General features: G+C 33.1%; 2 protein-coding genes across 4 annotated transcripts; one reads left to right on the top strand and one right to left on the bottom strand.

Annotated features, from left to right (window-relative positions):
• Positions 1 to 42,936: 42,936 nt before the first annotated feature.
• LOC131174437 (uncharacterized) lies at positions 42,937 to 43,500 on the top strand. Its single transcript, XM_058137757.1, has one exon. The coding sequence runs from the start codon at positions 42,937 to 42,939 to the stop codon at positions 43,498 to 43,500; it is 564 nt and encodes a 187-aa protein (XP_057993740.1).
• Positions 43,501 to 52,090: 8,590 nt separating this feature from the next.
• On the bottom strand, positions 52,091 to 66,764 carry LOC131174454 (phosphatidate cytidylyltransferase 1-like). 3 transcript variants are annotated; one of them, XM_058137832.1, is made up of 13 exons: positions 66,543 to 66,764; positions 64,213 to 64,353; positions 63,520 to 63,773; positions 62,202 to 62,353; positions 61,926 to 62,067; positions 56,247 to 56,403; positions 54,661 to 54,708; positions 54,011 to 54,097; positions 53,706 to 53,834; positions 53,449 to 53,505; positions 52,860 to 52,943; positions 52,687 to 52,757; positions 52,091 to 52,431 (listed from the first exon to the last, which is right to left on the bottom strand). In XM_058137832.1, exons 2-13 carry the CDS (start codon positions 64,282 to 64,284, stop codon positions 52,416 to 52,418), a joined length of 1,269 nt encoding a protein of 422 aa, XP_057993815.1. In that variant the 5' UTR covers positions 64,285 to 64,353; positions 66,543 to 66,764; the 3' UTR covers positions 52,091 to 52,415. The 3 variants fall into 3 exon arrangements, with proteins under 3 accessions (XP_057993815.1, XP_057993813.1, XP_057993814.1); XM_058137830.1 differs by having other exon boundaries at positions 52,429 to 52,757; XM_058137831.1 differs by lacking the exon at positions 66,543 to 66,764 and adding an exon at positions 64,644 to 64,788 and having other exon boundaries at positions 52,429 to 52,757.
• Positions 66,765 to 72,089: the final 5,325 nt, after the last annotated feature.

Below are 72,089 nucleotides of genomic sequence, written 5' to 3'. Positions count from 1 at the left end.
AATTCGATAATTCATTAGGTATACTATGGGATCATGTTATACCTTACAAAGGGATAAGGTGTGACAATTATAGAGACACTTTAGTTTATGGATTGTTCTAGAGTTTATTTGGGCATGAATTCTCTTTGTAATAGATTGGTTTGGATTTGATGAGATGGATAATTGACTCAAGGCTAAGTGGTGAAAACTTTGGTGAGAATTGAATTTCTTGTACTTTGAAGGTGAGTATATGGTTTGTTGGTAGCTAGGGGTAAGCTTGAGAGCTTGGATGAGTGATTTTCATAATTCTTAAGAAGGGTACCCCAATTGCATATTTTGTTTTTAATTTGCTGAAGACAAGCAAAGATTTGATTTTGGGGGAATTTGATGTACATATTTTATACAAGCATTTTAAGATCATTTTGCATTCATTTTACCCTTTAATTTTAGTGTTTTATAGCATTTTAGTCTTTAATTTAGTTAATTTGTTAATTTTAGTATTTTATATTTGATTTTTGGAATTTTTATATTTGTAAAGGTTTTAAGGTGATTTAAAGATGAAAAAGTGCAAATGGAAATAATTTAATGTGATGAAAAAATCAAAGGAACTTTGTTTGGAGAGAGCTGAAATTTTCTTAAGAAGTCTCATGGGGGATGTTACTTTTAAAGTTTAGTGAGGGCAAAAAAATAAGCGAACCAGCAATTTTCAGACAAAGTCCTACGGGGCATGTTACTTTGTTAGAAGCAGCAAAGAAAAAAAAGTTAAAGAGGGGCAACAATTTTCAGATGAAGTCACATGCCCCATGTTACTTCATCTGTTTTTCCACACGGGGCATATTGCCTGGTAGATTTTTTATGCTGACTAGGATTACTTTTTACACCTCACCACTTTTGTAGCTTTTGTCCTTATCCCCTTTTAACCTATTTTAAGGCAGATTTTGGGAGACATATAAATAGACTATTTTCTCCTTTTTAAGAGGGAGAGTAAAAAAATGAAGAACAAGTCATAAAAAAAATTGAAAAAAGAGAATAAGAAGAAAGGAAGAAAAAGAACACAACAAAGGGAAGAAGAGGAAGATGCCATTACTGGATTTTTTCCAGCAAAAGTGACATTGTATCTACAAATTTTCTAGGTTTTGAGGCTTTCTTCACATGGGTTTTTTACTCTTATCTCCATTTCATATTTCTTTTGCTTGTTTTGATAGTCTCTATTATAAATATCATTATGAGTTGATTTTTCTTGATTTCAGAATTGGGTGTAATGATTTGAGTTTTATTTATAAATTTGGACTGATTTAAACCAGATTTTGATATATATAAGTTTTGATTCATATCTTGTGTGTCTTCTCCACATACCCATTATTGGAACCTTTTGGGTTTTGTTCTTAATCATTGATTAAAGGACTGAAAGGTGAAAATTATTGATAAATAAATCACCTAGTGTTAAAGATAAACTAGTGGGTTAAGAGGAAATTTTATTATTGATTAAAGTGCTTAATGGGTTTTGGGTTATCAAATATCGCATGAGAATGAGATTTTGTTTCGTTTAAAACACTCTTTAGTTTATTTAAAAGAGAAATTAAGGAAGCTTATAATCAACTTCTTTCAAACTTGTATTTTCTTTAAAATTGGTTTTGCCTATCCAAATCTTAGTTAAATTTATTTTATGAACCCCAACTCTCACCATCTATTAATTCTAGTTTTGCATTATTATTGTTAATTTAGTGAAATTGAATCTTAATTAGGGGTATATTTATTTACATGTTCATTGCATATTTCTTTACATTTCCAAATAGTTGCCACATTTACTTCCTTAAATTTTAGATACATTTTATCATTAGTCTAAATAATTGAAACTACCAGTTTAATATTTAAATACAATTTCTCGTGGGAACGATACTCTATTCATCACTTTATTACTCAATATGACTTGTATACTTGCGGAGTACAAATCACATAAGTAATAATACAAATAATAATAAGAAATGTTAATATAAAAGAAAAGGAAATATTGCATACCTATATTTCTAACTTAAGTATAAGATAAAACTGAGACTATAAAATTGAAATTCATAGCAAAAACAACAATACTAATAATAATAAGAGTTATTGAATCATTGAATAGAATATGTAAATTCTAAATGTTCAAACTTTAATACATAGAAATAAGTTATAAGTTATAAATAGAAACAAGTCATAAGTCACAACAATCTAAATGCAACAAATACATAAAAAAAAATTATAACTAAAACTACTTGTCATCAAGATTTCTAAAATTTTCTTCATTTTCAATAGCCCCCATCACAAATTCTTCCTCCTTTTCATCATCATCATCAACTCGTGAAGAGGATGCACCTCTTATTGAACGAGAGCCGCAAAATGATGTTGTTTCAACTAGTGTTGATCTTATAACTGATCTCGATTCATAATAACATTCAAAAACTCCAGTTACCCTGCCAATATCACCCCAAGTCAACATATCATCCATGAAAACAAGGGTATCATCATCATCATCCCCATTGCCTTTTTCTAATTCACTAAGCAATCACTCATTACTTTCATCAATATTTGCCAAATCAGTTAGCGTGGTGATATCCCCAAAGGTGTGTTAGTGATATCCCTAAATCAATTGTATTTCACATACACCAAATTGTCCAAGCATTCTTAAAATAGCTTTTTTTTTTATTATGAAGTTGTCATTAATTTTATAGTAAAAAATAAGTTAAACTTCAAACTCAAAAGGTTTCAAAATAAAATAACAAAATAAAAGTGTTATATTTAACAATTTTTTTTTGTTACTTACATGCTCAAATATGCTTTAATTTCTCTCATATCCATTTGCAAAACATATGAGACTCAAAACCTCTACAGTAAAGTTTTGTAGGTTTAGAGTTGAAGAATCACATATTTTCCACCAAGCAGCTATTAAAATATAAAACCAATGATTTTCAAATTCTTAATATAATTTAATGAATGAGCAAGATGAAAAATTAATAAGAATTTAAATTAATAACCTGGAAATTTGCTTGTTCTTCCTCTAATAGTAGAAGGAAAACCAAAGGTCCCCATAGCTGCCTTTTACCTCTCAATTTCATCAAGAACCATGTCAACTTTTATTGAATCTTGTTCCATTTTATGAATGCATGGAAACAAGCCTGACTTTAGCTCTTCATCACTTTTGATTCTCATCTTGTTTGGACAACAAAAAATTCATGATTTAAGAAGTATCTAATAGCATGCAAAGGACAATACAATTGAATTGACCATCTTGCATCAATAATCTCAAAAATATTCTTGTATTTCTCCATTTTCCTTCATTGTCATTGAGTGAGTTGGCAATGATTTCTTTAGCTCTATCCATGGCTTCATAAATATATCCCATGGCTAGTTTTTTTTTTCATTATCAACTAGTTAAAGCATATGAACAAGAGGACCAGAAACATTAAGAGCATATACAACATGATTCCAAAAGGTAAACTCTAAATGGTTCTTTCACACTTTTTGCCTTTTACCTTTTAGTCCTTTTACTAATTGCCAGCTTTTCGAAGTAAACATTTTTCTAATGTTGGCCTTCTAAAGATGAATCCTTTCTAATGTAATGAAATAGTAGCAAAACTAGTTTGCTTTGGCCTTAGCAATTCTAGTCCTTTTAGTAAACCTCCTCAGCATATTTAGAACTTTTGAAGAGTTGTATATAAAACCAATATGCTCAACAACTTTGCAGAATGTTTCTTTGAAAAATATCTTCTAACATAAAATCTATACAATGAGTTATACATGGAGTCCAGCATAGATAGAAAAAATTTACTTCCAACATTCTCCCTATCATAAACAAATTCATTTCAATAATAATAAAACAAAATCACTTTTAATTATATTTCATTAATAGAAAATATTAAATAAAAATTTTATTTGCTGTAACATTATTTGATGCATTATCTGTAACCACTTGAACCACTTTTTTAGTATCAAACTAGTCAACAACACTGCTGGCTTTGATTCATCCCTTGCATTAGTCGATTGAAGACACACTTCCCTTTGGGCTATTCACCAAGAAATTATTGAAGGTTCTCCCTTTTTTGTCCATCTATCCATCATGCATTAATGAACATCCATAATTCACCCATTCTTCTTTATGAGACTTAAGAAGATCGTTTGTGGTCTGCACTTCCTTGTTAAGTAACCAATCTTTAACATCATGATAAATCCCTTGATGGCTCGAATCATTTTCCTAAAACTATCATAATTCACAGCACTAAAAGTTATTCCTATATCATACATCCAACGTGTTATGGCAACATAAGATGCTCCTTTAATTCCTTGTTATCTGGAACGTTTTTATCAATAGTAGTTTGCCTCACACTTTTTCCCATAACAACCAATTTAGGGAAAAAAATAAGTATCAATAGGCCCTCTATTGCTTTGTGATTGTGGAACTTTTGATTTTTTGAAGCAGTAGTACCACTACCATGAATTATTTCCCTTTGTTTTCCACTATCAATTTCTTTTACCATATCATCCTCTTCCTCATTTTCATTAATTCCTAGTATTTTGACATCCTTAAATTCATGTTGTCCTTCCTATTCATAAATGATTTATGCTCTCTTTTTTTGCTAATGAATTCCTGAATTTGACTCCTCACGTCTTCTAGACATTTTGGACACTAAATCACATTTTTGTAATCTCTAGCAAGGTGTTGCTTAATTCTATTAACTCCCCCTTTATAAACTCTTATATAGTAGATGCATTGAAGATCATTGATATTATTTTCACTAACTTGAATTATATGTGTCCATCCTCGGTCCATTCTTCTACTGCCAGTAGAAGATCCAGTTGAATTACCCTTTATCACCCATTTATGATCTAACGAAAAAAATTAAAAAGAAAAAAAATAATATTATAAAAGTTGTGCTGTCTCAATTCAATACTAACTACAAAAGCAACATATATAAGATAATAAAAAATTGAACAACTGCCAATGTTGTCCCAAAGTCCCAATTCAAGCAAATAAGAAATTAAAGTATTAAACAATTGATTTTTTTCAATAATTTGCACAATTACACATCATCGTATATTTAGAAAGCATTTTCAATATTAGCAACAATGCAACATATAAAAGAAAATAAGAAATTAATTAATTAAAGCAACAATTATCACTATTATCCCAAACTCATAATTCATGCAAATAATAAATTAAAATATTAAACAATTGATTTTTCAATAATTTTCACAATTATACATAATGGTATATTTAGAAAGCACTTACAATACTAGCAACAATGCAACATATAGAAGAAAATAACAAATTAATTAATATAAGCAACAACTATCATTGTTGTCCCAAACTCCTAAGTCAAGCAAATAACAAAGTAAAGTATTAAACAACATAGTCTTTCAATAATTTGCATAATTACACATCAAGGTAAATTTAAAAAGCATTTACAATACTAGTAACAATGCAACATATATAAGAAAATTAGAAATTAATTAGTTAAAGCAATAACTACACTACTGTCCCAAACTCTCAGTTTGTTAATTTTATGTAGCTTGAATTTTGGATATGTCTTTCATGGACACAAATTGTGACCCGACCAGAAAGTTTCATGCTATAACCCGATTGGAATAAAAAGTGAGGTCTGTAGTGGTAGCTGAGGGCATAGGTCGATAGGCCCAGGCTCATAACCCATTACTCCGGTAGTATAAACTAGTATAAATATTATAATATTCTATCCTTTGTGATATATTAATGAGATATTTAGAAAATACACTAGGATTATGGTTTGAGAGTTCTAAGTGAATATATCTTACATTTTTTATCATAGTGAAACTTTTTCTCTCTTTTTGCCTGTGGATGTAAATCTTATGGTTGAGCCACGTAAATCTTATGTTATTCTATTCTCTTTTCTATTCTGTGTGATTTTACGATTATGTGTGCCTGGTATAATAAACTAGTATTAGAGCTTTGGGTGTAACACCCCCACTTTAGATAGTCCGTATGTTCTACTGTTTCGGTGACCAATGTCTGTCCGGACAGTCAGAATGTCTGGAACTATAATTAGACTAGAGTGAGGAGTCATAAATAATTCAATTAAGTGTAAGAAAAATTAAGAAAAAATTTTAGAAATGAAATACAACTAAGTTAAATGAGCCAGTGCCCCGGTAATGGGTGACCCTAACGGGAAGTTGTTGTCTTCACAGCTAGCAGTCCTAAACCCGAGGAAAATTCTGTGAAATAATTTTTGGGACTCCAGAGAAGAGTCATTGAGGTTTCGATGGCACTAGAATGCCAAGAAAATGCTTAGAAAATTTTATTAATCGATACAGACAATTTTAGTCTGTTAAGTAAAATGAAGGGTATTTTGGTCATTTCGTCTTTAGAGACAATTTTTGACCAACTTGTCCAACTAAGTAAATACATTATATAACATAAAATGTGAATGAATATTGAAGAAAAATTTATTAAAAATATGTAAAAGAGAAAAGAAAGAAAGACAAAATAAAATGAAATTAAAAACTCAATTATTACATCATGATGATGCGATAAAAAGTGGTTAGCCAATTAGAACTTAACAAGCACACATTAAAACATTTAAAAGAGGATAAAATTGAATAAAAATCTATTGTCTTCCTCCCTCATTTTCAGCCATCCGAGACCCTCTCTTCAAATCCTCCATTGAAATACTTCTTCTAAGCTTGATTTCCACCCAAAACCACCATAAAACCCCTTTCTATCTTCGCTAAAATTAATCCTTACCACTAAAGCAAGCTTGAGGCAGCAATTTGAAGAAGAAATTGAGAAGAATTACAAGCTCAAGTTAGCTCATCAAAAGGTTAGTGCTATATCTCTTCATTTTTCTTTTTAAATTTGAAGTTAGGTGTATGGATTTAGTTAGAAATTCATGAAATTAAAAGAACATATCTATGTATGGACCAACTAAAATTTTTGGCAGCCTTAATGATGGAAGTGTTGATGAGTTTTGAATGAATTTAAGTTATATATGGGTGGTCTTGAACATGAGTATGAGACTTAAAGATCATTAAGTATGTTGAATTGATATGTGTGTATGAATGGATATGTATGCAAATGAGTTGCAAGAATTGAATGTGTGATGAGATAATTATGAAAATAACTGATGAAATTTAATTATGAAAATATTATTGAAATTCAAGCAGGTGAATAGTAAAATACGCCAAATGATAATAGAAACAGGGGAAACTTAACTGGTTTTTTCATAAAAAAATAATTGATATTAAAATATAACGAGAAAAAATTTTTTAAAAGAATAAAGTAAGATAAAATAGGGTGCTTCGGTATCGAATGTAGCACACCTTGCTCAGCTACACTGTAGACGGGTGAGGGGTGTTACAGGGTGTGCAATCTAGTGTTTATAGTTGGCATTGTCTTCAATAAAGTTTGAGGTGAAGTAATTTAATGGTGGATCAAGTTTCAGTCTGTGGAAGATTAAAATCAAATCTTTCTTGATCTTGTAAGGTCTATAAAAGGCAATCGATGATAACTTTTCAGAGGGTACGAAAGAGAGGAGAAGGTTAATTTGAAGGAGAGAGCCTTGAGTGCAATTTTTATTAGTGTAGTTGATAATGTCCTACGTGAGATTGCTAGTGAAAACTTAGTATCTACAGCATAGAAGAAATTAGAGGAGTTATATTCTATCAAGTTACTGACTAATTGTCTGTATCTAAAGAAAAGACTTTACAATCTGAGAATGAACAAAGGTACGCCCATTAAAGAACATCTGGATGAATTTAATTCAATCATTATGGACCTAAAGAATGTTGATATTAATATTGATAATGAGGATCAAGCCCTTATTGTGTTATGTTCTTTGCCACCCTCCTATGAGACTTTTGTTGATACTCTGGTATATGGGAAAGATAATATTTCACTAGATGATGTTAGTAATCCTCTAAAATCGAAAGAGTTGAAAAAGAATTTTCCAGATAATAGAGAAATATTTGAGAGAGAAGGTTTGGTGAGTAGGGGAAAAACACAATCAAGGGAGGGTTCTTCTAGCAGGAAGAAATCTAAGGCCAGATGTAAGTTAAGAATAAAAAGACTAACTATTTTGAGTGAGAGGAGCAAGGCCGCAACAAGAGAGATTGTCCCAAGCTAAAAAATAAAAAGGCAAAGCAACCAGAAAGTTCAGTAAATGTGGTTGACAGGTTTAGCAATTCTGATGGTGATAACAGTGTTGAGAAAATTTTATTTGTGAATTCAGATCTGTCATACCTTACCCCTTCTTAAGGCATAACATGATCCCGTAGTATACCTAATAAATTACCAAACTTCATCTACTGATAACCCATTAGATACACTATAAGGGATTTTAAACCTTTTCTTATTTCTTTTTACAGTGGTGAGCACTTTTGATAGGTGTTAAATTTTTTTTTACTGAAGTGAAACCAAATAACAAATCTGGAGTATCAATAATTTCTGTAAAAATTTTGGCTGAGTGCCATCTGTATTTTGAATAAAACAGTTCTTCAAAAACCTGTAAAAAACACTTCCAATATATTTATTCAATCCCAAACTCCAATATGGCTCAATACAAATCAACTTTCTCAACATTTGACAAACTCAATTCAACATCAAATTTTCAATATTTCCAAAGATAAACTACAAAATGACTGAGTAGTTCAAAAGCTAAGATAAGAGAAATATATTACAACTTTAGTTTACAACTGCTCAAGACAAAGTACAATATATACATACAGTTCACATACATTACAACAAAAATTACAAAAATATGGTATACTCAATATACCCTGCAGAATCCCAAAATGTAGCATAAGCAGCCTACTCTGCTGCTCTGTCTATCTGTCTACCTGTGATAACAATGAAAAAGCTATTGCTGAGCCAATGTCTCAGTGGTGCACAACATTAAGAAAATGCAATTTAAAACCATAAACCATAAATCATATAAACTGTGGATATTTAAAATCATAGTTAAATTCAAAAGACAGAAAATGTCATAAAGAATTAAACTTGTCACACCTTACCCCTCTATAAGGCATAACATGATCCCGTAGAATACCTAATAAACTACTGAACTTCACCTACCGATAACTCATTAAGTACCCTATAAGGGATTTTAAAATCATTTTCTTACTTCTTAGAAGTGGCGAGCATTTTCTAATAGGTATTAAAACATTTAATTAGAGTTTGAAAACTAGTTAAAATTTTTGTCCCTTTTTATTTTTCTGCAAATTTTAGAAAAATTTTGGTAGAGTGTTGTCTGTATTTTGATAAAACAGTTCTTCAAATACCTGAAAAAAAAACACTTCCAATGATTTATCTCATCAACTCAACAACTTCAACATCCACCACAACAAATTTTAACATCATTTGTCAAATTCCAAAATTTAAATCAATAATTTCCAATTCAATATCATCCAAAATAATACTAAGTAATTTCATTCAAATTAAAACAAAAAAATTTCATTCCCAATTTCTTTAAAGTTAAAAAAATTTACATTCAGCAATCTAGAATTTATATTAGAAAAATCCAAACTAATATTATTATAAACTTTATACAACTGCTCATGACCAGTTCTACATGTACATATATTTACATACATCAAAATAATTATTACAATCAAGGTATAAAATATATCCGATAGAACTTCAGGGAAGGTGGCTCCACAATCCTTAGCAGCTCACTCTACTGCTCCTCTAGTCTCAATATTTGCGATAGCAATAACAGCCATCACTGAGTACTATGACTCAGTGGTACACAACATACTAAAATAATATTTATGCAGAATTTAAATCATATTTATTCAAAAACTGAACTAAATATGAGAAATAAATACATACATGATTTATAAGCTTTTAATCCAAACAATTTCATTTCGAAAGTCTCAAAACAAATTTCATTAAAACACACAGTTATATCATGCCATTCAAAATAATAATCATCTCAATAGCCAGAGAAGGAATCAAAATTCGAAACTAATTTCTCCCATTAGTCATGCTAGTGAAGCATTCAAATATATGGTCATAACACTGTGGTTTCAAAACTATCTTAACAATTTACCAAACATTTATTGCCATTTCAAATACATATAAGTAAACTTTCAACAATTTAAGTCAAAAGCATAATAAACATTTCAATACAATTAAGTTACAATTCATTCAAAATAATTTGCAGAAGAAAATTTACAGAAAATTCTATATTGTGCACAAACCTTAAGCGAGTCGCCTCTTGGCCTTGACTCGATACATCGGGTTCTTTCCTGGTATTCTTTTCAACTGAAACACACAATTTCATAGTATTTCAGCATCATAATTTATCATAAATCCAAAAATGAATTCAAATCTACTTATACCAAGCTTAAATATGCTAAAGTTGACGTTCTTTAAAATTTATATTTCGGGGTTATAATTCACGACACTATTCAAGTCAATTTGTTGACTTTCTAATGCTTAATAGGTATGGGAATTCTAATTTCACCCACATACCACATTTTGGTTACTTAATTTGTTAGTTTTGGTTGTTTTCTCAAATCTTAAGTCTTTTAGGCACAAATTTCAAATTTTCAGTTTTGGTGTCCTGTTTTGTACTATTCCATTGGTCATGTTGCTGTTAGAATTTGGCTAAGTTTTCTTCATAGAAGTTGTTCCTTATTGTCTAACTTTATTTCCCTTTTTGACTCACTCCATTTGGAGTTTTTTAGCTCAAGTTATAGCCATTTGAACATGGCTGGCTGGATTGGTCTAACCCAGATTTTCTGGGCACCTAATTTGGTTCTGACAGTTTTGAGTCACTAACTTTAGGTGGCTCAATGATTTAGTTAGTGCATAATTTGGACTTGTGTTCTTCATGAAAGTTGTAGGGCTATGTCTCAGCTTTCTACTGGTAAACTTTCAGGTCATTTGGACCTGCCTAGCCCAAGTTATAGCCAAATGAACAAACACTGTTCATTTGGTCATTTTTGTACAAGTCAGTTTGCCTAATCCGGATTTGGCCAATTTGTTCACTAAGTTATGGTCACTTTTTAGGCATGATTCCTAAATGAAAAATGTGCCATTTTGTGTCTAGTTTCATTCCCAATTGGCCTCACACTAATTGGGTTGGTAAATTTTTAGTTTTGGTCCCTGAAAGGGACCTTGGTCATGCTGCCTGCAATTTGACCATAGCCATTCCGAATTTAAACTTAATTCCAACACTCTCTACACACCACAATTGGTCATACATGACCATTTTTCAACTCAAGTAAGGTTAGCCACATCATTGGACTAATTCTCACATTTTTCTCTCCCAAACCCTAGGTGCCAAAACCCTAATTCATAAAATTTAAATCTAATGAATTCCAAACACCAATCCATAGTCTACATACATAATTCAACTTAAACAACCATTCAAATACATCAATTTCACTCATTTCAAACCCTAATCTACTGCTGGCCGAATTTCTATTTGGTCCCCTAAGGATAGTTTTCTTTTAATTTTAAGTTTATTTCTAAGTTAATTGAACTAAGAACATAAATATTTAACTAAAATATTCAAGTTTAGATTACTAACCTCAAACTTTGACTTCCAAATTTTCCAAATCTTCAATTCCTTCCTTTTCTTTGTCCTCCAATCTTCTTTTCTACTTGAGTTAGCAAGGTTTTATGAAGAAATTTGGGAGAAATTGGAGGTATGTGCATGGAAATCAAGCTTGAAACCAAGCTTTAATGGTGGAATACATGGAGAGAGAAGAGGGATATGGGACGGCTGCTTGTGAGGAAAAAAGTGAATAATTTTTTTTTTCTTTTTTTCTTTTGTTTTTATGTCTTTATTAGGTGTAATTGACTTGGTTAAAAATTAAGTTAATTAAAATTAAATTTTGACATCATGTGTGATGTCATCCAATGAGGTAAGCATGACGTAATAAACTTTTTCTTTTTTTTCTTTTTCTTTTGCATTTAATTTTTCATTAGTTTTTTATTTAATTTTTTGATCCCAAAATTTTCTTTTCTCTGATTTTATTGGACAGTTAGGTCAGGAGTCAGCTCTAGGGGTAAATTGACTGAATTGCCCCTCGCCGGTTTGATCCGGTTTGCAAATAATTTAATATTTCTTCCGGATCTCTGACCTAATTATTTGACCTGCTTAACAATTCTTTTTCATGATTTTCTCTTTTCCACTGTGTTCGCAATAGTCCTAAGGACCGCGGCGTCACATTTTACATTTCGAAATTTGAGTTTAAATCGACCTCGCAGTCCTTCTCGAGAAGGTCACCCATCATTGTGACTCTCGGCTAATTTAACTTCTTGTGTTCTGTTTTTCTTATTTACACTTAACTATTTGAAAATCACTAATTATTTGTTTTCAGGGCTTATCTAGTTGTCTCAGATGTGGTTCTATTCCCCTTAATTACCCAGACCGACACCAGTCACCAGAACAGTGAAATATACCAGGCTATGCAAATAGGGGTGTTACAAAACTTCATTTCACAATGTCTCAATAAATATCAATAAATCACACACACACAGCTTAATCATGTTTCCAAAGTCCAATTAGTCCCAAAAGCTAATGGCTAATGAGGAATAATATAGCTAGCTAGCAATTATATGAGTACTCATCCTATTCGTCCTCAACTGGCACACACCTCAACACTTCAACTAGAGAGGGAATTCAAAGCCAATTTGTCCCACTAGAAAAGCTAGCGAGGAATTCAATCAAATATACATGATAGCTATGGTTTCAAATCATTTACAATATTTTTCAAGCAATAAGTATCCATCAAATTTCCATTTAAATAATTTTCTACAACTTAAACAATAACATACAAATTGTCATAATCTATTTCAATTGAAAATTCAAAAGAAATAACTGTTGTGTACAAACCTCTGATAAGTAGCCTCATGGCCTTGACTCAGTGGTTCTTTCTCCTTCCCTGAGTCTTTGCTAACTGAAACACACAATTTAAAGTATTTCAGTACTCATTTAAATTATTTCTAATAGTAAGATTCAATAATTAAATTTATTTAATACTATTGCTTTCATTAGTCAACCTATAATGTTGACCTTTGATGCACTATAGGTGAATTTATTTTAATGTTACCAATATGTCACATTTTGTAGTCCTTTAATGTTGGTATATGTCACCAATTTTATTTTCAAGTGTATTGCATTTTATTGCAATTTATCGGATTTCGGTATGTTGTTTTGACCTAGCCGGATGACCTAGTTTCCTTAGTTTCTGGGTTCTGGTCAGAATTACAAACTTATAGGTCTATGTCTTATTGAACTTTTGCCACAAATTTTAGGTCATTTGGAGTTTACTAGACCAAGTTATGGTCATTTTACTAATGCTGAACAGATTGCACTAAAATGGCAAACTTAGGTCATTTTTAGGTCATTACCAATTCTGGCAGTTTTTATACCCAAACTTGTGCAAGCATTTTGACTTTCTTATGGTCATTTCTGGGTTTGGTAATCTCTACAAAAGATGTATCCCTATGTCTAAGCTTTCCAACCATATAAATTTCAGGTCATTTGGACCTGTTTTGAGTGAGTTATGGCCAAAATACTGACTGCTGTTCAAATGGTCAATTTTCAGGTTTGCAAAGTCACTAATCCGGATTTGGTCAATTTTCATGTCACTTTCTGGACAGAATTTAGGTAGGCTTCCAACATGAAATTTGGCAAATTTTGTGCCTAGTTTCACCTCCAATTGGCCTCATACCAATTGGAGTCACACAATTAGAGTTATAGGCTCATTTGCATACTGCCCTTTACACATTTTTAAAACACCAAACCAATCACACATTCAACTAGCTATAACTTTATTCCCAAACCAAATTCTGCATTTGTATCATACCACAACCATTTATCACTTCATATTATAGTCACTTTGGGCAGAATACAATGACCTTAAATACACCAATTACAAATCCCAAATTACAAAGTCCATTTATAACAACATATACACATAACACTCCTAACCATTACACAAAACTTCCATCATCAAATTACATATATATTCTTTACTAAATCATATACATATACTGCCATCCTTGATACCATAATTCACTAAACTATTTCATGAATTTAAACACTCTACCATACATCACAAGGCTGCCCAATTGTTCATATACATCAAGCTTCCATTTTAACTTTTCAAACTTACAATTCAAACTATATACATGGTAATTCAACTCCTATACATTTAAGCACTTAAATCAATACCTCAAAATACCATTTACATGAAGAAATAATTCATTAACCTTAATATTCCATGGTTGCCAAAAATAGTACCTTCCAATAACTCATTAAAACCTCAAAGATTCTTAATAAATCAACTCACCACAACACCCACACAAACTTTAATGAAGAAAGGGAGAGGAAATGGTTACTTACCTCTTATGGACTTCCTCAAAACTCCACTAAATCTCTTCTTTCTTATTCCATAAATGCTGCCTAAGGTGTGTGTGCAAGCTTTATTGAAGAAAATTGTGTGGAAAGTGGCTTAAAATGATGTGTATGGAGCTTCGTTGAGGTACGACAATGGAGGTTTCCATGGAGGATGAATTTGGCTGAATATTCAGAGGTTGAAGATGATGACATTTTCTGTTCCAAAATTCTGTATTTATATGTCAGCTAACCTCACCGAGTGGAGCACTAACTTTGGTTTATGTTTAATTAATTTCAAAGTTCCATAATTTGCAAATTTTCCACCAAACTTTCACTATTTATATTTCATTTCTAATTTTCATTTTTCATGGGGTTTTCAAACTTTAATTCCATTTATTTTTCATGGACATTTAGGTCAAAAGGAAACTCGGGGTGTGAATTGACTAAAATGCCCCTATTCGGGTTGTATTCCTAATTTTTTGGTAACACCAATTTTTGTTAGTTTCTCGATTTATCATTTTTCTTTGTACTAATTAATTAATTTTTCTTAGACATTTCTAATGTTAGTTATACTTCGATAAGTCTTTAATTATGTCTCAAAACTAAATTCCGAGGGTTCCCCTTAGTCCTGAGGTCGACTATTGCCTGCGCCGTAACTTCCCCGTGCGGTCACCCATCGCTGCGGTGCTGGCTCGTTTAACTTAGTTTTATTTTCTCTCTTTTATTTTTCCTTAATTTTTCTTATATTTTCTTTTATTGTATTTCATTATTTTATGTTTCCTCACTAACATTTAAGTGTATTTCCCGGCATGCTAGCTATTCGGACAAACACTGGTCATCGGAATAGTAGAACGCACTACCGAATATAGGGGTGTTACAATTCTCTCGCCCTTAAAATAAATTTCGTCTCGAAATTTTACCTGGTTTTAGTCTCTGAATAGTTGTGGTTGCTGTCTCCTCATATCCTCTTCACGTTCCCAAGTAGTTTCCTAGCCCGAATGATGGTTCCATAGTACTTTAACCAAGGGTATCTGTTTGTTGCTCAGCTGTTTCACCTCATATGCCAGAATCTCTACGGGTTCTTCCTCATATGAGAGTTCTAGATTTACCTCAATCTCTTCAACTGATAAAACATGCAATGGGTCAAATCTGTACCTCCTTAACATGGACACATGAAAGACACCGTGTATCCTTTCTAGCTCTGGAGGTAATGCCAACTGATATGCCAAAAGACCCACTCTTTCCAGAACCTCATATGGTCCAATGAAACGAGGACTCAGTTTCCCCTTTCTATCGAATCTCATAATCCTCTTCCAAGGAGAAACTTTGAGGAATACTACTGCATATTCAATATCTCTTCTCTTCAAATCAATATAGGACTTATGACGGTCTGATGTAGCCTTGAGTCGATCTCTGATCAATCTGATCTTTTCCTCTGTCTGCTGAACAATTTCTAGGCCAATCATCTTTCTTTCACCTACTTCATCCCAACATAGGGGAGTTCTGCACTTTCTGCCATACAAAGCTTCATATGGAGGCATCCCAATTCTTGATTGGTAGCTGTTGTTATAAGCAAACTCAATCAGGGGCAAGTGTGTATCCCAACAACCTTCAAACTCAATCACACAAACTCGTAGCATATCCTCCAATATCTGAATTACCCTCTCAGACTGGCCATCTGTCTATGGGTGGAATGTCATGCTGAAGTTCAATCTAATTCCTAGGACTCTCTGAAGACTACCCCAGAATCTAGAAGTGAACCTAGGATCTCTATCTGATACAATTGATACTGGCACTCCATGCAGTCTTACAATCTCATCTATGTACAATCTGGCCAATCTCTCCAAATTATAGTCCATCCGGACTGGCAGAAAGTGAGCAGACTTGGTCAGTCTGTCAACTATAACCCATACTGTATCATGACTATTCTGTGTCCTTGGAAGTCCCATCACAAAATCTATAGTTATCCGTTCCCATTTCCACTCGGGTATTAGCAATGGATGTAACAAACCAGCTGGTACTTGATGTTCTACCTTCACTTGTTGACAAGTTAGGTATTTGGAAACAAAATCAACTACGTCCCTTTTCATACTCATCCACCAGTAATGCTCTTTCAGCCCTCTTTACATTTTAGTTCCACCAGGGTGCATAGCAAAAGGAGACTCATGTGCTTCCTTCATAATGATCTGTCTCAATTCCACATCATTAGGAATGCACATTCTGCCCTGATGTATTAGTAAACCATCATCTCTCACAAAAAATTCAGTTTCTTGCCCTACTGGACTTCTTTCAGTAGCTTCTGATATTTTTCATCATTCTGAGCAGCCATTCTGATCTGATCAGATCAATCAACACTGACTGTACATGCCATGCAACTACTGTCTGTCCCTCATCATCAATCTCCAAACTAGCATGCTGTGCTTTCAACTCATGTACCATGGACAAAAGAGAAACTCTGAGACTTGCTATAGTCTTGCGACTTAAGGAGTCAGCCACCACATTTGCTTTCCCTGGCTGATAGTCTATTAAGCAATGATAGTCTTTAATCAGTTCTAACCATCTCCTCTATCTCAAGTTCAATTCTTTCTGGGTATCCAAGTACTTCAAGCTCTTGTGATCTGTGCAGATATAACACTTCTCACCATATAAGTAATGTCTCCAGATCTTAAGAGCAAATACAATAGCTGCAAGCTCCAAATCATGTGTAGGATAGTTTCTCTCATGCGGTTTTAGCTGGCGTGATGCATAAGCAATGACATTCCAATCTTGCATCAGTACACAGCCTAACCCATTGTGAGAAGCATCACTATAAACTATATATTCTTTACCTAGAGTAGGTAAAGTAAGGACTGGAGCCTCAATCAAACACCTCTTCAACTCATCAAAACTCTGCTAGCATTTATCCGTCCACTGAAATTTTACATCTTTCCAAAACAGCTCGGTCAGTGGAGAAGCTAACATAGAAAACCCTTTCACAAATCGACGATAATATCCAGCAAAACCTAGAAAACTGTGAATTTCTGTGATATTCCTGGGTGGCTTCCAATTAAGGATAGCTTCTACCTTACTGGAATCTACCTTAATCCTTTCAGCTGACACAATATATCCTAAGAAAGAGATTTCTTTCAGCCAAAATTCACATTTCAACAATTTGGCATATAGTTGTTTCTCCCTTAAGGTTTGTAGTACAATCCACAGATGTCTATCATGCTCCTCTGCATTCCTCGAATATATCAAAATATCATCAATAAACACTATCACAAACTGGTCGAGATATGGTCTGAAGATTGTGTTCATCAGATCCATAAAAGCAGCTGGAGCATTAGTTAACCCGAATGGCATTACTAGAAACTCATAGTGGCCATATCGAGTTTTAAAAGCAGTTTTTGGAATACTCTGCTCTTGCACTTTCAACTGATAATAACCAGATCGCAAATCAATTTTGGAGAACACAGCTGCACCCTTCAACTCATCAAACAGATCATCAGTGCGAGGCAATAGATATTTGTTCTTTATTATCACCTTATTCAACTGCCGATAGTCAATACATAAGCGGAGAGTGCCATCTTTCTTCTTAACAAACAATATTGGCGCTCCCTAAGGTGACACACTAGGGCGGATGAAGCCCTTTTCAAGTAGTTCTTGCAACTGTACCTTCAACTCCTTCAATTCTGCTGGTGCTATTCTGTATGGTGTTATGGAGATTGGATCCATACCAGGCATAACATTAATCTCAAACTGCACTTCTCTTTCTGGAGGTAATCCTGGCAATTCATCAACAAACACATCTGAAAAGTTATATAATGTAGAGATGTCCCTCAATGCTGAGCTCCCCACTTGGGTGTCTACCACATGTGCCAAGTATGCTTCACACCCCTTTCTGATCATTTTTCTGGCAAGTGCAGCCGAAATGATTTTTTATGGCAATAGCTGCCTCTCGCTATATATTACCACATCACTGTACTGAGGGAGACCAAAAGTGACTATCTTCTGTCTACAGTCAATCATGGCATGATGTTTGGCTAACCAATCCATGCCCAAGATGATATCATAATCTCTGAAGGGCATTTCAATGAGATCAGACAGAAAAGTATGTCCTTGGATCACCAAAGGACAATCCCTATACATTCTATTGACCCTGACCTCTTGTCCTAACGGACTTGTTACTAGCACCTCAAAGTCCATTTTCGTACACGGAACAACAATGTAATCAATGATGCTAGCACTCACATAGGAATGGGTAGAATTCGGATCAAATAATACAAACACATCTTGATTAAAAGTAGAAAAGGTACCAGCCACAATATCAGATGTCTCAGCCTCTTCTCTCTGTTTCATTGTGTAGATCTGGCTGAAGCACTGCCTTGCTCTGACTGATTCACTGTGCCTTGGCTGCCTGCTGGACTACCTCTACCCTTGCCTTTACCTCTGCTAGGTGGTTGTGAACCTCTGGTGGCAGGATTCTAAACTGACCCTTCTGCAGTAGTAGAAGGTGGCCCAACTCTACGAGCATCGGTGCAGTCTTTAGCAAAGTGTCATGTGCCTCCGCAGTTATAACAGGCTCCTGTGGCCTTATAACATACTCCACCATGATTTCTACCATAAGTTTCACATTGACGGGGAGGGTAGGAACTTCTGATAGTCTGCTGACCAGATGAAGGAGGTCTCTGTCTCGAAAATCTTCCCCTACCAGACTTTTTACCACCCCTGCTTTGTTCCCCAAAGTTCTTTCTCTTTCCAGGAGGACCACTAGAACTCTGATCTACTGACTTCCCCTCTTTCTCTTTTTCTGTTTTCTCTTATTTCTTTTTCTCTGGGGCCGCTTCTAACTCAATTCTTTCTAATTGTGCTTGAGAAATAAGCTCAGAGAAGTTATTATGTTTGAATCCAATCACTTGTAGTCTGAGACTAGGCTTCAAGCCGATTTCAAACCTCTTACATCTTTCCCTGCTGGTAGAAAGGAGACTCCCTGCATAGTGGCTCAGGCAGAAAAACTCTCTTTCATATTCTGCCATTGATCTACTTCCCTATTTCAGACTTAAGAACTCCTTTAGCTTCTGGTCCACGTAGGCATCTGGGGCATATTTTTGTCTGAACTGTAACATCCTCACTTTAGCTAGTCCGTACAATCAACTATTCCGGTGACCAATGTCAGTTTGGGCAAATAGAATGTTTGAAATTATAAATAGACTAGAGTGAGGAGTTATAAAGAAACTAAATAATGCTCATAAAAAGCAAGGAAAAATTTTAGAAACCAAATACACTAAGGTTAAACGAGCCGAAACCCCAGTGATGAGTAACCCGAAGGGAAAGTGACGGTTAAGGTCACTAACAACCCTAGATCTGGGGAAAAAATTATAAAATAATTTTTGGGACTCCAGAGAAGGGTTATTGAGATTCTTATGGCATTAGAATGCCAAGAAAATGCTTGGAAAAATTTTTCTATCGGTACACACAATTTTAGCTCGTTAAGCCAAACAGAGGGCATTTTGGTCATTTCATCTTTAGAGATGATTTTTGGCCAACTTGTCCAGTTAAATAAATAATTTATATGACATAAAATGTGAATAAATATTGTTAAAATTTTAATTGAAATTAAATAGACAAGAAAAGAAAAGAAAATGAAAGAAATTGGAATTTTGACATCATAATGATGTCATTAAAATTCTCCCACCCAATCCAATGTTGACACATGGCATAAGTTTATTTAAAAAAGACTAAATGGCATAAAAATGAAGAAAAAAATCAGAACACTCTCAACCCTTCTTCTTGCCGTCACCCTCTCCCTCCATAGCCACCATTATCAAGCTTTTTAAAGCTTGATTTACATAGCTTTTACCCAACTAAACCCTATATTCCCAACACAAAAAATTGTTCTTACATCTTGGTGAGTCTTTTGGGAGCAAAAAGAAAAGAAAAAGAAGAACCCTAGCAAGTGGGAATTTCACTCCATTAGAGGTTTGTGACCTAACCTTGATTTTCTCTTTAAATTCATGTTAAAGGACTATGAATGAGTGCAAATTATAAAGAAATTTATTAAATACCATATGTATGCCCATCCCATATTTTCCGCAGCCTTGGTTGGGGTAAGATTGTGATGACTTTTATGGAGCTAAAATAGTAGTATGGCTGCCCTTAATATGAATCTCTTAAGTAGAGTAATGAAATGTAAGTTATAATGCATGGTTTGAGATAGTTGAGTTAGGGTTTGGGATGAAAATGAGACTTTGATTATGTGATGATGAAAGTAGGTTTTAATGGTCAATTATTGACCATTTGGCTGTGCGTGAATAAAAAATGAAGTGGTTTGTGAAGTGAGAATTGGCTGCCCTTGGTGACCTGCAGGACTGGGCATGAGTCTAGCAGGTTTGGGCAGCAATAACTGGAATTGTAGAGGTTCAATTGGTGCAAGGCCAATTGAACAAGAAACTAGACACATAATGGCACAACTTTGGTGAAGAAACCATGCTCAGAAAACCAAACCAAGTTGACCTAAAGATTGCCCTAATCCGGATAACCTGCATTCTGCCTGGGCAAAATGACTAAATGAACAGTGTTTAGTCATTTGGCCATAACTCAGTATAGAAAGGTCCAATTGACCTAAAATTTTACTAGCAACAATCTGAGATATATACCTACAACTTTTATGAAGAAACCTAACTCAAATTATGACCATAACATATTCAAAAAGTGACTTGCAGTCACTGCTCAAAATACTGTAGATTTGGTCAGTCCAAAAATTATGGAAAAATTATAATCTGGCCAGTTGTGGTTTTTGAGCCATACCTTGAGCTAAAAAACTCCAAATGGAGTGATTCAGAAAAAGGAAATATAACTAGACAAAAAAAGGAACAACTTTCATGTTGATCATTTTGCCAAATTCCCACTGCAAAAATGACTAATGGAACAGTAAACACAAAGCTTGAAAACTGAAAATTTTGAACAATTAACATTAAGCTTAGAAATGGTATTGGCAACCAATACCAATAATTTTAGAATGCAAACTGTGGTATGTAGGGAGTATTAAAACCAATGTACCTATTGTCCATGTAAAATTTAACATTTTGTTGACTAATGAATTGAATAGTAACACCAAAACTTGAATTTCAAGAATTGTGAAACTTAAAAGTGTAATATGCCCTAGTATACCTAGCAAGATTGGTTTGGATAGGTTGGCATACCAATAGGGTTCTGTTAGCAGTACTGCATATGGCTTCATGCCATTCTGAGTTTTATGGCCTCACGTGCCATTTTGTGATAAAATAGCCTTTGGCTATGTTGATTGAGATATTATACTTGGGTTTCATCCCTGATAATTATTACAGCTTATTAGCTATTCTGTTGCACACCGGGAGACACAATGTGATTGATGGTGTGATGGTCTAAGGTACTTAGTACCCAGTGCCAGTTTACCCGTTTATCCAGTCCAATGGACTAGTATGGGTTACTCGGGTAATGATAATAAATTTTACTAAATTTTAATTGAATAATACTGCAATAAATACCAGAAATTTAGTCTACCAAAACTGTAAACATACATTCTGCATATTTACTTTATTTTAGTTATTTTATTTTATATTATCACCACTATGCAGAATTGCTTAGCGCGTCGCTTTTGCCACGCGTAGGTACTGGAGACATAGCTAGGGAGTCTAGCAAGCCTCATACAGGGTGAGCCTTCAGATCTGCGCCCGGAGTCCAGAGTCACCTCACATTACAGTGCATTTGGTAGGACATTAGGCCATTTTTGATATTTTGATATTTTGTATGTTGTAAACTTCTGTAATGTATATTATAAATTCATGTAATTTGGCTTTTGATGTAATTATCTATGAACTATGTTCAGTAATAAATAATGTGAGCATTTCTCATTGAGTTGACTGTAATATGAATTGAATTAAATTTTGAGATACTGAAGTCAATTGAGAAATTGCTGAGAATATATTGGTGGTTGACTGAGAATGATGTGATGATTTTATTGGAAGTGTTTTTAACAGATTCAGAAGAACTGTTTTTCTAATTTACAGCTGGCACTCTACCAGATTTTCTATAAAATGTGCAAAAAAAATTTAGATTAATAAAAAATTGTAAATAAAAAAGTAAAAAGGGTAAATTGAATTGAAATATGATTTGGTGCTCCAGCACACTATGTGACATATCTTGCTCGGCTACACTGTAAACGGGTAAGGGGTGTCACATGAACTCTAGAAGAAAGTCATCCCAGCTTAGTACTGGAGGTTCCACCAAACTATGGGGAATGGTTTTCCACTAGTCATATGCATCCCCCTATAGTAGTGACACTAAATACTCAAATCTTAGCTCATCTGTGCAGTGCAGTTTCTTGAACACCCTATCCATTCTATCCAACCATTATTCTGCCTCTAGTGGATCTACTATCTACTTCAACTCAGTAGCCCCATATTTAATCAGCTTGTCATACTGCCTAGCTGAAGACTATGATTGTACCACTGGTGTCTGTAGTGGGGCTTGAGTAGGCATGTTACCAGCCATCTGTTGGAACATTGCAGCCATCTGCTGAGAAAACTAGGTAGGAAACTATGGTACTGAGGGGGCTGGTGCGACTGATCCACTCACATTATGAAGGGCTGGGGCTTCCCCTTGTACCTCAGCCTCTATTGATTGATCAACTGAATGATCCCCTTCTTCCATAGTCAATTAGAGGATATTATACCTCCTGAACAAATAACACAAGGAGATTTCCTCCCGTTAGTGCATATTTATAATGTAATGTACTGTATGTATCAAACCATGACATTGAGCAGTTGTACTAAGAAGAAAGAATATTCAAATTATAGGTCAAAACAGAATTTAAAAACTAGCTCTGATACCACTAAAACATGTCACACCTTACCCCTTAGTAAGGCATAACATGATCCCATAGTACATCTAATGAATTACCAAACTTCATCTACTGATAACTCATTAGATACACTACAAAAGATTTTAAACCTTTTCTTATTTCTTTTTACAGTGGTGAGCACTTTTGACAGGTGTTAAAAAATTTTTTACTGAAGTGAAACTAAATAACAAATCTGGAGTATCAATAATTTCTGTAAAAATTTTGGCAAAGTGCCATCTGTATTTTGAATAAAACAGTTCTTCGAAAACCTGTAAAAAACACTTCTAATATATTTATTCAATCACAAAATCCAATATGGCTTAATACAAATTAACTTTCTCAACATTTGACAAACTCAATTCAACATCAAATTTTCAATATTTCCAAAGATAAATTACAAAATGACTGAGTAGTTCAAAAGTTGAGATAAGAGAAATATATTACAACTTTAGTTTACAACTGCTCAAGACCAAGTACAATATATATATACAGTTGACATACATTACAATAAAAATTACAAAAATATGGTATACTCAATATACCCGACAGAATCCCAAAATGTAGCACAAGCAGCCTACTCTGCTACTTTGTCTATCTATCTACCTACGACAGTAATAAAAAAGCTATTGCTGAGCCAATGTCTCAGTGGTACACAACATTAAGAAAATGCAATTTAAAACCATAAACCATAAATCATATAAACTGTGGATACTTAAAATCATAATTAAATTCAAAAGACAAAAAATGTAAAAAAGAATTAAACTCCATTTCACAATGTCTCAATAAATATTAATAAATCACACACACAGAGCTTAATCATGTTTCTAAAGTCCAATTCATCCCAAAAGCCAATGGCTAATGAGGAATAACATAGCTAGCTAGCAATTATATGAGTACTCATCCTATTCGTCCTTAACTGGCATACACCTCAATACTTCAACCAGAGAGAGAATTCAAAGCCAATTCGTCCCACTAGACAAGCTAGCGAGGAATTCAATCAAATATATATGATAGCTGTGGTTTTAAACCATTTGCAATATTTTTCAAGCAATAAGTATCCATCAAATTTCCATTCAAACAATTTTCCACAATTTAAACAATAACATACAAATTGTCATAATTTATTTCAATTGAAAATTCAAAAGAAATAACTGTTGTGCACAAACCTCTGATAAGTAGCCTCTTGGCCTTGACTCAGTGGTTATTTCTCCTTCCCTGAGTCTTTGCTAACTGAAACACACAATTTAAAGTGTTTCAGTACTCATTTAAATTGTTTCTAATAGTAAGATTCAATAATTAAATTTATTTAATACTATTTCTTTCATTAATCAACCTATAATGTTGACCTTTGATGCACTCTAGGGGAATTTATTTTAATGTTACCAATATGTCACATTTTATAGTCCTTTAATATTGGTATATGTTACCAATTTCATTTTCAAGTGTATTGTATTTTATTGCAATTTATCGGATTTCGGTATGCTGTTTTGACCTAGCCGGATGACCTAGTTTCCTTAGTTTTTGGATTCTGGTCAGAATTACAAACTTGTAAGTCTATGTCTTATTAAGCTTTTGCCAAAATTTTAGGTCATTTGGATTTTACTAGACCAAGTTATGGTCATTTTACCAATGCTGGACAGATTGCACTAAAATGGCAAACTTAGGTCATTTTTAGGTCATTACCAATTCTGGCAGTTTTTATACCCAAATTTGTGCAGGCATTTTGACTTACTTATGGTCATTTCTGGGTTTGGTGATCTCTACAAAAGATGTAGCCCTATGTCTAAGCTTTCCAACCATATAAATTTCAGGTCATTTGGACCTGTTTTGAGTGAGTTATGGCCAAAATACTAACTACTGTTCAAATGGTCAATTTTCAGGTTTGCAAAGTCACTAATCCGGATTTGGTCAATTTTCATGTCACTTTCTGGATAGAATTTAGGTAGACTTCCAACATGAAAGTTGGCACATTTTGTGCCTAGTTTCACCTCCAATTAGCCTCATACCAATTGGAGTCACACAATTAGGGTTATAGGCTCATTTGCATACTGCCCTTTACACATTTTTAAAACACCAAACCAATCACACATTCAACTAGTTATAACTTCATTCCCAAACCAAATTCTACATTTGTATCATAACACAACCATTTATCACTTCACATTATAGTCACTTTGGGCAGAATACAATGACTTTAAATGCACCAATTACAAATCCCAAATTACAAAGTCCATTTATAACAACATATACACATAACACTCCTAATCATTACACATAACTTCCATCATCAAATTACATATATATTCTTTACTAAATCATATACATATGCTGCCATCCTTGGTAATATAATTCACTAAACTATTTCATGAATTTAAACACTCTACCATGCATCACAAGGCTGCCCAATTGTTCATATACATCAAGCTTTCATTTTAACTTTGCAAACTTGCAATTCAAATTATATACATGGTAAATCAACTCCTATACATTTAAACACTTAAATCAATACCTCAAAATACCATTTGCACGAAGAAATAATTCATTAACCTTAATATTCCATGGCTGCCAAAAACAGTACCTTCCAATAACTCATTAAAACCTTAAAGATTCCTCATAAATCAACTCACCACAACACTCACACAAACTTTAATGAAGAAAGGGAGAGGAAATGGTTACTTACCTCTTATGGACTTCCTCAAAACTCCACTAAATCTCTTCTTTCTTGTTCCCTAAATGCTGCCCAAGGAGTGTTTGCAAGCTTTAATGAAGAAAATTATGTGGAAAGTGGCTTAAAATGATGTGCATGGAGCTTGGCTGAGGTACGACAATGGAGGTTTCCATGGAGGATGAATTCGGCTGAATATTGAGAGGTTGAAGATGATGACATTTTCTATCCCAAAATGCTGTATTTATATGTCCACTAACCTCACTTAGTGGAGTACTAACTTTGGTTTATGTTTAATTAATTTCCAAGTTCCATAATTTGTGAATTTGCCACCAAACTTTCACTATTTATATTTCATTTCTAATTTTCATTTTTCATGGGCTTTTCAAACTTTAATTTCATTTATTTTTCATGGACATTTAGGTTAAAGGGAACTCAAGGTGTCAATTGACCAAAATGCCCCTATTCGGGTTGTATTCTCAATTTTTCGGTAACACCGATTTTTGTCGGTTTCTCGATTTCTCGTTTTTCTTTATACTAATTAATTAATTTTTCTTAGACATTTCTAATGTCAGTTATACTTCAATAAGTCTTTAATTATGTCTCGAAACTAAATTTCGAGGGTTCCCCGCAGTCCTGGGGTCGGCTATTGCCTGCGCTGTAACTTTCTGCAAGTCACCCATCATTAGGCCTTGGCTCGTTTAACTTAGTTTCATTTTCTCTCTTTTATTTTTCCTTAATTTGTCTTGTATTTTCTTTTATTGTATTTCATTATTTTATGTCTCCTCACTAACATTTAAGTGTAGTTCTAAGCATTCTAGCTGTCCGAACAGACACTGGTCGTCGAAACAGTAGAACGCACTACCGAATATAGGGGTGTTACAAGATCGTTGATAGAATTCCTGGATTCTTGATACTAGAATTCCTGGATTCTTGATACTGGTATTCTTGGATTCTTGATATTGGTGCTACTTATAATTTGTGTCCACATAGAAGTTGATTTGTCACTTACAAACAGATAAGTGGTAAGGTGTTTTCTGGGCAGATCATGCATTACCTGTGGAAGGAATTGGTAACATCAGATTTAAGATGTTTGATGGGATTGTCAGAACTTTGGAGTGTTAGCATGTTTTAAGACTGAATAGGAACCTGATTTCTTTTGGGACACTTAACTCTCATGGATTTAGATACCATGATGAGAATGGAGCTCTTAAAGTGTGTAGGGGCTCTATGGTACTCCTGAAGAGTAGTTTGGTTTTAGGATTGTATATTCTTTAGCGTAGTATAGCTTTAGGGAAAGCTGTAGTAGCTCTAAAAACAATAATCTGAATCAGACTCAATTATGGCATCTGCGTCTTGGTCATATGAGTGAAAGAGTTTTATCTGTGTTGAGTAAGCAGAAGTTGCTGGACGAGCAAAAAATAGAATTTATGGACTTTTGTGAATGTTGTATCTTTGGCAAATAGACTAGGGTGAAGTTTGACAAAAAGGCAGTGCACAAGACCAAAAGAATGGAGGATTTTATCCATTTAGATTTATCGGGTCCTAACAAAATCCTTTCCAATAGCAGTGCTTGGTACTTCATGACTTTGATTGATGATTACTCTCAAATTGTTTGGGTGTGTTTATTAAAAATAAAAGATGAGGCATTTTCAACCTTTGTAAAGTGAAAGACGATGATTAAGAAGTAGACAGAAAATAAAATCAAGCATTTTAGAACCGATAAAGAGTTAAAATTTTGCAATCATGAGTTCGATGCATTCTACAATAATAAAGGCATCATGAAACACCACACTGTATAAGGACACCACAATAAAATGGTATTGCAGAATGCATGAATAGAATGCTTTGTGACAAAGCATGAAGCAGGCTTTCACATTCAGGTTTAGGAAAGGATTTGTGCACTAAAGTAATTAATATAGCTTGTTTCTTAGCTAATAGAACTCCAATTATAGCTATTAAGTGTAAACTCCTTTTGAGATCTAATCTGGTTCCCTGTTGATTACTCTTAGCGAAGAGTGTTTGGTTGCCCTACTTATGCTCATGTGAAGGATGGTAAACTTGACCCGAGGGTAAGAAAGTGCATATTTCTAGGGTATGCATCTGGAGTGAAAGGCTATAGGTTACTGTGACATCCTCATTTTAGGTAGTTCTGTACATTCTACTATTTCGGTGACTAATGTCTGATCAGACAGCCAGAATGTCAGGAATTATATTTAAACTAGAGTGAGGAGCCATAAATAAACTAACTAATGACTAAGCAAAGTCAAAGAGAAATCAAAGAAATGAAATGCAATTGGGTTAAAGGTGCCGAGGCTCCGATGATGGGTAACCCTATCGGGAAGCGACTGTGAATATAATTGCCAACCCCATACTCGTAGGGAACCCTATGACATAATTAATTGGGACTTAAATAAAGGATTTATGAGGTTTAAATAGCAAAAAAAAAAAACTTTAATGCTAATCGGTAAAGGCAATTATGATGTGATGAAAGCTATGAAGGGCATTTTGGTTATTTCACCCTTAGAGATGAATTTTCACCTAAATGTCAACTAAAATGAGAGAGATTAAAACATTGAAAGTTGAATTAAAATCATAAAGTATGTATAAAAAATTTAAGAAGGAACATGGAATGGAATTAATGAAATTTAATTCCAATTTATGACGTAAACATAACCAAGCATGATGACATAATGACACAATTCAAAATTTAATTCAATTACATGAAGATAAATACTTAACATAAGACAAATTTGACTAAAGAAAAGCTTATCTTCTTCCTTTGAACACCCTTGGCCAAACCACCTTACTTAGTTTCTTCTTCCATTTTCATCTTCTTCCAAGCTTGAATTTTTATCAATTCTCACCATAAAAACCCTAGCTCCCAACATTAAAACTTAATTTTAAACCTTGGTAGAGTGATTGGGAACAAAAAGAAGTGGAAAACTTGAAGATTGGGGAAGCTTGGAATTAGTTCAAAAGAGGTTAGTGCAAGTATTACATATTTCTCTTCTTTAATCTTTTAAAGTATGTGGAATTGAGTTGAATTTGCATGAAAATTTAAAAAAATGATAAGTATTTGGGAAGGTGAAATTTCGGAAGCCTTGGTGTATGAGAGTATGATGAGTTTAATTGACATTAAACTTGCCTAGAGATGGTATTAGATGTGTATAGGTGATGGATATGTTGATTTAGTATAAATTGCATGAGATATGATTATGGAGGTTAGGGTTTTACATGAAATTTGGGAATTTGTTGATATGATACTCAAATGAGGTAGTTGAGGTCAATTATTGACCATTTGATGAGTATTGGTTGAGTTTTGAAGTTGGTAGTAGTGTTGAATTGTTGTATTGGAAGTGTTGTTTCCATGCAGGGATTTTGGACCTTGAGTCTAGTGTATTTATATGGCCATAAGTAGAGCTAGACAGCTCCAATTGTTATGAGGCCAATTGGAAATGAAACTTAAGACCTAAAGCCACAAATTCCATGGAGGAATCTTGCCCAGAAACTGACCACAAATTGCCTCAAAATTGGCTTGAATCCGGATTGACCTAAACTAGACCTGTAGAAATGACCATATGAACAGTAAATGTTCAAATAGGCATAACTCATTGTAGGAAGCTCCAAATGACATGATTTTTGAACCAATGAAAATTTTAGACATAGTAGAACATTTTTCATGAAGACCCTAATTCTAACCCTAACTTAACCAATTTGCTAGGCAAAGTCAAGTCATCAAATCTACCTGGACCAAAACTGACCTAGAAATTCTGGACCTTAGACCATCCGACCAGTTGTGGTAAATATGCTATAACTCAGTCTACAAAATTGCAAATGTAGTAATTCAAAAGCCAAATCTTCATAAGACCTAGAACTACAATTTTGGTTTTTTGACCAAAACCTAGAACCAAATGCAAATTAGGGAAATTGTTAGGAGAAGTCAGGACTTCCCAATCTGGAAATTCCTGCACCTGGACAAATTGACCATTTAACACTCAGATGGTAAATGAGCCATAACATCCAGTAGAAAACTCCATTTGGGATGAGCCAAATTGATATGAAAACTTAAGAAATAGAGCTACAATTTTGGTTCAGAAATCTTACTCAAATTTTGAGTGCAAGGACCTTAAATATGAGTTGCAAATACTAACCTGAACCTGAAATCCTGCATGGATAGGGTCAGGAGTCCAGGTTGGTTAATTAGCCATAACTCACCCTATACAACCCCAAATTTTGTGATTCTTGAACCTGTGTAACCATGAGACACAGGGGAACAACTCATATGAAGAACACTAAGCTAAATTATGGTTGCAACTAGTACAAATAGCTTGACAAGTTGAGTTCCAGAATCTGCCCTATTCTGGAATAGTATTGGTCACTGGACCAGTACTTCGTAAATTGTCTATAACTAGAGCTAGAAAACTCCAAATTAGATGTTTCAATAAGGAAATTAAACTTAAGACAATAAGGAATAACTTTTATGAAGAAAGTGTGGTCAAATTACTACTGTAGCTTGACCTAAATGAAAGTGAAAACAAGATTGAAATTCTAGAATTCATGAAATACACTCACAACAAGTTGAAATATGAGTGGTATTTAATGCCAATGAATCATTGAACATAAATGTGATATGAATATGTATTTGGGACCCATGTTCCCATCATGATTGAAACCAAAAATGCTATGAAGCATGAATATAAAATGTAATGAGAATATGAGACCTATGAATGCTTCAGATCACTAATATGCCCGTGTATGCCTAGACTTTATGTGTGGGTTAGATAAATTGGCAAGCCAATAGGATTCTAATTTATAATACTGCTTATGGCTTTATGCCATTCTATTATTTATGGCTTCCAGCCATTCTATAACATGATGATGTATATGGCTTTATGCCCAATTGCTACTATGGCTTTTTAGCCATTCTTTTGCATACCTAGTTGACATTATGTGTCCCATGGTATGAGGGCCCGTGGCACAAGTGTGTCCAATTCTAGTTTACCCGCTTATCCAGTCCAGTCAGTCTGTTATAAGTTACTTGGGCAGTAAAAAGTATTAATGAAATTAAGTATGTATTGAAACGAAAAAGGAAATTGAATATCAAGATAAAGAAAAAAGAAATGTTCCCAAAGATCAGTAAAACGAGTAACAGGTTAAATGAGGTTTAAGATTATTATAGGATCAACCAATATAATCCTAGGAAGAATTGATATCATAAATCTTAAATAGCCTTAAATCAATCCATAATTCATTAAATATGCATTTTCCTTATAAGTACTACAACCATGAAATTATTATTATTTTCATTGAATTATTGCACCACTAAGCAGAAATGCTTAACGCGTTGGATTTTTCCATGTGTAGGTACTGAAGATACAAGCCAATGGACTCTAAACTGGAATTTTTGGGAGTACAGATCTACAACCAGTGTCCAGTGTGTTACCTCACTTTGTAGTGCATTTTGGTAGGACCTGCTAGGCTATTTTAGTTATTTTGTATCTTGTATATAAACATAAGTTTGAAATTTAAATTATGAGTTCATGTAATTAAATTTGTATATGATGTAATTAATAAAGTTGAAAATTCCATGTATAAATTGAGCATGAATGGATGAAAATTTGGATGAATTTGATGACTTGAAATAGAGAATTATGGATCGAGATTATGAATCAAATTTGAGAATATTGATGAGTATATGAATTGATATGGAATATTTTTGAAACAGGTGAATAGTATAACTCACCAAATGTTAATAAAACAGGAGAAACTCCGTCTGTTTTCTCCATTTAAATATAAGATATAAATAATAAAGGAAAATAAAATTAATAATGAATAAAGTATGACAATTGATTTTTAAAATGGCATTTAAAATAAATTATAAATAAAGTAAGATAAGATAAGGTGCTCTAGCACAGAATGTAGTATTCCTTGCTCAGTTATACTGTATATCGGGTAAGGGGTGTTTCAGTTACGGTGTAATGATCCAAAGTCTCGAAGATTAATTATCAATAGGGATATAATATTTAATGAGTCTGTTTATTGGATAATCAGAAAGAGAAGTCAATAGTAGAATTAAATCACGATGTCAGAAAATAGGTGGAGCTTAAGGTTGATACTTCAGCAGTTCAGTCCAGTGATTCAGAGGATGAGGTGCAAGATCCTGATTAATAAGAGGATGCACCTAAACAATAGCAACATGAACCATATAGCATTACAACTGGTAGGAAGAGAAAACGAATTAGACCCCCACAGAGATATGTATATGCAAATCTAGTTGCATTTGCCTTGTCAATTGTTGAGACAGTTAATGTTCATGAACTCAATAATTATAAAGAAGCTATTTCTTGTTCAGATACAGATCAATGGGTTAGTGCTATAGGCAAAGAAATTGAATCTCTTCACAAAAATTAGACTTGGGAGCTTATAACATAGCCTAAGGGATAAAAAGTGGTAGGTTACAAATGGGTGTTCAAGGAAAAGGAAGGCAATCCAAGGGTTGAAACACCTCGATATAAGGCATGGTTGGTAGCTAAAGGCTTTACTCAAAGGGAGGGGATTAACTTTAATGAAGTATTTTCTCTAATTGTGAAGCATAGTTCTATCAGGATCTTACTTGCTATGGTTACTCTTCATGATCTAGTGCTTGAGCAACTAGATGTGAAGACAACATTTTTACATGATGAGCTAGAGGAGCAAATTTATATGAGTCCTGAGGGATTTGTCCTTCCAGGTATGGAAAACCATGTTTGTTTGCATAAGAAATCTTTATGCGATCTGAAATAGTTGCCTAGGCAGTGGTACAAAAGATTTGATACATTTATGGTTCGTAATGGCTTTATTCGTGGTTCATATGATAGTTGTGTGTATCATTGAAGCTTTCAGATGATTCCTTTGTCTATTTGCTATTGTATGTGGATGACATGCTTATTGCTGCTAAAAATATGTCATAGATTAACATTTTGAAAAAGTAGTTGAGTGATGAGTTTGAGATGAAGGATTTGGATGCTACAAAGAAGAAATTAGGAATGGAAATCATTAGGGATAAAAGTGTTGGAAAGCTTTTCTTGTCTCAGCAGGCCTATGTTGAGAAAGTGCATAAGAGTTTCAACATAAATAATGCTAAGCCTATGAGTATTCCATTTGTTGTCCATTTTAAGTTATCTATAGATATGTCGCCAAAAATAAATGAGGAGATGGAGCACATGTCCACTGTTCCTTATTCAATTACTATTGGTAGCATCATGTATGCTATGATTTGCATCCGACCTGATATTTCACATGCAATTAGTATTATAAGTAGACACATGGCATGTCTTATGAAAGAGCATTGGCAGGCAGTGGAATGGGTTCTGAGATATCTGAAGGGCACTACAGATGTTGGTCTGACATTCAATAGGGCTAAAATGAGTGATTTAGTGGATTCAGATTTTACAAGGGACTTAGACAAGAGGAGATGTCTAATAGCTTATTTGTTTACTCTATCTAGAAGTGCTATTAGTTAAAAGGCAACATTGCAAGCTATAGTTGCTTTGTCCACCATAAAGGCTAAACATATGGCTTTAGTAGAAGCAGTAAAGGAAGCTCTATGGTTACAGGGTTTGGTAAGTAATCTTGGGTTGATACAGAATAAGCCAATTGTGTTTTGTGATAACCAAAGTATACAAAGAATCAGATGTACCATAAGTGAACTAAACACATTGATATCAGATATCACTTCATTCAGGACATTGTATCTCAGGAGACTGTAGTTGTGCATAAAGTCTGTGCATAAAGTCTTTACACATAATAATCCAGTAAATATGATGACCAAGGGAGTCCCGGTCAACAAGTTTAGGCACCTACTTGGTTGGCGTTTTTAGTGCTCATTAGTGCCCTTGCAAGGGCATATGGCAAGATAAAGTGTTATGGGGATTTTTTTTTATAATAGAGGGAATTCAAGCCAAGGGAAAATTTATTATTTTTATGTGGCTTGAATTTTGAATTTTGAATTTTGAATTTTGAAAATTTATTATTTCATGGACCCAAATTGTGATCTTACCCAAAAGCATCGTGTTGTGATCCGATTGGAATAAAAAGTGAGGTCTGTGGTGGTAGCAAAGGGTACGGGCTGATTGGCCTAGGCTCGTAACCCATTGCTCCCACTGTGTGGACTAGTATAAATATTATAATATTTAGTCATTTACGGTAGATTTGTGAGATATTCAGGAAATACGCTGGGGTTATGGTTTGAGAGTTTTGAGCGATTGTATCTTACTTTTTTTATCATCATAGTGAAACTTTTTCTCTCATCTTGCCAACAGATATAAACCTTAGGATCGAATCACGTAAATCTTATGTTCTTCTTTTCTCTTTTCTATACTGTTTGATTGTATATTTGTGTGTGTGCCTTAGATTTACATGTCTACTATAACACAATTCAAGCAAATAAGAAATTAAAGTATTAAACGACATTTTTTTTTAAATAATTTTCATAATTACAATTTACACATCATAGTAAGAGTATCAATACTCATTTAATAAAAAAAATATCACACTAATCATTTAATAAATTTAATAAAAAAAATTAAAAGGAAAAGAAAATAAAGTGTTGGAAGTCTAGAATTGCTAAGTGAAGATGGACGATGGCAGAAGAGAATGAGAGAAGAAAGAGGAGACAAAAGAAGAAAAAAAATTAAAAAAAAAAAATTGGATTGCTTGTGTTTGTAGGTTGTGCAGCATGAGACTAAGAGGAGAAGAAAGTAGAAGAAGAGTATTGGAGAGAGAGAGAAAGGAAAGAATGTGAAGATGAGAAAGAGAGAGAGAGAGAGAGAGAGAGAGAGAGAGAGAGAGAAAGGAAGGAAGAAAATACCCGGTTGCTATGTTTCTCTGGTCTACTCTGTTTCTCCTTGCATTATACTCTCTATTGGTGACATTTTTAACTGGAGTTAGTTTAGGGTTTTCTTTTCATTTTATGCTTTAAAAAAAAAAATTAAAAGAGAGAGTTTCCATAGAGGCAGCGCCTTAATTTCCCAGTGCCCCAGTTTCCATAGAGAGTTTCAATTGTGCTGTCAAATTCTTTTTTTCCTTAGTAATATTCTTCCATTTTTCCAATTAATTTTTTTTTTCAAAATTTTCAAAGTATGTCAACCTTCATGATATCTCATAACGAACTTTCGAGTGTTGAGTTTATAAAATTAATATACTTCAATGGTGTTTCTATTATTTGATCAAAAAAGGGCTATTTTAGGCAATATCATATTTAAATTTTGTTATTAATTTTCTATTATTTTACAATTTAATTATCATATGATAATATATGATGAATTGTATTTTTAGTCTTTGTAGACCCTTATTTTGTGATGAGTATGTGCATTGAGGCCGTAGGAAACCAGATGATGAAAAATTGTATGACTGTAAGACATAATTGACGGCATGGAACTGAATTATTAATTCCGTGGCATGATCTTGAAAAATAATAGTAATAATAATAATATGCTTTTTGGGAAATTAATTTAATTTAAATAAAATTTTGTTTTGTTTAAATTTAATACAGGTAGTTCTTAAATGGACCTAATTGAGTTTAATTGGGTGTCATGGGCCTAAGAAAGCCTAGTTAGGAATTTTAAATAAGACCTATTTAATTTATTTTTTGAAAATTAAAATAAAAAAATATATTTTTCTTTATCCTTCTCTTCCTATTGGTTGGAACATCTCACCCATATCCCAGTCTCACCCAAATTCCTCGATCCCAGTTATTTAAGTTATCTGAATCTTATCACACTAGGACTTCAAACCCTACCACACCTCTTCCTCATACCCTATTGGTGCCTTCCCCTTTCCTTCTCTTCCCATTGGTTGAAACACCTCATCCATATTTCAGTCTCACCCAAATTCTGCAATCCGAGTTGTTTAAGTTATCTGAACTTTATCACGCTAGGACTCCAAACCCTATCACACCTCTCTCTGAAAACCATATAAATACCCACTGAAAAAAAAAGAAGAAAAAAAAATAAAAAAAGGGAGAGGAAAAAGAGAAAAAAAAAGGTAGAGGTATTTCCTAAAGGTTAGTTCTTTTATTTTCTTTTCAAGATCTATGCCATGTAATGTTTAATTCTATGTTTCTTGTTTTTAATTTATTTTATATATTCATATAAATCATGTAATCATGTTTAATTTGAGGGGATATACAACTCTGCACATATTTAGTTTCTGTCTCTCGTATTTTTATTATTTTTCATTATTTTCTGAATCTGTAAAAAATTTGTAAAAATTATATTCATATTATACATTAAATTCTATTAATTTTAGGCTCAAGAATCACTAAAAAAGCATTAATATTTTGTAAGCTATGGTTATTTGAAGTTAGGGTTGCTGTAAAATCCAATTTGCAGGATACCCAACTTGTGGAGCTCATATTTCATTTGTTTCTTAATATTTTTGTGTAAATCTAGTGTCTAAAATTAATTTCAGAATCCTATGAATCTTTTCCAATTGGTTGCATTCATTTCTGATGTGGTTAATGAGTTATGAATTTTATAAAAATAAAAAAAAAGTATGATTCTGTCACTTAGAAAAGTTACGATTTATGCAGACCATTCGGCTAGGGTTTTGTTTGATTTATAAATTTTATGATCTTATATGATATGTAGGCTGTCTTATTTAATTTTTTTTATGATTTTTAGGCATGTCTAACTATTTTTAAAAAATTAGATATCTTGCTACCATTAATCTGCCAGAATTTGGAAATTGTATATTTATGCATGTTCTTGTATTTTCTTGGGTTTTAATTGATATTTTATCTATTTTTCTATGTTCTTTTAATTCAAGAAGTGTTATGAATTGTTTGGATCATGTTAGAAGACTTAGACCATTAGGTAGTTGTAACTAATTAGGAATCTTAACCCTTTAGGAGACTAGATTTAGAATCCAATATAAATTGTTATTAATATTTTCTTTAGTTTCTTTATTTTTTATTACAAATAAAATTGGTAAGTAGCCCTAAGATAAGTACAAAAGAAGGCATTTGCGTGGAGCTTATGTGGAGCTAAACGGGAGTAAGCCAGGGATATCATTGCCATACTAGAAGAGAAAACCCTTTTTTAAGGGTAGCCCCAATGGCAACTGTATTTACCAACAAGTAAGTAGCTCTAAACTTCTCGAATAACCATTGGCATGAAATTGTAGTAATAATAGAATTTTTATTTGGTAAATTAAAATTAACTTTGTTTTTAATTTAACTGACTTTTGCATGTAATTAATTTAAGTAAATACTTTGTAAATTAAAATTAATCTTGTTTGTAAATTAAACTAACATTGGCATGTAAAATAAATTTGCATGATAGAAATCTTTATTAGGTTGTGATTGTTTGGGTCTTATGTGATATTAGAATAAATTACACATGTACATAATTAACTTAGTTCAATTATCCTTAGGGTAACTTGGTGAAAATTAATTAATTAGGTTAAATAGAAACGTAGAGTTATTTGAAATTGAATTTGTTTGTAAATTAAATTATTAATAATAAATTAATTTTAGTTATCTGGTAAATATCATTTAAATAATTAGCAACCCCATAGATAGGAATTACTTGTGCATGAAAATTGTGTGTAAACAACAACCCTTTTGTGAAATACTTGTGTGTGTAGGATTAGAATTGCATTCTTTAGGATGAAGTTTAATAAAGGAATAATAAATAAGACTTTTAGAAACATTAGTAGAGGACTGTCACTCGAATTAATGAGGTTAGACCAAGCGTAAGGGGTGCCTAACACCTTCCCCTTACATACCCACTATCCCGAACCTAGACATTGGGCTATGGTAATGACGGTTGTGGAAACTCTGCAAGGAGTAAGTTGTCATCCATGACCCTCGAAAGAAATATTAAATATGTCCTGGTTATTACCCGGGTGGTGACTCCTATCTATCTATGCTTTCGTGGCATAAATCCTTAGTACTGTGGTAGTGTTATGGGAAGATGGTACTTACCAGTGGTTTGATTCTATTAGGATTGTATGAAGTGCATGTCTAGGAAATACTGTCTAAGGAGGTGGTACTTAAGTGAGACCATTGTGACTCCATCATCTTTTCTGTGCATTACCTGGTGTATTTTATATAATTCTAATGGATGATATTTCGCTTCATGCCCCCCTCCTACAGTTTGGTGAGACTAAATGGATAGTTACTCCAATATGTTTCAATTAGTCTAATATTGTTCCTCTGTTAAACTTTTTGCATTGCACTACATAATCACACGGATCACCTTTACCCTTTTAGCCCCGTTAGTACTAGCCAAGGAGACCATGGTTTTACTCGAGCTATGACGAATTGGTGAATGCTAGCACCCCATACCCGTACCTTCGAGTATATAAAAGAGCCACAGCTCCGGCCGTTGTGCTTAATGGACAAGCTCTCGCATGGGTAACCCTTTTCCTACCCAATGAAGCCCATGAGCCATAGATTTCAACCCTAGGTATCCCGTAGATTTTTGTTGTGCTGGATTCGTATCCTTACTATTCAAACCATAAGTTCTAGTGGTAGTTGAGATGAACCTAGGCCTATGCATAAACCCAATGTGTGTATAAGCCCAAGTCCATTTTAAAACCCGTGTTAAGCAAGAGGATGCTTACTTATGGTTAAACTTTAAGGATATAAATCCTTTGTTTGTGATAGAAGGATCATCCTGGACCACCCCCTATTGGTGTGTCTAGTGTACCATAGCCTAGGATAGAATTTTTTCTTACCCTACGCGTGAGAGTTGAAGGTATAAAGGGGCGAAGATTCAGTTCTGGAGATTTTTTTTTCTCAATTTTGATTCAGTCTTTGGTCCGATTTTAGTTTAGTTTATATGGTCTGGTTTTAGTTTAGTTTTGGTTCTATTAGTACGGTTCGGTTTTGGTTTTGTAAAGGCAAAGGTAAAAATGAAAGTGCATATTCATGCATTGCATTTGTACATAGCATAAGATGTTAAAACCTTATTTTTTTTTTTTTTTCCTTGGTAGCAAACATAGCTTTAGAACACATCGGTAAGACTTCTAACCAAGTCACTTGGGTTAGGGAGGGAAAGAGATTAGTAAGAGTCACAACTGCACAAGCTAAAATGGAAGACACTAAGGTCATGTTTAGACAGATGCTTGAGGAAGCCTTGAATGCCAAGATGGCTGAGCTTGAAGGAAAAATCATGGCCAACTTTGAGAAGAAGCTAGAGATGGGTGGGCCTAGTGATATTCAGGTGAAAAGGCCCGAAGAATAGACTGGTAAAAAGAAGGCCTTTGATGACCTTTGGGATGAAGAGGATTATCTTCAAGACAAGGCCAAAAAGAAAGAAAAGGGGACAAGTGAGGAAATTAGAGTTGTTATTGAGATGATGGAAAAACTTCAGGCCAGTGTGAAAAAGCAAGCTGAATTTACTGGAATGAGGCTGTTAGATGTAGCTGACTTTGACATCCAGATGGATGGAAATCTACCCGAAAAATTCAAGATGCCTGATTTGCCTAAATTCAATGGTACTGGTGACCCAAAAACCCACCTCAGGTCTTATCTGATAGTCATGAAAACAACTGGTTTGACTAAGAACCAAGTCATTCAGTTCTTTTCTATGTCACTACAAGGGGTTGCATCTTCATGGTATCATGGGCTAGAGGCCACTGTGAGAAAAGATTGGGAGGAGCTAGTTAGGAGATTTGTGCAACAATATTTCTATAATACAACTTTAGATATTACCCTGAGGGACTTAGAGACCACTAGGCAAAAACCAAATGAAACCTTTTCAGAGTATCTATTGAGATGGAGGAAAAAGGCCATGAAGATGACCAATAGGCCTGCTAAAAAGGATCAGGTGCGATTAGTAGTGAAAAGTCTACAGCCTAGTTATTATGAGAAAATTTGTTATTGTCCCTTGGCTACCTTTGAACAGCTTTATGAGGTTGGGGTATTAGTGGAGGATGTATTGAACAGTGAAAAGAAGAGTTATCAACCCAAGAGGGGAGGATACCAGTCAGCTGGCAACATTACTGGGGAAAGCAAAGTCATTAAGGTTCAAACTGTGTTCCGCACCCCTAGAAAGTTCTCTCAGTTCAACCAACCCCTATCTAAAGTCTTCGAGTGACTCAATGCTCAGGGTCTCCTCCAACCCTTAGCACCTAGACTGCCACCAAACCCACTGCCACCCAATTACAATGCTAACCTACACTGCCAATTCCATCAAACTCATGGCCATGACACTGATAGATGTTTTCGGCTAAAATACGAAGTTTAGGACCTGATCGATGCTAAGAAAATAGCTGACCCAGAAAACTGACCCAACACACGTACCAACCCAATGCCCAACCATAATGTTCCACCTCTACCAGGACTTTACATGATTTCTACCACCTCAATTAACCCTGACCAAATTCTCAACCTATCCAAAAGCTTGATGAACCTCGATCTGTGATGATAATTGATATTTGGGATAGTTCCAGTGATGAGGAAAGTTTGTTAGATGTTTGGGTTGACTCCGACGGAGAGGAAAAGAGTAGGGTGAGCCACATGACTAAGAGTGATAGATATTATCCTGATCCACCCATGGAGAAGGATGATGTGAGAGGAAAAGCCAAGGTGTTAGCTGAAGAGGACACAAATGAAGAGGATGATCAGTTCCTTAGGCAATTGAAAAGGACTCAGGCTTGCGTAACGGTCTGGGAATTGTTATTGGCATCAGAAAAACACAGAACCGCGCTGACCAAGGCCCTAAGTATACTCAAAGTCTCCACGGAGATAACTCCAAAAGCGATTGCCAAAGTTGTGCTTATAGAAGATGGGGGTCATATTACTTTCTCTTATCATGATCTCCCAGCTAAGGGGAGAAACCATAGCAGGGCTCTGTTTGTGACCGCCGAGGTTGGAGGGTGGAAAGTGCCTTGTGTGATGATAGATGATGGGTCAGCCATCAACGTATGCCCTCTGAAGATTCTGCCAAAATTAAGAATTTCTATGTTTGAACTAATTGGTTCTGATCTAGTTATCAGGGCCTATGATGATTCAAAGAGAAACGTGATAGGGGTATTCAAGACTATGGTTAAGGTGGGGCCTATAGAAACCGAAGTTGAGTTTACTGTGCTAGACATCCCCATGACATTCTCCTTACTGTTGGGTAGAATCTGGTTCCATCCCTTAGTTGGAGTCCCCTCTACACTCCACTAAAAGATTAAGATCCCGCACTAAGATGGTATAATCACCGTCAATGCTGAGAGAGATAGGGAAGTAGCTATGCTGCAAGTGGATGGTTCGGTACCACTATTGTCTGGTTTCCAAGTTGCTGGGATCTATAAAGACTGGATGGACCCTAGGGTGGCCACTATGATGAAAGGGATGAAGTTTTTTCATGGCATGGGTCGAGGAAAATGAGCTAATGGCTTAATGACTTTTCTAGAAATAAAGGGGCATATCACTAGATATGGGCTGGGCTATCAACTATCTAAAGATGAAGAGGAACTCAAGCCCACCAAGTTTATCAGGGAGGGCGCAATTGCATGGACTGATGACCAGGAGCTACCACATGTTAAGGAATTAGAACAGGAGGTCAGTGCCATCAAGTTAAGGTCTGCATGGAAGCCAAGCACTTGGACCTACACCCCTAAGTTTGAGTCTATCTTTTGTAATGCTCATAGTAGTGATACTGATATTTTTATTTCTGATGTACTTGATGATGATTTTGAGGCAAAAATTAATAATATGACTAGTTCTTTTGCTTATATGTTTGATGTTCATCCTAATGGCTACACGCATAGCATTCATAATCATTTAGAATCTGTTTCTGTTAATGTATTAAAATCAATCTCTATTAATTTGGGTACACCAGATGATCCTAAAGACATTAAGTTAGCTAAAGATTTAACCCAAAAAGAAAGAGATAAATTTATAGCCTTATTAATAAAGTACCAAGAAGCATTTGCCTGGTCTTATAAAGATATGCCGGGAATTGATCGAGACATAGTACAATACAAGATCCCCACAGACCCTAACATGAGGCCAGTAAAATAAAAGAAGCGTAGGCTTAGGCTAGAATGGGAAGAAAAGATAGCTCAAGAGGTGAAAAAGCTCATTGAGGCTAATTTCATTGAAGTAATTGAGTATCCCGAGTGGTTAGCCAACATTGTGCCAATCCCCAAGAAGGATGGGCGAGTTTGAATGTGCATAGATTATAGGGACCTGAATAAGGCTACTCCTAAGGATGATTTCCCATTGCCTCACATCGATGTGCTTGTTGACAGTGCTGCTTGCATGGCCATGTACTCTTTCATGGCCATGATCCTTATGGATTTGATAGATAAAGCAAAGACATCTTTTATCACTGACTGAGGGACTTATTGTTATAAGGTCATGCCTTTTGGGCTAAAAAATGCTGGTGCGACTTATCAGAGAATGGCTACTATGTTGTTTCATGACATGATGCACAAAGAAGTTGAAGTATATGTGGATGACATGGTAATAAAATCCCCAACTAGGGAGAGACATTTTGAGGCATTAGAGAAGTTCTTTCAGAGGTCATCAAGTATAAATTGAGACTGAACCCTAGCAAGTGTGTGTTTGGGGTCACTTCAAGCAAACTGTTAGGGCATATGATCAGTAGGAAAGGGATTGAGGTTGACCCAGATAAGGTGAAGGCAATCCAGGAGATGCCAGCCCCGAGAATAGAAAAAGAGATTAAAGGTTTCTTAGGAAAATTACAGTACATCTGAGTAGGTTCATAGCTAGGCTCACAACTACCTGTGAACCAATTTTTAAGCTACTAAGAAAGAATCAGCCAGTGGTGTAGAATGAGCAATGTCAAGAGGTGTTTGAAAAGATAAAGCAGTACCTGAGCAATCCACTAATTTTGTCGCCACCCATCCCTAGCATCCCTCTATCAGTGGAAAACATGGCCCTAGGGGCAATGTTGGCACAAGAAGTAGAGAATCTAAAGAGAGCCATCTATTACATTAGTAAGAAACTCCTTGCTTATGAGGAGAATTATTCCCTAATAGAAAGAACTTAGCTGGCTGTAGTATGGGCAACTAAGAAGTTAAGGCACTACTTTCAAACCCATCGAGTTATTGTAGTATCCCAGATGGATCCTTTAAAATACCTATTTGAAGTAGCAGCGCTAGTTGAAAAATTGGCCAAATGGTTAGTCCTACTGTCTGAATTTGATATTGTGTATGAGACTCGAAAAACCATCAAAGGGTGTGTAGTGGCCAAATTTCTTTCTAAAAATCCAGTTAATGAGGAGGAAAATGTCAAAACAGCCTTTCCAGATGAGAGTCTCAAGCTAGTAGAGGTCCAGCCATGGAAAATGTACTTTGATTGGGCCATGAATAAGAGCAGAGCCGGTATAGGGGTAGTTTTGGAAGCACTAAATGGAGAACAATTGTTAATGTCAAAAAGGCTATGTTTCCCAGCCACTAATAATATTGTAGAATATGAGGCTTGCATTTGTGGCCTAGAGGCATTAATAGCTGTTGGGGCTAAAAAAGTGGAGGTGTTCGGAGATTCAATTCTAGTGGTTTCCCATGTTAAAGGTGAATGGGAATTGAAAGAAGAAAAGTTGAGGCCATACCTGGAGTATGCTAAGAAACTATTATTTAGTTTTGAGGAAGTGACTATGAAGCACATGCCTAGAACTCAGAACTAGATGGCTGATGCTCTAGCCACGCTGGCATCCTTATGGGAGAAGGGTGATCAAAAGCTGACCCACCCAGTTATCCTGATGAGAAGCAGAATCCCATGCTATGAAGGGTTAATAATAGCACATTTAGATCTAGAAGATGAGATGAAATGGTATGAGGACATAAGAAGATATTTAGAGGTAAGAGAATACCCACAGTCAGCCAATAGTAGGGATAGAGCTACAATTCGTAGATTAGCCACTCAGTTCACTTTGGCTGGGGTAAACTCCACAAAAGATTCTTCGAAGGACTATTGCTCTTGTGTGTGACAAAAAAGCAGTCTAAGCAGATAATGGAGGAAGTACATGCAGGAGTGTGTGGTCCTCACATGAACGGAAGGGCATTGGCGGGCAAAATTTTAAAATTGGGCTATTACTGGTCTACCATGGATACTGACTGCACTAAATTTGTGAAAAGATGGCATGAGTGCCAAATCCATGGGAATTTGAATCACCTACTATCCAGTGAACTCTACAGTATGACTTCACCATGGCCATTCTCAATATGGGGCATAAACATTATTGGGAAGATTTCTCCCACGGCTTCTAATGGCCATAGATTTATCATTGTGGCAATTGACTATTTCACCAATTGGGTTGAAGCTGAATCTTATAAAGTAGTAGGGGCCAAGCAGATAAGTAAGTTTGTGCGAAAGAACTTGATTTGTAGGTTTGGGGTACCCCATGAGATAGTATTAGATAACGACAGCCAGTTCAAAGGTGATTTCTTAGAATTAATTACCAAATTCAAGATTAAGCATCACAAGTCCTCACCATACAAGCCACAGACTAATGGAATAGTAAAAGCAGTAAATAAGAATGTGAAAACCATTCTGAGAAAAATGGTTGAACCCTTATGCTCTTTGGGGTTATCGCACTACTACAAAAACATCCACAAGGGCAATCCCATTCTCTTTAGTGTATGGGACTGAAGCAGTGCTACCCATTGAGCTAGAGGTCAAATCCTTGAGAGTGACACTAGAAGCTAAGATTCTGAAAAATGAGTGGGCTCAGAAAAGATATGAAGAACTAGCTTTGATTGATGAGAAGAGGATGCGAGCCTTGTATCATATGCTTTTGAAACAAGCATGGTTTTGAAACAAGCTCAGCCCATCCCTTTTGATCCAAGAGGAAGTTTAAGCCAAACTGGGATGGTCCATACATAGTCAAAAAGATCTTGCCAGGAGGTGCTGTAAGAATATCAGACCTGGATGATAATGACTTTCAAGAACCAGTCAACTTAGACAAGCTCAAACAGTACTTTGTGTGAGATAGGCCCGCTAGGCTGAAAACTTACAAAAGACGGTCTAGGCAAAAGTAAGGGTCAAAGAAAAAAAAAAAGAAAAGAAAAAATGCTAAATTGAAAACCTGCAAAAGGCAGTCTAGGCAAAAGGAGAGATGAGAGAAGATCTGGATGGAAAACCTGAAAAGGCCATTCGGCTGGTTATAAAGCTTATTTCTAACTTTGGAAGGTTAGAAATTTGGCAAAACTAAATGTAAGAGGGAGTAATGGTGTACCTGAATAAATAAAGAAGTTTTTATTGCATTGACTAGGAATGGGTTTTATTTAATTATGATCGCGAATGTTTGTGTCTTGAGGGATACATCAAATGATTAAGTAATTGTACTGCATTGTTTTGATTTAATCTATATCTTCTGAGCATGACAAGATAGGTGCTTGATATGAATGCCCTGGTAATTGTCTAATTTCAAAAAAAAAAAAAAGAGCTCGCTAGGTGGAAAATCCGAAAAGGCTGCTTAGGCAAAAGTTAGAGCAAGCCTGCTGAGATGAAAATCCAAAAGGACATTTCAGGCAAAAGTTAAGGCACAGAGAATAGAGTTCATGGAAGAGAAATGAGTCAAGGCAGAAACCATGGGGGGAGAGAAGAAAAAGAAAAATCAGAGGGCAATTGTATTGTGACCTTAAGGAAGTCTTTTAGGTGAATAATTTTCCTCAAAAATTTTGAGGCTAAAAGAAAGTTTTTGCAAAAAGAGGTCCCTCAGAAGACTAAGTTTTTTTAAAATCTCTAGCAAAATTAGCATGCCCATGATAGGAAGCAGCATACAAGAAGCACAAAAATCACAAAAAGAGTTTCGAGACGCAGTCATCTCAATTTTTTCAAATCATAAAATAGATATTTTTTTGGTAAGTCCTTAGACGTTGTTTAGGGCACACGACATAGTTGTGTAAGGCATAGAAGAACATGCATCAACATGTCACCTGTAGGTGTGTAAGGCATAAAAGAACATGCATCACCACAGTTTCAAGTGTCGAACTATGAGGGGGTCTGATTCTTCCTCAGGATAGCAAGGGGGATACGTAGGTAGTTTAGGACTGCGCTCCTAAATACGAACCCACAACATTTCATGACAGATGTTTTTTGATAAGTCTTTAGACGTTGTTTAGGGCACATGGCATAGTTGTGTAAGGCGTAGAAGAACACGCATCAACATGTCATCTGTAGGTGTGTAAGGCATAGAAGAACATGCATCACCATAGTTTCAAGGGTCGAAGTACGAGTGGGTCTAATTCTTCCTCAGGATAGCGAGGGGGATACGTAGGTAGTTTAGGACTGTGGTCCTAAATACGAATATACAACATTTCAAATCACACAGTTGCCATTGTCATGAGACCATAGCTAGTCTCATGACACAGAGTGTATCGACAAAGCAAGATGCACTCAATTTTCACATGACACAGTTATCACTATTATGAGACCGTAGCTAGTCTCATGACACAGAGTGTATCGACAGAGCAAGATATAGTCATTTTTCACATGACACAGTTATTACTATTATGAGACCGTAGCTAGTCTCATAACATAGAGTATGTCGACCGAGCAAGATATACTTGATCTCCATAGCCAATGTTTCATAGTTATTAGAAATTTGAGTTTCACCTTGACGAAACTTGAGCAATGCTTTCACATTGATTTCAACTTTCGCCAAAGTGAGGGGCAAACTGTAGACCCTTATTTTGTGATGAGCATGTGCATTGAGGCCGTGGGAAACCCGATGATGAAAAATTATATGACTGTAAGATATAATTGAAGGCATGGAACTGAATTATTAATTCTGTGGCATGATCTTGAAAAAAAAATAATAATAATATGCTTTTTGGGAAATTAATTTAATTTAAATAAAATTTTGTTTCGTTTAAATTTAATACGGGTAGTTCTTAAATGGACCTAGTTGAGTTTAATTGGGTGCCATGGGCCTAAGAAAGCCTAGTTAGGAATTTTAAATAAGACCTATTTAATTTATTTTTTTGAAAATTAAAATAAGAAAATATCTTTTTCTCTATCCCTCTCTTCCTATTGGTTGAAACAGCTCACCCATATCCTAGTCTCACCCAAATTCCTCGATCCCAGTTATTTAAGTTATCTGAATCTTATCACACTAGGACTTCAAACCTTACCACACCTCTTTCTCACTCCCTATTGGTGCCTTCCCCTTTCCTTCTCTTCCCATTGGTTGAAACACCTCATCCATATTTCAGTCTCATCCAAATTCTGCAATCTAAGTTATTTAAGTTATCTGAACTTTATCACGCTAGGACTTCAAACCCTATCACACCTCTCTCCCAAAACCCTATAAATACCCCACTGATAAAAAAAAAAAAAAAGAAAAAGGAGAAAAAAAAATAAAAAAAGAGAGGAAAAAGAGAAAAAAAAAAGGTGGAGGTATTTCTTAAAGGTTAGTTCTTGTATTTTCTTTTCAAGATCAATGCCATGTAATATTTAATTCTGCGTTTCTTGTTTTTAATTTATTTTATATATTTATATAGATCATGTAATCATGTTTAATTTGAGGGGATAAACAACTCTGCATATATTTAGTTTCTGTCTCTCATATTTTTATTATTTTTCGTTATTTTCTGAATCTATAAAAAATTTATAAAAATTATATTCATATTATACACGAAATTCTGTTAATTTTAGGCTCAAGAATCACTAAAAAAGCTTTAATATTTTGTAAGTTATGGTTGTTTGAAGTTAGGGTTGCTGTAAAATCCGATTTCCAGGATACCCGATTTGTGGAGCTCATATCTCCCTTGTTTCTTAATATTTTTGTGTAAATCTAGTGTCTAAAATTAATTTCAGAATCTTATGAATCTTTTTCAATTGGTTTTGCATTCATATCTGTTGTGGTTAATGAGTTATAAATTTTACAAAAAAATAGTATTATTCTATCACTTAGAAAAGTTACGATTTATGTAGACCATTCAGCTAGGGTTTTATTTGATTTATAAATTTTATGATCTTGTATAATATGTAGGCTGTCTTATGTAATTTTTTTTATGATTTTTAGGCATGTCTAACTATTTTTAAAAAAGCGGATTTCTTGCTACTGTTAATCTGCTAGAATTTAGAAATTGTATATTTATGCATGTTTTTTTATTTTCTTGAGTTTTAATTAATATTTGATCTATTTTTCTATGTTCTTTAATTCAAGAAGTGTTATAAAGTGTTTGGATCATGTTAGAAGACTTAGACCATTAGGTAGTTGTAACTAATTAGGAATCTTAACCCTTTAGAAGACTAAAGTTAGAATCCAATGTAAATTGTTATTAATATTTTCTTTATTTCTTTTATTTTCTTTAGTTTCTTTATTTTTTATTACAAACAAAATTGGCAAGTAGCGCTAAGGTAAGTACCAAAGAAGGTATTTGCATGGAGCTTATGTGGAGCTAAACGGGAGTAAGCCAGGAATATCATTGCCATACTAGAACAGAAAACCCTTTTTTAATGGTAGCTTGCCTCAATGACAACTGCATTTATCAATAGGTAAGTAAAGCTAAACTCCTCGAATAACCATTGGCATGAAAATGTAGTAATAATAGAATTTTTATTTGATAAATTAAAATTAACTTTATTTTTAATTTAACTGACTTTTGCATGTAATTAATTTAAATAAATACTTTGTAAATTAAAATTAATTTTATTTGTAAATTAAACTAACATTGCCATGTAAAATAAATTTAATTTAACATTTGGTAATTATAAAATGAATTTGCATGATAGAAATCTTTATTAGGTTGTGATTATTTGGGCCTTATGTGATATTAGAATAAATTACACATGTACATAATTAACTTAGTTTAATTATCCTTAGGGTAACTTGGTGAAAATTAATTAATTATGTTAAATAAAAACGTAGGGTTATTTGAAATTAAATTTGTTTGTAAATTAAATTCTCAATAATAAATTAATTTTAGTCATCTGATAAATATCATTTAAATAATTAGCAACCCTATATATACGAATTACTTGTGCATGAAAATTGTATGTAAACAACAACCCTTTTGTGAATTACTTTCGTGTGTAGGATTAAAATTGCATTCTTTAGGATGAAGTTTAATTAATGAATAATAAATAAGACTTTTAGAAACATTAGTAGAGGACTGGCACTCGAATTAACGAGGTTAGACCAAGCGTAAGGGGTGCCTAACACCTTCCCCTTACGTACCTACTATCCCGAACCTAGACATTGGGCTATGGTAATGACGATTGTGAAAACTCTGCAAAGAGTAAGTTGTCATCCATGACCCTCGAAAGAAACATTAAATATGTCATGGTTATTACTCGAGTGGCGACTTCTGTCTATCTATGCCTTCGTGGCATAAATCCTTAATACCGTGATAGTGTTATGGGAAGACGGTACCTACCAGTGGTTTGATTCTATTAGGATTGTATAAAGTGTATGTCTAGGAAATATTGTCTAAGGAGGTGGTACTTAAGTGAAACCATTGTGACTCCATCATCTTTCCAGGCATTACCTAGTGTATTTTATATAATTCTAATGGATGATATTTCGCCTCACGCCCCCCTCCTACAGTTTTACTATAATTTTAATGCATCTTATTGTGTAATAATATTTAAATTCTAAAAAAATAAATCACATGTATAAAAAGCCGTTAATTAATATAATTTTTTATCATAAAAAAAAATAAATTCATTCAGTGAATTCAGGCGTTTAACTTTTAATAAGCTAGCCCAACCGCTAATTCAATAAATTTTCTATGGGGTTGGGTTGGGTTGGTTATATTAAGAATTTTCATTCAATAATTTATCTTTTGGTTTGTGTTGGTTTAAAAGTAAATTTCAATCGAAACCAACTCATAAACAGCACTGCACAAGATGGCTGATGAGGATTTCACATACTAAAAGATTTACATGCATGAGTTTGGTTACATTTAAATTGGAGACAACTTATAAGAATATTTTTTTATTTATTTTTAAAAGTTAAAAAGTATATTTATCTTAAAAGAGTTTATTCAATCTAGTTTTAAAATTTAAAACTTAATTTTTTTATTTTTTTGAAATAAAGAAGTTTAAGAGAGTATTTGATTTGACTTATAAGTCGATCAAACCTACTTATAAGTATAAATCATAAGTAAATTAGTATTTGGTTTGATTTATAAGTTAAAAAAAAATATTTAAAATAAGTCAGAAATCATAAGTAAGGTATCCCTTACGATTTATCTATTTATTATAAAACTATGTTTTGACTAAGTTAAAAAAATTATATTATCCTAATAATTTTTTAAAATATCAAATGCTATCCTTATTTTAACAACCACAATACTCAATGATATATTTTTTTATTATTTCATAAATTAATTTATTTTTAAGTATCTTTTAACTAAATATTTAAATTATTTAAAAGTTAATTTTAAGTAATTTTACTAAATAATTAATTAATTATTTTTAAATTAACTTATAAATTAAAAATATATTTTAAGTGAAAAATTAAAAATAAGTAGGCAAGCCAAACGCCTCCAAGCTAAACTCTTTATTAATTTTATATGTAAGGCAAAAGCCTATATGCAATATTCAATTTATAATATGTTAGGAAGGAGGTTTTATAAGATAGTGAACTTTTTTTTAATAATTAAAAGTTACGCATTTCTATTTTGAGGAACTCATAATTTTTTGAAATAAGGTTTTTTGAATTCTTAAAGATATCTAAAAGCTTATATTTTTCAACTTGCTAAATCTATATATCGAAAAGATTTATAAAATCTCTTAATAACTTTAAAAACATTCACTTTATCTTAAATAATAAAAGAAAAATTATAAAATTTCAAAAACTATAAAAGATTTTTTTTTTTATACAATTAGTTTTAATTAGAAATCGAACTCAATACCTTACAATCCCAAATACGACTGCAATATCATTGGGATGAAAAATTATAAAAGATCTTCAATAAACTACCAATAGTTTTGTCTATGCATTATCAGGCTTATTTATTTTATTTTAATAATAAAATTTGATATTTTTAAAATTTTATATTTCAAAATCATATAAAATTCTTAATTAATTATGCTAATATAATTTAAATTTGAAATAAAATTTTTTGAATAAAAATATGTCAATTAAAACTAAATTTAAGTTTTATTTCTTAAATACTATTAATTATTTTCTTCTAAATATTATTTCAACAATGTAATATTTTTATAATATAATTACATTTAACAAAGATTATATATTATTAGAAAGAATGTCTATAATAGTAAATATAATCATAAATATGCTAAAAATAAAATCTTAAATATTATGCTAAAATTTAAAAAAAAATAATAATGAAATTAAAATAATTTTTTAATGTGGCCTTTTTTTTTTTTTCTCATGTGATTTTTTTTTAGGTTTAGTTTATTCTTCTAAAATTGAATTCTTTATATTTCTTAGTAATTATAAATTTTTTTCTATATAATATTTTGCAATTTTTTAGAACATTTATTTAAACTAATTTGTATGAAACACTCATTTAATTTTATAAATTATTGAAAAGTTATACAATTAATAACGTATTTCTTTATTTTAAATATTTAATTTTTAAACTTCATATCTTTTATGAGAATTTTTTTTTTCTTTTAATAAGCTCTATATATATTTAATATTTAAATTTAAAAATTAAAAAATAATTAAATTATCGATATAAAAAGATAAAAAAAAAAAAAGAGATTTTAATAATTTCTATATACACTCAATATTCAATAAAAGTAAATTAAAAGTAAAAATAAAAATTTTACAACCTTTGAAAAAAGTAAAATAGATAAAAAAAAATAAAAGCAAACTAAAAAAAAATCAATTTTAAAAATTAAAAAAAAATAAATTTGACACAAGCCATTTTGCTTATTAATAAATTGCTAAAATATATTACATTTTAAATAAAATTTAAGAAGTACCCTTTTTCTTTCTTTTTTTTTAATTAAAGTTCAAACTATTCCTAAGAGTGATCATTATATGACAAAACGAGAACATAGTTGATAAAACATACCGAATCATTTTCACACAATTGAAGAAATCATTGGCAGCAAGTCTAAATCAAGATGGTCGAACCTCAACCTGAACTTACGAAATAGGAAAAGGATCTACAGACATTAGAACACTCAGTTTCCAAATCCACAAGAACGAAATCTGAAACTATTAATCTCTCAAATACTGAAAGAATAGAGAAAAGCTGACAGAATGATTCTCCAAAGAATTTTCCACAAAACTTTATCCAGCAACAAGTGGATTCACACACTCTCCAGCATTCATACTTTGATAGTAGATGCAACACAGTCAATTTTTGGCCACCTGACCCAATAATATTAAAGTTTCAAACTACATCAAGTATGAAGATGTGAATTTTTGGTTCCAAATTTGATGAAAATCAACAAAAACCACTGTTATAAAACTTTCACTTTACCAACAACAAACTAAGAAGTAAATTTCTGTTTTTCTAGATTAGGGAATTGCAAGTAAACAAACAGATAACCGTAACCTAGCTCAAATCAATCATTTCTACGTTTCTCAAGAAGATCGCTGCCTCGAAAATTTTAGTTGCTTCTAATCTTGCTTTTAAATTTGCTTTTTGAGTTGCCACGCCACCTCTAGTTCTTGCACTCCCTTGAAATGACAATTTTGGATTACAAATTTCAGCAATTAGCAATACATGCCATTGACAGTTTTATGCATATTTAATGCTATACATATTGTGCTCGCTAAAGAATGCCTCCACCTAGAGAACATGAATCTGAAATAGGAAAGGCAATATATACAAACAATTCTTCTTTCACTGCTAGGCTAAGATGTACTAATATGCTTCAAATACTAAGAACGTCAAAGATGTGGCCTTCACAAATCTAAGATTGTCCAACCAACCTTTCCTGAATGATTTCCCCAAGTTTGGTGTACAAAGCATGCTGCTCCTCAAAAGTAAGGTTCGTCAAAATCTACAAAACCGTGATGAAGCAGAGTAGACACATCTTCATTTACTATTTGGGATAATAAAAGATGGAAATATGTAAATAATATAGACAAATTTATAAGCCTACCTGATCTAAGATGATTTCAACTGAGATGCTTTGAGGCACAACGAATGATTGATGATAGATGTATGCAAACACAGCCATCACCATCTACAATAAATGATCTAATCAATTAGAGCAGAAAACATGAATATTGCAAAATAAACTTGATCGCAAGAATGCACTTGAAGCTTACATCTACTCATTTACATGTTTCTAATTTCAAATCCTGTCTTAAACAATCAATAAAATGACTCGAATCAAATGGATGACAACACAAATAGGAGGCATGACGGAAGAGATTTCTAACAATCCCACTTGCCCTGAAAAATACTAAGACGAATGTAATATTATGCACCAATAACACCAAGGATATATAAAGCAGCCATTGAAAACTGTCCTTGCTAGAGTTCAATGGACATGGAGTGTCATTGACAGCCAAATAGGCTAATTACAACGTTCAAACCATGCAGCCAAATATGAGGGTGTGAACATCCTAAAGCATGAAATCAGCCCCCAACTTAATTCACAAATTCAAGGGTTTGAGAGTTCAGGATCGTTATAAAAGTTTTGTTAACAACATACTCTATGAACATTTCAACTTTGTTAAGCTTACCTGGCAATCCATTCTATCTGTAATTCCCCCATGGCCAGGAATACTGTCACCAAAATCCTGTTGAAAAGGAGAAAACTCAAAAAGGTTATAATATCCAAAATATCATATCAACCCCACCACCCAACAACCCCACTCCTCCCCAACCAACACCAACCCCCCCCCCCCCCACCCCCCCAGCGGGGGCGCTCTCCCTCTCTCTCTCTCTCTCTCTCTCTCTCTCTCTCTCTGTTGCAATGCTAAAAGCACCAAGAGTGCACCTTAATTTTAAAAGCTCTCTTGAAACCACTTGCAAAAAAGCCTCCAAAAGGTGCAATAATTGAGGCAAACAAACCAAGCAATAAAGCATGCCATTGAACAGGCAGAATGGAGATTTCTTTCCAAGGAAACTGCATAAAAACATTAATGAAGCATTAAAATTTTGACACAGATAATTCCAAAAAGAATGCAAATTCTAAAACGTATAAATAAATTGCTAATGGGTGCTCTAAATTTAAGTGGCAAACCATCCAAAAAAAATATCAGGCGGTGTTGTTCAAATCCAATTGACCATTGGCTTACTCACCCATTTAGGAACCCATGCTGGCAAAGTAAAATACTCTGGCTTAAATAAAGGGCCAGGATCACATTGAAGCCAACCACTCAACAAATCCTGCAAGACCACAAGTTTCTTACATGGTTAACCAGCACACCTATGCAACATTGACTAACATTTTCTAGAATTAAGGCCTAATGATCTCATTTATTCTAAACCATGTGGGTCAATTTGTGCCAGTACCTTTGAATTGATTTCAATTTTATCCCATTGGTTTACGACACGCTCAATTGCTGACGTAGTGTTAAAATTAAAGATAAATACACACAACTTGATAATTTGGAATAAATGGAACCCACTTCAGTCTTAAAAACCATAAAATGATGGTGTATTGCAAAATTATCATCCTTCATGAAGTTGTTTAAAATCTTTTGTACCTTTGAAAAAAAAAAAAACTTCCAAATAGGAGGGCCCAATATCTATTAAGTCATTATCTTTTATTCAAATAGATACTATTCATGAGCATTACATCAATTACACAACACTTAAACTCATTGGATAAAATTGAAACAAAACCAAAAGATGCTAACCCAAATTGATAAAATTTTAGTTTTAAGATAGAATTAAGAGAACACACAAATTTCATTACATTTTAGATCATTAGACCTAGAATTAATTACCTTTCTTGGACATGTTAGCCACTGAAAGCGCCCCATTATATTTGCAAGCTACATGAAAAGCACAAAGTTGGTTAAACATTTGACAATACTCGTGTCACCACTTAAGTCCAAGATGAAATAAGTAGCCTTTTGATATAATTGAGAGAAAGTGGTTGAATAGCAAAAATGAGACAACAAACAAGCCATTGTAATAGAAAAACGCCTAAATGATAAAACCAAATAAATCATGACCACATCCTGATAATTATGAGCCTGCAGTAAGAATTTATATAACTTCCCCTATTTACATTTAACTGCACACAGAAACCAATAAATTTCCTACACATAATCATAGTTACTAAAGAGGCACGCCTCAGGCTCAAGGCTCACCAAGCTCGAACCCTAGCGCCTTATACACCTAGGTGTGCACCTTTGTTCTAGACACAAGGTTCTAGAAAGGCATACCTTCTTTATTTACATCTTTAGCGAACACTTTCATTGACAAAAAGGACTACCACTCAAACTCAAACCAGCAAATCCAATTCAAGATATGTGCCAAAGAAAAAAAAGAAAAGCATTACATCTATTTGACTTTTATGGATTTTTTAAATTTTTTACTTTTGCGCCTCACATCGCTCAGACGCGCACCTGCGCGTTACGCCTAGGCTCCAAGACTTCTTGGTGCCTTAGTGCGCTTTGGGCCTTTAATAACTATGCACATAATGCAAATTGGTAGAACATAATTTAGAAAATGGAAATTTATAAGATGCTCCCGATGCAATAACTTTAGTGTACCATATACTCGCATATTTACAGTTGTTAAATTCGGAGAGTGCTGGTCAAATTACATTTTAATTCATTTTAATTTGAACTTACATAAGTAATTAGATTGCTTTACACATAAAAATGACTAGTCAAGTCAATATTACAATCTAACTACTCATATTCACCCTTTAACTTTTGTTTATTCTCGATGTGAGACTTAAATTCCTAACACTCTCATCTTAAGTGCAACCACATAGTTGTCACTTGACAATTAGTTAGTATTACCCCAACACGCCCAATTACACACCTTATGGACGACTGAAACCCACAACCCACTTTGGGCTATGATACCATGTTAAATTCGGAAAGAGTGCTAATCAAATTAAGTTTTAATTCATATAATTAGATTATTTTACACATAAAAATAATTAGCCAAGTCAGTGTTATAATCTAACCACTTACATTTACCCTTTAACTTTTGTTTATTCTTGATATGGGACTTAAATTCCCAACAACAGTTATCTCATATATTATGAGAAGTGGGTCCTATCTGAATATGAGAGAGGGTGTATGTGCTCCGAAAGCACTGAATAAAACCTCATTGGAAAATCATTACATACATCAAATATAGAAAAAAGTATTACTCATAATAACATTATAGTTCTTTGGACCATTATAGTTGCAATGCACTCCAAATAGTTCAAATTCAATAAAGCACAAGACTGATGCAACAAGCATAATTATCACAGGATTTGACTGAAACTAACTTGCAACTAAAATACATATTAAAATAATTAAATTCATAAGAATTGTCGATATAAAGGAGTAAAAACCAAGCTCACCACAAATGCAGAGATCATCGTTGTGATAGATGCTCCAATGAATCCCTCCCAAGTTTTCTTTGGTGATAACTTGATCAAAGGGGTTCTTCCAAAGAAGAAACCAAAGATATAAGCGAAAATGTCATTGATGACAATTAGTGTGGCTGGAAGTAGAAACCTACATTGCATTGACAAAATATATATGTATGTGAGTACCAAGATTGATTATCCATTCACATTATGAATCTAGTTATAGTATTGATTATCCATTCATATTATGAATCTAGTTATTGTTCAGTGCTCAAGTAATCCTATTGAGGCTTAGAAAAAGGCAACTAGAAATGCATAATTGAGAATGCAGCATATGACTTCAAACTCTGCACCAAATAATCAGCAACACTAATTGATTATGCCATTGGCAGTCAAGGAAAACTAAATTTAGGAATTATTTTGATTTAATTTCTCATCGTAAAATTAGGAAGTTTAGGTTTCTACTATATATGAAATTTAATTATGGGGTGGCATTTTAATTATTTAGGAATTCTATTGCTCAAAATTTCCAAGTTAGTTTTAGGTTGGTATTCCTAATTAGTGTTGGTTGGGATTATTAATCCTAGGACTAGTTATTAAACTATAAGTACATGTCATTTAAGTATTTTAGTAGAGTTTATTATGATTACTATTGACAATTGCGAGTAAATAAGAATTTTGAGAACTTTTTCCTTTCCCCTTTGATTGTTCTATAGGTTCAACATCAATTTGGTATTAGGAGAGTTTGAGCAAGATTTCTTAATCTCTCCCTTGATAGTGTATGATGAGAATCAAGCTACATCCATGCCAAAGGATTTCATCCAAGGTCCAATTACTAGAGCTAGAGCTAAATCACTTCAGAATTTAATTTGTGAAATCTTAAGGAGCAAGGATTATAAGATGAAATGGCATGAAGAAAATTATAAATGATTAAATTTGGTGAAAATTAAGCTTGGAAGTGACCAGGTGTCATGTGGAGCATTAGGTTACATGGAATAACCTGTAGACATGCATGCACCAGATCCAACCAATGCTGCTGACACCTTTTTGAAGGAATATTCCTTGCTGTTATAACTACCTCTTTTTTGGACTTAAATGCCCTTATTGCTGCTGTATTAAGTTTGCTTTTTGTTAGGACGTTTTAGTCTTTTGATAGATTAATTTCTGTTTGGACTCAAAGCTCCTTGCAGCTGTTACTAAAGTAGGGATATTTTTGTCTTTAGCTTTGGGGCCAAGAGGCTATAAATACAAGTGTAATGAGAGAGGTGGAAGACACACTTTGAATATTAATGAAAGATTGTTTTTGCTCCATTAGTGAGTAAATTGGTTGTTGCCTTTGTTCTTGTAAAGCTCATTAACTTGCTGAGATTTCTATCTTGCAAGGTTTAATGTGCATAATATTCTTGTTTATTCATTCTCCATATGAATTAGGTCAAGAATCCCATTTCTCATATTTTCTTTGAATTACACAGCAATCTGATTGTGCTAGTTCAAAGAATCAAATTCATACATCTTGATTTAGTGCTTTCCATATTATTCCTTTAATTCTTGAATGTAGATTTTCAAGTTACCAATTACTTGAGGGTTCACATCAGTTTTGGTATCAAAGTAAAGGGACGTCCAAACAAGGTAGATTCTCTGTTTGCTTCTTATTCTCTGTTACCTTTTTCATGTTTGCTGTTTAGCTCTAGTTCCATATTTACTTCTTCTTCATCTTGCACCTGGTTCTTTTATGCTAAATCTTGTTTTGCGTCTTATTGTGTTTCTGTTATTCACATTTTTGTTCATTGTATGCTTGACCAAAATTGACTCTTGGGGTTTAGTATGATCTGTTTGTTTAAAAATTTGTTTTGTTGAATTTGTCTTAGGGTTTTGAGTTAATCCAGCCAAAGCCATTATTCTAGCTATCTATTTTGCTTCCTTCATTTTGATATCAAACATTAGAGCTTACTTGGGTCATTGAGTTCGACTTACCTATTTGGACTGAAACTGTACCAGCATTATTTGAGTGTGTTTAAGACGTTGGGTGTAAATTTTGGGGGTTGTTTGATATTATTTGCCTGTTGAACCAAAATTTTGCGGCAGACCCGATCAAATTAAGTTCACATAGCAAATAGACCCAGAAATTCCTGAAAATTTACAGGATGTTTATACCCCATTTCAGTAGTTCTCAAATTAAATTTCAACTTAAAATTCAACCGTTTGTGTGGGGAACCAAAATTTTGCGGCAAACTCGATCAAATTAAGTTCACATAGCAAATAGACCCAGAAATTCTTGAAAATTTACAGGGTGTTTATACCCCATTTCAGTAGTTCCCAAATTAAATTTCAGCTTAAAATTAAACCGTTTGTGTGGAGAACCAAAATTTTATGGCAGACCCGATCAAATTAAGTTCACATAGCAAATCAGTCCAGAAATTCCTGAAAATTTACAGGTTATTTGTGTCACATTTGAGCTGTTCTTAAATTAAATCTCAGCTCAAAATTTAACCGTTTGTGTGGGGAACCAAAATTTTACAGCCAATAGTCGAAAGTGATTTGCGATTTGCAAGTAATCAACTTTCCTAGTGAAACACAGTCATTTTGCAACTAAAGGACAACAATGAAACTTTCTTAGTGGGACATATTGTTAGATGACACTTATTCTTACAAGATACGATTAGATGAGATATTGGGGTTCGCATTAGGATTGTGCATGGTTCTTGGGTAAACCAAACCGAAATTATGTTATTGTTTTGGTACGGCTCCAAATCTTCATCAAAACCAGAACCAAACTAAGAACCAAACCAGACTCGAACAGAACCAAACTGAAGAACCAAAGCCAAAACCAATTTTATACATATATTTTTAAATATCTTTTAGATACATGATAAACTTTCTATGTGTATATATATACACTTTCTAATTAAAAAGATCATAAAATGAAGGAATGGCAAAAAGGTATGTTACATAATATATTTATAGTTAATGACTACACACACACACACACACACACACACACACACACACACACACACACACACACACACACACACACAAATTCAGATAGGCAAAAATAAGTTTAAAAAAAAAAACTCTCATTTCCTTTATTTGTCTTAATAAGTACACATTAATAAATTTAAATAGTTTGATTAGAATTAGTTTCCCATTCTAATGGTAATGATGAAATTATTTATACGTTAATATATGAGTTCAATTGTTATGAATTCAACTCGTAGTGTATGCCAACTATTGATGATTTAATTATTAGTAATTAATTATCATATATTAATACAATACAATTTAATTTTATAATATATAATGAAAGAAAAATATAAAAAGCCTTGCCTTGGTATATTTCAAATGATAACTTTCCATAAAACCTAAATGGTGATTTAGGTCCCACTCTCTATGGGAAGTTGTATAAAATCTTTTCAACAACCTAACTTGAACCAAACGGAACCAAAACTGAAGAACCAAAAACCAAATTGATTCCAAACCAAAATATCAAAGAACCAAATCGAAATTGAACTAAAATATTGAAGAACCAAACCAAAACTGAAAATTTACCTATGTTTGGTTTAGTTCCCATCCTTAGCAAAACCGAACTGGACCTGAACACCGCTAATTTATATGGTGGTGATGAATATTGTCTCCTGACTTATTTTATGAATTTTAAATCATCTTATGAATTTTGAATCATCAAATAACTCTTACAAGTTGAGAAAAGAGAACTTGAAGAATGGAAGAAGAAATATATATTTCAACAAGTAAATTGGAAATTTTCTTTTATTCAGCCACAAATAAGTCCTAACTATTTGGCTTATGAAGTTTTCTTAAATATTCAATTTCAAGAAAAATCTCAAAGAAAAAAGTGAGCAGCACCTTGAAGAAACTTTGGACTGGCTAAAAGCAATGCTGAAAGCGCTATTAAGAGTTCTTGAAGATGTAATTATAACTCAAAAGGATGAAAAGCAATAATTCATAATGAAGAACAAGAAGAGTAGCTTGAAGAATATGAGGTTTTGATTATTAAGACTTCGCATGTTGAAATCCAAGATAATAAAACTGAGTTGAAAAATTTTGCGCAACATATTCTAAAGAAAGAAGCTGATATAATGAGCAACAAAAATTTGAGAAATCTTTCTTGGGAAAGAAGAAGAAGGGACGAAAAAAAAAATAGACCATTGAGAAGACAATGAAAATTGAAAATTTATCTCACACTTTTCAACTAAACAGCCTTTCAATTGCATTTGTGACTGATTTTATCCATTCAGGTTCTTGGAGAACTGAAGGAAAGAATAAAATTCATCATTTAAATCTTATTGCTACAATCAAAAAAGATAAAGAGTATCTCATTCACTTTTCAATTAGGAAGCCTTTCAATTGCATTAGTCTTTCAATTGAAGAGCTTTTCAATTGCATTTGTGACAGATTTTATGTATTCAGGATCTTGGAGAAGTGAAGGAAAGAATAAAATTCATCATTTCAATCTTATTGCTACCATTGAAGAAGAGTTTTCATTTTTTTTTTTTTTTTTTTTTTTTTTTTTGGGGTGGGGGGGTTGGGCGTGGTGGAAGAATAAGAAGACAGAGTTATAGTTCATATTACCAATTAGTGTTGGTACAATATTTTCTTATTTTGAGATCATAATCCTAGTACTAGTAGAACTAAGTCATTATACTATAGTTACCTATATTATCTAGGCATTTTATAAGGGCTTGCTATAATTGTTATTTACAATAGAGAATTAATAAGAATTTTGTCAATTTTATTCATTCGGCTTTGATTGTTCTATTGGTTCTACATCATTACCCAATCTAGGAAATAAAAGGTTGCTTAATGCATTTAAAATAGGATTTTTACTATAGCAGCCACATACAAAGCAAAACATAGAAGCAAAAATGGCATCGGTGAGTTATAACAAATTTCTTTTTGAGCAGAACTACACTCTCTTTCATTCTCTCTGAGCCCAAAAATTTTTAAAAAAATTAAAAAAAAATAAAAAACCCTTGGAATTTGGCATTTGCCTTAGGATCATTTCTACATTACAAATTTCTATCCATCCATCTTCAACCAAGCAACGTGACAAAGCCTCATCCCTTGAATATTTAATTTGCATCAACAACATGGAAGCTTCTTCTAAAACAGTTAAGTTTATGTTCTAAAAGTATCCACAATTCTCTTTGTTTCATTTTCAGCTTCATTAAGTAAGTTTTGAGTGAATTTAAAAACCTCACCCTAGTTGGCACTAAAAGAGAAGACTTCCAAACTCGTCTATGAATTACAATTAGAAAATCTCAAAATTGTTGTCCCTAAGTGGGATCGCTTTCACCTGACATTAGGAGACTCATCATCACAAGGAGAACACATTGAACACACCAGCATAAACATTCCATTAAAACTTATTTCCATGTTAGAGAAGACAGAAGTGTCATATAATAGCTAGCAATGGATCATAGTAAACTTTAAATACACAAAAAGTACAGCAAGAGCACTCGGCACATTATATCCAAAAAAAAAAAAAAAAACAACTGCCTAAGTAAAGCATGACAACATCAAAAATTGGAAAGATATGTTGCACATAATCCAATATTAGATAAACCAATATTATAAAAAATTGAAGAACGTTAATGTATAGATTCCAAAGAAAAAGTGAAAATGCCTTGCCAGTGAAGAGTTTGTAGTTACCAGAAAATTCCCTCAAAAATATTTGCCACAGTGAAAGAGGATTGAGTAAACACCACGATTAGAATCATGTGTGTCCATGCATACTGGCCAAATTGATACTTGTACATCTTCTTCTTTAGTGTAAGAATGAACCACATAAAACCTGAGCCAATTTTCCAAATCTATCCATATCAGAAGCAAGGTATCATAAAGGCATGTAAAAAAACCTCAATGAAAAACACAAAAAAAAACCCTCATCACATGAATATAAAGTATAGAGACAACACAACAACCAACCTGCAATATACAAGAAATAACAAATAACCATATGATACTTGATGAGGCTGTTAACAAGCTGATACAAGAATTTGTCTGATGTTACGGTATTGACTAGCCGTTGACTGAGAATGCGGCCATACACAAATAGCATTGCAGTGAAGAAGAAGTGCCTGACAAGAAAATATACAAATCAGTAAACTCAACTAAGACATGTTTATACTACTCAACTCAACTCAACTCAACTAAGCCTTTATCCCAAAAATTTGGGGTCCGCTATATGGATTCACTTTCTCCACTCTAAACTATTTTGGGTTAAAGTAATGCTTCTAGGTCATGTTGTACTACTCTCCTCCAAGTCAATTTAGGTCTACCTCTTTTTTTATTTCTATCCTCTAACCTAATGTGCTCTACTTGTCTAACTGGATACATATATACATACATACATACATACATATGTACATTGTTAGTGACCAACTGTGCCAGTATAGATTAAAATAATGTAAAAAGGTTTTTAATTGCCGTGTCAACATACAAATGATATATTTTACTTGAAAATGTAAACTAAAAATGCATTCTCAAAATTGTAAGGAGACAAATCTAAAACACGTTAGAAATTTGCAGTGGAAATACACGCACGTGTGCACGCACACACACATAGTGGCACTTGATTGCAATTTTCTTTTAAGTTAAGACACAATTGAAAAAATAAATAAATAAGAGGTCATACCATTTGATAACAAAACCCAAAATGTTTACTCACTTAATACTCCTTTACACATAACAGTAAAATTTGAATGTGTATAGCACATGATCTACATGATTTTTGAAAGCGCTGTTTCATATAAATCATCTTAAATATAAATAATTAAATCCAATTTAATTACAAAATTTAATTTGCATGAGTAAATATTTTCTCCCCAATTCTTATGGAATATTTTTTTTAATAATAGCAATTTCAATTGCAATAGTTAATAGATGATGAACCTTTTTTTTTTGGAGAATAATGCACCAATAGCAACATCAAAAAAGATTTATTCTGTACATATTATAGTATTAATAGAACGAAAGTAGGTGATGAAAAAGAGTTTACAAATAAATAGGATTCCATTTAACTTAGATTATTAACTATTAAGAAAGTCTTTATCATCAATGTATAATTTTACTGGGTTTTTTTTAGTCAATTCAAAAGTTATACCCTTTAAGCCACTTATATATATAATTATATACAAATTTGCTAGTCAATTTGAATTAAAATAAGATATGGTTTTATGCAATTAATAGTACAAAAGACTAAAATATTTTCCAAAGGACATGATGGATCTTCTACAATTCTTACCAATTTAAAAGTCTAAATCCAGGGAGATGCCTATCTTCATGTGCTTTCCTAAGTAGATTGAATAGCTCTTTTGCCATAAATATTTGAATGACAACCACCATAGCTGTGATAGAGAGATGACCCATGTAGACAATCAAAGCAAAGCCCCCAATCATCCAAATAGTTGAGTGCGCACGGACCCACATTGACTTGTATTTGTTTCGATCATTAACCAGCAAACGGCCTCCATTTTCTTTACTAACCTCTGGAACAACCTGACAACCAGATGGGAGATACAACTAAAATAAACTTCCCTCCTTTCTAAAAAAAGCACCACAGCTTCTCAAAGAAAAAATTTATATTTTTCATATATCAAAGCAAGCATATCGGGAAAATAGGAAAGAACTGATGATAATATTGATCTCATTCAAATAAAGACATTTATATTCTTCATATATCAAAGCAAGCATACCGGGAAAATAGGAAAGAACTGATAATAATATTGATCTCATTCAAGAGGTTAGAGTGCGAAATTGCCCCATAGATAAAATAACCCACATGGCAAAAGATTAAGTAACGGTTTTCCTCGGCCAGTACACATTTCATAATGTCGACAACTTTCTAAGGAAATATATATTTATACAAATGAAATTGAAAAGGATTCTGTTTGTAGAAGAAACAAACTACATAATCTATTGAGATAGAATAGTCAACCTCACTGGAGCGCCTGCGATTACGAAGTCGAGAAGGTGCCGACGGGGCACTAGTACTTTGATCCTTATGCATGATTGTTCACTTCCTTTCACTTAATTAAAAGTCCAGTAAAAATGCATGCATGTGTAGCTCAGGAAATTGCTGCATGACATAGAAATTAGTCCACAATGAATGCTGCTACACAAATACTGAAGAAAAATATTGTAACAAATGTGCTCAATTGTATGAATTGAAGGCAATGTTACAAAATGACAAAAAACAAGCATAGACTATAAAAATGCTAGAAGTATAATCAAGATACATATTCTCCTAAACAGCATGGCAGTGACACAAGTTTCAGCACAAAGGCAACATCACTGAAAAGCAAACATACATCATTCTGGAAACAAAAATCACGAACATATGTGGATGTCTTCTTTCAATGAACTCACATATTTTTTGGCTTCTTATCAGTTTAAATCAGATCCAACACGACAATATTATTCAGAGGGGACACCGGTCCAATATTGGTTGATGAAAGATAGAAATTGTCAACGCTTTCCCTTTGTGTCTGAAATCCTTAACCAAATAACTATCACGAAAGCACTCCACCACCAGGGGCCAAGACCCAAGAGGCACAAAGGCAACATCACTGAAAAGCAAACATACATCATTCTGGAAACAAAAATCACGAACATATGTGGATGTCTTCTTTCAATTAACTCACATATTTTTTGGCTTCTTATCAGTTTAAATCAGATCCAACACGACAATATTATTCAGAGGGGACACCGGTCCAATATTGGTTGATGAAAGATAGAAATTGTCAACGCTTTCCCTTTGTGTCTGAAATCCTTAACCAAATAACTATCACGAAAGCACTCCACCACCAGGGGCCAAGACCCAAGAGGTGGCTAGGGATAGTGCTTCCACATGGTAGAATTCAAAAGCAAGACAAGAGTTCATACAAAGAAAGACAATCAATAATTTTCAATTTAATGCAAGTGAGTATCATCATTTAAAGAATAATAGCAGCTTTAAAAATTTCAAAATGGGAAAAAAAAAATCCATTGCAACATAAATATGAGGCCTACCTAAACCAATTTAAACTTTCACAATAGGACTTGCAACTAAGCTGTAGAGCTGCCTGTTCAGTTTCGCCTAAGCTAAACAAAATTAAGGCTGCACTTTCCATTAAAAAAATATCAAAAGTTGAAGTTGACTAAAGTTACAGAAGCAGAAAGTGCACAAAGTTAAAAACCCCAAAGCAAAGTCAATCAAAAACCAAACTCCACATGGCAATAAAAGAACTACCTAAACAGAATATGAATGACCTCTGCAGTGAAATCCAAATAAGCAAAGGAATATCATACTACATGTAGTTTTGATTACTCTCTTGTATTATTTTTATTTTCCTCTTTTTATTTCAATTACTTTTTCTCTTCTCATTAATTATTACTGAATTTATATTTTATAACTGCATGAATAATAATTTAAAAAAAAATTGAACTTTAAAGACATGGATTTTCAATGAAATTATATAATTTTCATTATTTCATAATAAACTATGCAAATTTTATTTTTTTTTTGTTCAAAATGCAAAACCTTGATTAAAATTTTTAGGAAAGGTAAAAATACTTATTTGAGAGATGCAACATATTGCTTGGACAAGTACAGTGTCGACAGGTTTATGGAGAGAGAATGAGAGTTTTAAGGGGGGTAGAGAGAGAGAGAGAGAGAGAGAGAGAGAGAGAGAGAGAGAGAGAGAGAGTTTAGGGCATTTTGGGAATTTCGCCACTTATATTTAAGAAACTAAATACTTTATAAATGCTGAAATTTATTCAATTTTAAGAGCCGGATGAATCATTAAGGAAAAATGATTTAGGCATATATAGAATGAATATGCAGAAAGTTGATAACAAGCAAAGCTGATTTCCAATCAATTCTACCAAAAAGCATTTCAATATAAATTTCACCCTCATAACAATAAGAACATATTATTTAAAATTCAAGAAAACCAGCCCCATATCATACGTCTATCAACACCAGAACCAAAATTCAACAGCCAGCAATGCCATCAAACATCACACTAAACACCATTTACCAGAACCAAAATTGACACAACTTATCCCTACAATCCAAACAAAAACCCACGTATTAATTTCTAACGATTAAACTCAAACAGGCAATATAATTTCTGTTTAAAATCCATACTGTTTCACAAAGCTAAAGGTGCTCTGCTTTCTCTTGGCCTATTGAAATATGGATTGTTTTTGCTAGCTCTTGAGTACAGTGTAAAAATTAATCAAATAAAACCAAAGCATAAAATAGGGACAGATTTCAGAACTTACCCCACTGAGAAAAATTGAAATTGAAGAGGATTATCAGGTTCTATCCACTGCTACTAATTTGGGACTAGTAGAAACCCCAGATTAGTCGTCTTCTTCTTCTTCCTCCTCTGGATTGAAGTCGTCGAAGAAAACCACGATAAGAGGTGATGAGGTGGTAAGGGAGGTAGCTTGGGAATGAGTGACCAGAGGCTGAGGATGAGGCTGATAACCTTTATTCGGCACTCTCTTTTATGCTTTCGGCTCCTCAAAGCAAAGGAAGAATAGATTCCCTCTTCCCCTCCACTGCCACGATTATTCTATTCTGTTCCCAAATAACATGAAGAAAAAAGTTGGAAATGCTCCATCCAATGGTCTCTAATAAAGACCTAAAAGAATAGAAGGCCAAGATTAATTTCAAAGAGAAATATTTTTTAAATTATTTATAATTTACTTTTTCATAAATTAATTTAATATTTACATATAAATAATCGAACCATTAAAAATAGGTAATTCAAGTCGTCGTAGTTTATAAAATTAACTATTTACTTTTATTTTTTTAGACTCTCATCAAAATGTCCATGCATTTTAGAAAATCAAACTTTAGTCTTTCTTTTAAATTTTTGTAAAATAAAAGTTAGTTAACTTGTTTTAACCTTATGGACTAAAAAATTTAAATATCTAAGACTAAAATAAGTTAATTAACATTTTTTTAACAAAATTACTAAAGAGTTTAATTTTATAAAATATGAGGACATTATAATTAAGTTTTTAAAAAATAAGGACTAAGTAATTAATTTTAATAAACTAAAGAGACCTTTTAGTAATTTACCTAATATATAAAAAGAGACCCGATTAGCACACGTGTACATCCAGCTATAGGGTAGAGAGAAATTGACAACGAATTACAAATAGCCCAACCCAAGAGTAAAGCTCAATATATAAAGACGACCCTTGTTGTTCAGAATGCCCAAATGACCACTCTTTGACTAACTCTCATTGAGAGGGTCATCCCTGTATAAAAGAGAGGAGAAACTCGTATAGCTACACCTTAATGATATCAGAACGTAAAAAATAAGTCTGGCCTAGCATGTGTATATTGTTCACCCAATATCCATACATCATCTCTTGCTTTGTTGACTCAGCTTAGACATTAAATAGCTAACTATCCACCATAAATGCATTATCTAAACCTAGTACTGTTCGTAAAGTTCAACTATTGAGGAACAAGATACTGTGCGCAAGATGATTGCCATACGTCATTAATCAAGATCATTCCTAATATCGTATTGTGATCTCATAACTCCCTTTATTAGTCAAGGAATAATATAAATAGGCTAGGAAAACTTCAAGTAAGAGATTTAAACCATCACTTTCATTTATTCACCCTTTTTTTTTAACTAACTTAGCCGTCGATGCTTATTTCAAAAAAAAAAAAAAGAACTTAGCTGTTGGTGCTAAGGGATGTTTTCATCTTCTTTGCCCTCTAACCTTGTTTGTCTTGCAAAATCCTTTAATCACCCATACTCAGTCAGTGAGATCTATTCTAAAGTCATCCACAATAGCCCATACATTTGAACATGTGGCATCATCTTAAGTAACACTGAATTTCCATATCATATTACCATTAAAAAAATAATAAATCTCATAAAAACTTAAAGCAAAAAAGAAGAAAACTGCCTTTAAAATATTTTTTTTTCATTAATGCTAATATCTTTTTTATAGTATTAAAAAATACAAAGCATAACATAAATGAAACATATAAATAAAACATAAATATTTATATAGATAAGGATAGCTAATCAATTACACAAAGATTAAGCTATTGATAAATGAAATATTTTATAAAATTTTAAAGAAAATTTTTTTGTACAATTAGTTTTGATTAAAATTTAAATAATAACTCAATATAAAATACAATTTATAGCAATAAAATGAGAGAAAAATGCAAAAACAAAAAAAAAATGTATACACCATGTTGTATAATTTCAAGTACAAGTAAGAATTATATATATATATATATATATATATATATATATATATATATATATATATATATATATATAATTTGAAAGAAAAGATGTAAAAAAAATAATGATTAGAGAAGTGGGAGTTATGTATTTTTTGGTTATATGTAAATTACATAACTTATAAAACTTAAAATTTATTAAAGAATGGGATTTGTCCTTGTTGGGGGCATTATAAATAATAGAGATAGAAATCTTATTTTGTTTAGAAATCTCATTTTGTCAGTTCTCCTTGGAAGAGGTAGTTTGGATAATGGTTGGTATTGGGTTCAAGAGAGATGAGGTATATAAATTATTAAAAGTGCATATAGAAATCTCACTGGATCTTTAAAAGCTAATTCTTCTCATAAACTTAGTCCTATTCTAGCACAATTTTTGGCAATTTTAGATTCCTCTTAAAATTAAAAATGTGATTTGGAGAATGTGTAATGCTTGCATACCTATCAAAGTTTTTGTTGTGCAATCAAAGGGTGGATGTGGATTACCAAGAAAGTGAGGAATCTATTGAGCATGTGTTTTGTTCATGCAGGTTGGCTTGGCTGTGCTATGTTGGGCTACATCAGTACTAGCTATGTTGGCTATACCTTATCCTAGTATTGTGCAGTGGTTATGGGAGGTGTTTAACCTATGCACTATTAAGGAAGCAAGTATGGTTTGTATGATAATACGGGCACTATGGTGCACAATAGAAATGAACAATTATGGAATGGTAGATAGAGTGTACCTTCTCAAGTAGTGCATTTGTCTTCCTCATTTCTCCATAGCTAATAGTCGAATCAATTTTCTTAGGATTGCACCATCAATGAAAGGGATGAATAATACGGAATCAACTTTGAGTTGGATTCGCTATTATTGGTGCAAGCTCTAAGGAGTTAACAAGATGATGCCTTTACTTTGCATTATGGTTGTCACACCTTACCTCTCTGTAAGGCATAACATGATCCCGTAGAATACCTAATGAACTATCAAACTTCATCTACCGATAACTCATTAAGTACCCTACAAGAGATTTTAAAACCATTTTCTTACTTTTTATAAGTGGTGAGCATTTTCTTACATTTAATAGAAGTTTAAAAATTAGTTCAAATTTTTGTCTATTTTATTTTTAAACAAATTTTTGAAAAAATTTAGATGCCATCTGTATTTTAAGAAAACAGTTCTTCAAAAACCTGTAAAAACACTTCCAATAATTCTTTTTCATCAAACTCACTACTACTTCAACACAACTCAACATCATTTCTCAAACTCCAAAATTCAAATCAATAATTCACAACTCAATTGTCATCAAAATAGTACTCAATATTTCTATTCATTTTTTTTTTCATTAAAGTAAAAACAAATTACATTTATCAACCACTTTACATTAGCAAATCCAAAATAATATTATTACAAACTTTATACAACTGCTCATGACCAGTTTATACATGTACATACATTTACATACATCAAAATAAATATTACAATCAGGGTATAAAATATACCCGACAGAACTTCAGGGGTGTAGCTCCAATATCCTCAGCAGCTCATTCTACTGCTCCTCTAGTCTCTATATCTGTGACAACAATAATACGACCATCATTGATACTATGACTTCGATGGTGCACAACATACTAAAATAACATTTATGCATAATTTAAATCATACTTATTCAAACACATTGTTGAAAATGAAAGACATATGCAAAACATGATTTATAAACTTTTAGTCCAATAATTTCATTTAGGAATTTTCAAACCAATTTCATAAAAACAAACAGTTATATCATGCCATTCTAAACATATTCATCTCTATAGCCAGAGGCTTATGAGAATTCATAGGGCTAGCTAGCTCAAATATATGGATATCCATTCAAATTTCTTCTTCTACTGGTACATACCTCAACACTTCAGCCAGAGAAGGAATCAAAATTCGAAACTAATTTCTCTCACTAGTCATGCTAGTAAGACATTCAAATATATGGTCATGACACTGTGGTTTCAAAACTATCTTATCAATTTATCAAACATTTACTGACAATTAAATCACATATCATCAAATTTCCAACAATTTAAATCAAAACATAGTGTATATTTCAATCATTATTTTGTAATATAATTAAACCACAAATCATTTCATGCACTTTGCAAAGAAATTTTAAAGAATGTTTATGTTGTGCTCAAACCTTATACGAGTCACCTCTTGGCCTTGATTCTTTTCCGATATTCTTTTTAACTGAAACACACAATTTCACAGTGTTTCAGTATCATATTTTATCATAAATCCAAAAATAATTTCAAATCTATTTTTACCTAGCTTTAATATGCTAAACTTGATGTTCGTTAAAATTTACACTTCGGGGTTACTATTCGCGACACTATTCAAGTCAATTTATTGACTTTCTAATACTTAATAAGTATGGGAATTCTAATTTCACTCACATACTACATTTTGGATACCTAATTTGTTGGTTTTTGTTGTTTCCTCAAACTTCAAGTCTCTTAGGAAAATATTTAATATTTTTAGTTTTAGTGTTGATTTTGTCTTGTTCCATTGGTCATGTTCTGTGATAATTTGGCTAAGTTTTCTCCATAGAAGTTGTTCCTTATTATCTTAAATTTATTTCTCTTTTTGAATTACTCCATTTGGAGTTTTGTAGCTAAGTTATAGCCATTTGAACATGGTGGGTGGATTTAGTTTTACCGGAGTCGAGCATTCTGGTTAATGCAGATTTTGTAGGTTGATTATAGGTGAGTTTTTGGGTAGCTTATGGTCAAATTTTGGGTTTTTTTCTTCATGAAAGTTGTAGGGCTATGTCTCATCTTTCTATCGGTAAAAATTCAGGTCATTTGGACCTTCCTAGGTAAGTTATGATCATATACATAACTACTATTCATTTGGTCATTTTATACAGTCGGTTGCCAATTCGGTTGGCCTAATTGTTCACTAAGTTATGGTCACTTTACGGGCATGATTCATAAATAAAAAAATGTGCTATTTTGTGTCTAGTTTCATTCTCAATTGGCCTCACACTAATTGGGTTAGTAAATTTAGTTTTGGTCCTGAAAGGGACCTAAGTCAAGTCACTGTAGATTGACACTCACCAATCAATTTAAACTTATTTCCAACAATTCATTCACATCACAAATGGTCACAATTGACCATTTTCAACTCAAATAAGGTCAATAACATTATTTGGCCAATTCTCAAATTTTTCTTCAATTTTTACATATTCAAAACCTTAGCTACACACAAAGTTCAATCTAATACAATTTAAAGTGTGTATTCATGTTCTACACACCTAATTCATCTCAAATAACCATTCAAAACTATCAAACTAATTCATATCAAATCTAACCTAGCAATGAATTTCATATTTGGTCCCTCAACAATTGTTTTTGTTTGGATTTAAGTTAAAATCTAAGTTAACTTAACTAAGAACATGAGAAATTTAACAAAAGAATTCAAATTTACATTAACCTTTGTTTGATTTTCCAATCACTAATTTTCCTCCTTTCTTCTTCTTTCTTGTTTCTTCAATCTCATCTTCTAGTTGCCCAAACAAAGT

The sequence above is a fragment of the Hevea brasiliensis genome, chromosome 16 (genome assembly GCF_030052815.1).
Source record: "Hevea brasiliensis isolate MT/VB/25A 57/8 chromosome 16, ASM3005281v1, whole genome shotgun sequence".
Taxonomy (NCBI): Eukaryota; Viridiplantae; Streptophyta; class Magnoliopsida; order Malpighiales; family Euphorbiaceae; genus Hevea; species Hevea brasiliensis.
Note: the sequence above shows the minus strand (reverse complement) of the source record. Positions and strands in the feature narration are given on the sequence as shown.

Coding starts and splice junctions, on each gene's coding strand:
- LOC131174437 (XM_058137757.1), top strand. CDS start 42,937: ATGGATCCTTTAAAATACCTATTTGAAGTAGCAGCGCTAGTTGAAAAA.
- LOC131174454 (XM_058137830.1), bottom strand. CDS start 64,284: ATGCATAAGGATCAAAGTACTAGTGCCCCGTCGGCACCTTCTCGACTT. Junction 63,774..64,212: donor ATCGCAGGCGCTCCAGTGAG/GTTGACTATTCT, acceptor TCTGGTTGTCAG/GTTGTTCCAGAGGTTAGTAA. Junction 54,709..56,246: donor CGATGATCTCTGCATTTGTG/GTGAGCTTGGTT, acceptor CTTTTCATGTAG/CTTGCAAATATAATGGGGCG.